The 71154-nt window shown below is 40.6% G+C and overlaps 4 protein-coding genes and 1 long non-coding RNA gene across 7 annotated transcripts in view; 3 read left to right on the top strand and 2 right to left on the bottom strand.

The window, feature by feature from the left end:
- Positions 1-13100, top strand: part of LOC140314394 (HHIP-like protein 1) — a 19309-nt gene extending 6209 nt beyond the window's left edge. The window contains exons 2-14 of one of the 2 annotated variants that reach the window (XM_072392559.1): positions 641-905; positions 1933-2212; positions 2340-2465; positions 2550-2693; positions 4441-4553; positions 4814-4954; positions 5395-5469; positions 5721-5847; positions 6118-6263; positions 6707-6788; positions 7797-7879; positions 8494-8805; positions 11550-13100. In XM_072392559.1, coding sequence (XP_072248660.1) covers positions 641-905; positions 1933-2212; positions 2340-2465; positions 2550-2693; positions 4441-4553; positions 4814-4954; positions 5395-5469; positions 5721-5847; positions 6118-6263; positions 6707-6788; positions 7797-7879; positions 8494-8805; positions 11550-12322 — 2667 coding nt within the window. In that variant the 3' untranslated portion in view covers positions 12323-13100. Of the gene's footprint in view, positions 1-640; positions 906-1932; positions 2213-2339; positions 2466-2549; positions 2694-4440; positions 4554-4813; positions 4955-5394; positions 5470-5720; positions 5848-6117; positions 6264-6706; positions 6789-7796; positions 7880-8493; positions 8875-11525 lie in introns of both variants that reach the window. The other variant, XM_072392560.1, reaches the window with a different exon arrangement.
- Positions 13101-20928: 7828 nt separating this feature from the next.
- Positions 20929-37341, top strand: LOC140314393 (uncharacterized). The gene is made up of 3 exons (XR_011917141.1): positions 20929-21025; positions 21516-23523; positions 32937-37341. It is a non-coding gene; the product is annotated as an uncharacterized lncRNA (long non-coding RNA).
- Positions 37342-46559: 9218 nt separating this feature from the next.
- On the bottom strand, positions 46560-49068 carry bloc1s3 (biogenesis of lysosomal organelles complex-1, subunit 3). Its single transcript, XM_072392561.1, has 5 exons — positions 49004-49068; positions 48677-48792; positions 48361-48547; positions 47630-47730; positions 46560-47152 (listed from the first exon to the last, which is right to left on the bottom strand). The coding sequence occupies exons 2-5, from the start codon at positions 48788-48790 to the stop codon at positions 46967-46969; spliced, it is 588 nt and encodes a 195-aa protein (XP_072248662.1). The 5' UTR covers positions 48791-48792; positions 49004-49068; the 3' UTR covers positions 46560-46966.
- Positions 49069-49362: 294 nt separating this feature from the next.
- trappc6bl (trafficking protein particle complex subunit 6B, like) lies at positions 49363-52357 on the top strand. 2 transcript variants are annotated; one of them, XM_072392558.1, is made up of 7 exons: positions 49363-49447; positions 49723-49819; positions 50125-50192; positions 50283-50400; positions 50560-50643; positions 50778-50871; positions 51034-52357. In XM_072392558.1, the coding sequence occupies exons 2-7, from the start codon at positions 49724-49726 to the stop codon at positions 51063-51065; spliced, it is 492 nt and encodes a 163-aa protein (XP_072248659.1). In that variant the 5' UTR covers positions 49363-49447; position 49723; the 3' UTR covers positions 51066-52357. The 2 variants fall into 2 exon arrangements, with proteins under 2 accessions (XP_072248659.1, XP_072248657.1); XM_072392556.1 differs by having other exon boundaries at positions 49435-49505.
- A 5054-nt stretch (positions 52358-57411) lies between these two features.
- LOC140314390 (uncharacterized) lies at positions 57412-61848 on the bottom strand. The gene is made up of 2 exons (XM_072392555.1): positions 61673-61848; positions 57412-60221 (listed from the first exon to the last, which is right to left on the bottom strand). The coding sequence occupies exons 1-2, from the start codon at positions 61724-61726 to the stop codon at positions 58977-58979; spliced, it is 1299 nt and encodes a 432-aa protein (XP_072248656.1). The 5' UTR covers positions 61727-61848; the 3' UTR covers positions 57412-58976.
- Between the last annotated feature and the right edge of the window lie 9306 nt (positions 61849-71154).

The raw sequence follows: 71154 nt of genomic DNA, 5'->3' as shown, positions 1-71154 counted from the left end.
TATTTCAGAGAAGAGCTTGCTTTCCATCATTACAAAAGTAAGTACCAGCTCTCATACACTTATGGTGACAGTTGCTGTTGACAATTAAAATATGCGAGTCATAGAAAGACTTGCACAGAATGACAGCATCAAGTCACATGAATAGGCAGTTCTTTAGAGACAAAACCCACTTTTGATTTGATTTCTTTTGGCTTTTTTACATACTATATGCTGTTTGTTGTTTGAGTTTTGCTCTGGTGATGATCTGGCACTCGGGGAAAGTGCCCCAGTCAACCACACGATGGTTTGAGTGTTGTGACTCCCCGTGCCTGCAGCTCGCCATTTTTGGGTGTGGAGACTGTGGTTGTGACTTAATAACTGAGTGGACCTGCCTTGGATCCATTTATACTTTGCTGTTTATAACCGAGGCTTGACCAGTTAAAGTGAGGCAGGCTGTGGCAGTATTCATGTGCAAATCCATCTTCTGTTTATGTGCTTCATACATGTCCTCGTGTATAAACCTCTGAGATAAACACATCAGCTTCAGAAAAAAAAAAAGTTGGATACTTTCAAAAATTACCTGTAAGAAGAATTAATTTGATGATACACTTTGCCTACTTTTTCCACAAATGCATGAATCACAGTTTATTTTCCTTTTCAGGAGTGTTCACCATATGCTGCCCACCTGTACGATGCTGAGGATGCCAACACACCTATGAGAATTCTGCCTGGGCTGTGCAGGGATTATTGCTCTAACTACTGGCTGCATTGCCGGTACACACTCAGCCTCCTCCTGGAGGACTTGGGGAACCCACAGCAGTTTGCTAACCTGACTTATCAAATAGAGGAAGATCACAGAAGATTCTGTGACTTTCTGGAGCTTAAGGACAAACAGTATTGCTACCCTAACGTCTTGACAAATGCAGGTATGTTTTCACCAGAGAGATGATACAAGAGGCTACAGATAGTGGAAATTACCTGTTGTAAACCATTTACCCACTTACAAGGCTCCCATCTGGTAGTGACAAAGCTCACAACATACAATTTTTTAGGAGTTAAATAACCTATGCTGGATAAAAGACAGACCTCACATTTCCACAACCATTTATCATAAGAGGCTCAAAGTGAAACCTAACTGTCAGCTTTACTGACAAGGCAGAGGTGAAAACCATGGAATCAGTAAAAGTAGCAGGCAAGTGTTTGGCAGAGGCAAAATCCAAGAGCACAGCTGATCAAAAATCCAGGAGCAAACTGAGGTCATACACAGACAAGGGATTACTGAAACCAGGGGTTGTACCAGGTATACAAGGTGAGTATTGACTGATAACAAACAGGTGTGCAATGGAGTCCATGAAACATTTAGAACACCAGAACATTTAGCCAGCCTGGTGTCACCACATTGGCTCAATTTTCTAATCGGGATCCTACAGAACATGTTTTATTTACACCCTCTGTGAGCAGGGTTTAACTTTGAGCAAGTCCAACATTGGTATGTGCTACCATGTTCCTAATGACCAAATAGCATAAAAATGCCCAACTCATTATATTAAAGTTTATAATAAAATTCATCATCTGGAAGCCATACATGTCTGTAAAACCTTTCTGTCGACTCACCCAGTAAGATATTCTACTGTATGAAGAAAAGGTTTGACTGCTCACAAAATGCATTCATCTGTTCATTCAATCAATGAGCCTGGTTTATTATACAGAGAGTGAAGTTTTCACGTGGCCAAAAACATGGCACTGTGCGCTGTCATGATAAGTTATGAGGACTTTGCTTTTTTTTTAATTAAATGTAAATGAGTTTTAGTAGAACAGGTGCATTTTTTTTAAATCATAAATAATTTACATGTGATTCGATTATAACCATACCCTTAAACCCCCCTTTCTTAATGTGATTAGTATTATTAATCAGTATCTTTAAATAGGTTTTTTTCTGTCCTCTTCCTCCAGAACTAAATGCTAACTTGGGCTTGGTACGTGAAGATCCCAAAGGCTGCCTGGAGCTGTGCCTGCAGGAAGTTGCCAATGGTCTCCGTAACCCTGTTGCTATGATCCATGCAGATGATGGAAGTCATCGCTTCTTTGTCGCAGAGCAGCTGGGTTATGTTTGGGTGTATTTGGCCAACGGCTCCCGAATTGACCGTCCTTTTCTAAACCTCACCCAGGCGGTCCTTACTTCGCCGTGGGCCGGAGACGAGAGGGGATTCCTCTGCATAGCCCTCCATCCGAGGTCCAAACATCCATTATTGTACCAGTTCTTTGTTAGGGTTATGTTCAGAACTCGTAGTGTCTTTTTTGCACTCTTCAATGAGAAGTACAACCTGGGCATTAACATAGAGCATTTCCTCTGTTATTAGGTTCACCACAGTCAGAAAAGCCTATGTATACTATTCTGTGTCAGTAAAGAAGGAAGAGAGAATACGAATCAGCGAGTTCACACTCTCGCCACAAGATGATAACCAACTAGACCATTCGTCTGAGAGGTAAATACTCAGATATGTGCAGACATAGTGTTGATGCATGACTCAAATTACACAGGTACGTTAATCCTCTTCATGTGTCTGTAGAACCATCCTGGAAGTAGCAGAGCCAGCTTCTAATCATAACGGAGGACAGCTGCTTTTTGGCCTTGATGGGTATCTGTACATCTTCATTGGAGATGGTGGGCGAGCTGGGGACCCATTTGGAAAATTTGGCAATTCACAGAACAAGTCAGTACGATTGAACTAATCCACTTTTAATTTTGGTTGCACATTGAATGACTGAGTAGTTAACTCCTCTTGAAGTACATTTTCAGGTGTCTGTGCCTGGACTGATGAAAGTAATGTTTAAATGTCCGCGACACAGACATGTCTTTACCTGAGTCAGAGTGATTTTCCAGCAAAGACCATTTTCAAAACTTATAGCTGTATGAACACAGAAAGAGGAAATAATAAACTTTATTTGAACGTTACAGATGTTGATATGATATGTAAAATGGCAGTTAAATGGCATGATGACGTGTTTACGCCAAGAGCTGCGCACTCAAGCACAAACGATTAATTTGAAGGGACCACAGGGCTTCATATGCCTTTTCCTGTGTTTCTAAACATTGTCACTCACCACTAAAACCAGATGGTCTTTACACTCTAATGAATGTAATGCAGTGTAACGGTGACACATAACTGTTGTTTTTCATCTCCATTTAATCAACCCACAATGGTTTGAACGTTAATTACAGCTGAAGGGGGTATAAAAGCGCAAATATCTCTGTTCATCTGCGGTTTACGCATCTCTCAATGTTGCAGTAATGTCAAACGCGGTAGTTATATGTCGGTAATTGTGCAGCTGGCAAGTACATTGACAAACACCTGTTTGCAAACTGTAACAAGTATTTTTGCTGTAGAATTGAAAGATACGCAATTTTAAGAGCCATAGGGGAGACTGAAAGTAAGATGGCTGAAACAGAAAATAGGACACTGAAATGAGAGAATAATCAGTTGCTGGGGATGCTCGACTAATTAGAAATATTCTGCAAAGCAATCCCTGACTGGCTGCCGGATAATTGCTTAAGTACTATATCCCCACTGTGGTCGCTTTGGGGTTAAAGTATCCCCCTCAGAGCTTCAATTCGCTCCCGGTTCCTGTGGTAAAAATGGAGGAGGCTGATGAAAGAACCCTACGAAAGACTGCATCCTGGAAATGGCTCCTTTAAGCAAAATGCACTTGTGATATTTACTTCAGCAACAAAGCAAAGTAACTCTTAGCCACCTTTCATCTTAAGTTTAAAGTTTTGAAGTTGTTTGATACTGTTTTTGTTTGCCTTGGCAACCATGGTTCATGTGAAATATTGACACAATTTTTCTTTGTGGACATGCTGTAATAGCCATCCTGGGAATGAGGAATGACACACGCTGCCAAGTCTAATATTGACACTACACGTTGTGGGCCACCACACACTGGTATGTGGAGGGGAGCGGGAGAGAGGCAGACAGGCTGAGTGTGGAGGAGAGAGGGTGCTGAGTGGGGATGGGAAGTAGCTATATGGAAAAGGGGCCTCATTTACAAGGGAGCAAGAAAGTGTGAAGTGAATGGGACGCCGTTAGAAAGAAGAAAAAAAGTTGCTCTTTCTGAATCAACTGGGATTTTGCTCAGATTTTTGTGCAAAGAGAATAAAAAGGGATTGAATGGACAGTAACGAAAGCAAGGTTATCAGAAATAGTCAGTTCATTTAAGGCAGGTTTTAGGGAGAGTGATTTTTTTCAGGAAATTCATAAAACCGAGAACATCCAAGGACAGGAAAGATGGGAAAGAGAAAAGATAAAGGAAAAGAGGATTATAGGACGATGGCACAGAAGGTTCACGGAAATGATTCAGGTCAAACTTTCCTTTTTAAGTTCAGTTCACTCAGCCTCAGCTGGGCCACCAGTTCCCTCAGTCTTTTTTTTTTCAGTTTGCTGTGCTCTTTGTGTTGAACAGGTCAACGCTTCTCGGCAAGGCGCTGCGTATCGATGTCGACAACAATGATTACGCTGCCCCATACAGCATTCCCCCAGACAACCCATTCATCAGGGAAAAGGAGGCGCGGCCAGGTGAACCCCTTAAATGATCTGACATGTGTCCAATAGTTTGATCAAGTTTGTCAACGTTAAAGATGAAGTGACTGGTTGTACATTTACTGTAGACTTTACATTAGATTTCATAAGGTCCTCACATGGATGACTGAGGGACTGTCTTCTTTCACTGTGCTCATTCCAGAAAGGCTCATACTTTGGCTTCCTCCATGCAGTTTCTGTAATTCAATCACCGAAAGGGTATATTATTCCTGTCCTCTTCCTTTCTTTCTACTCAGAGATTTATGCTTACGGAGTTCGCAACATGTGGCGTTGTTCCATTGACCGCGGTGATCCTGCTACAGGCGCAGGCAGAGGCAGGATGTTTTGTGGTGACGTGGGCCAGAACAAATACGAAGAAGTGGACCTCATCGTCAAAGGTGGGATCATTTTAGCTTTGAGCAACATTTCACTTTCATAAAGGATTTTACTGTTTTTTCTTTTATTTTTGTTTGAATATCTCTTTGTTTATTATCTACGGAATAAACGTCTCATCTTAAAACCTTTAGCGACTGATTTTAATTGAATATATATCGGATGCTCCATTTCATATGATAATTTTTCTCAAATATCATCCAGACATTGAATCAGAGATCACAGTTTAATCCCTATCTGCTCCCGAATCATAAAGGTGGATATTAGGTTCTGTAGAGTTCTGAAGAGAACATTAAAGAAACATCAAATTGTAGCATTTGAAGCAAAATCCTTGTTCCCAGTCAGTGTGACTGTGTGAGTCCGGATGTATGTTCATAGTATACTGTATATACTGCATTACAAAGCTTCGTGAGTGGTTTTACTGTGTGATCACAATCATTTAAAGGAGGCAACTATGGATGGAGGGCCAAAGAAGGCTTCAGCTGCTACGACCGCAAACTCTGTCAAAACTCATCTCTAGGTGAGTCAACACTATGGGTTGTTAAGAGATCATAGAATTAATCAAATATTTACAAAGTGGGACACAAAGTATCCTCTCCAGAGTTTTTTTTTTTTCCAATCTGAAATCTTTGCAGTAGAGTGTAAGTCACCGTTTTAACACAACCGATGATCTTATTGATCTTTTTTTTTGCATTCTGTAATGCATACTTACTGTTTTTATAAATAGAAGACTCTAAACTGTGGGTTAATTCTGTGTCCATGCCTCTTCAGATGACATTCTGCCCATCTTTGCCTACCCTCACAAGCTGGGGAAGTCGGTCACTGGAGGATACATCTACAGAGGCTGTCAGATGCCCAACCTCAACGGACTCTACATCTTCGGGGATTTCATGAGCGGGTCTCTGTCAGAATTTTTCAACCAATATAAAAAAAAAAAAGTGCTTAGACAGAATTTTTTCCCCCATCACTGCAACGATTCAAAGACCCCATTGCAGAAACTGCAACAATGACGCTGCATACAGAGAAAACAGTTTGCGTGACTGGCAATTGCATTAACAGCGCCCTTAATGCATTGCATTAAGTGTACAAGAAATGTTTATTCATGTAAGTATTCATGCGATTATTTGCGCTTATGTCCATATATGTATGTGCAACTCTTTCTTTTTAGACGTTTGATGTCTCTAAGGGAGGATGCAGAAACGGGAGAATGGCAGTACAATGAGATCTGTATGGGAAGAGACAAGACCTGCAGATTTCCCAAACTCATCGACAGTTATTATAGATACATTATCTCTTTTGCTGAGGATGAAGCAGGTAATCACTGTTTGTGTGTCTGTCCATTTGTTTGCCACTTCTACAAAGAATCCCTTAACTTTTTGTAGAAGTATAGAGATATCTGAGCAAGAATGTGTGCAGTCCCTGCAGACTACACATTGTATACTGCTTTCTGTATGAATAACAGCCTTTCCACATTACTTTTTATCAAACTGTCTGATCTTTACTGTAAGACAACTTCCCTGTTTGTTATTGTATTTTTGTAACTCATTTAACTTTTTTCCTCTCTTTCCTACATCTCTGTTCTCCCATTTTACTCTTTTTCACCATCCCTTCTCTATAATCTTGGTGTCGCTCCCACCTGCTGTGAATGCGAATATCCATCCTCTCTCCCTGCTGTTAACCATCTTCTCATCTCCATCTCTTTCCTTTTGTTTCTGCCTGCCACTCTCTTTCCCTCTTCCCTCTGTAAACTTTTCTAGGTGAATTGTATTTCTTAGCCACGGGAACTCCGAGTGCCACAGCCAGAGCAGGAGTCATCTATAAGATAGTGGATACTTCCAGGTAGCAAATCACTTCAGCAACAACACTTTCATTACACCTCACTGTGTTCAGAGCTTAGGTCTAACCAAATGTGCAAAGCTACAAAAATACATTGTCAGGAGTCTCGGAAAGAGAAATGGAAGTGAAATACGTCAGTCCACTTTTTCAACGAGCTTAAAGATAACGAACCAGATAAGGAACATCCATAGGATTATACGTATACCCAAAGTGGGCTCGTAGCAAACTCTTCCAATGGACAGATGAGAGCCCTTTCATAGCTCCCAGCTTCAACCTGAGGCAGTACTGAGGCCCTCCAGAGGGTTTAGGGGAAAACCCTGAAAATGTATAAGTTATTTGTTCACGCCGCCGGTACTGTTTATACAATTCAAAATATTAAAAAATTAAATCTGGTTTAAAGGTGAAACAATTTAAAACCCAGTGTACTTTTTCCAATCAAAGAAATGTAACCAAACAATTTCACTTGTAAAAAGTTTTTTTGTATCTTCTGAATAAAGGTTAAATATTTTTAAACCTTATATATGTACTACCATAAAAAATAAATCAGATCGACTCTTTTTGTTTCTGAGACAGACCGCTCCACAAGCTGATGAGGCGTTCAAAGTTAGATTTCACTTTTGGTCTTTGTTTCATTTCTCTTGGACTGAGGTTCTGCTGCTGTAGTGTGACACCCAGTGGTTTATATTGGTTCATACTGCACCCTGATGGAAAGCACATGTTTAATTTTCCACTGTGGTCCTAAAGTTTCAACTTACAGTGGAAGATTATGTGTTCTCTATGAAAAAGGGTGAACCCAAAGGTGTGATAGGTGTTACTCTTGATGATTTTAATCAGTAATCAGGTGAAGTAGACAAGAAATATAATGATTTTGACGTGCTTCTGTTTCCAACAACAACAAAACTAACATTGCATTATGATAATGAGTAAGCTTCCTTTCAGAAATCTAAACGAGCCATCTAATTTTGTTAGCGATGGATGTGTAATTTTTTTTTCTCTCTCTTGACCACACAGACGAGCGCCGCCAGGAAAATGCAACTTTAAGCCTTTACCTGTTAAGATAAAGGGAAAACTGATTCATTTCCACCCCAGAGAGGGTAAGAGATTCTGTTTTTGTTCCTCTTCAGTCAAACATTACACTCCCGTTCAACTCTGATATGTGCAGGATTTTTGTCAGTTTGCCCAAAGTGATGCACTTTGTATGCGTGTTTTTAAAGGCAAAATTTTATTTCAAGCTCTAACTGTCCGAGTAGAGTCATTACGTAGATTTGGGGAAAACATACTTAAAAATCTACTTAAAGTCTGGTCTCTTCCACTCACTTTGAATAAGTGAGAGCGTTCAGACCTTTGACCTCCACTGTGAACGTGTTAGGACTCATTTTTTAATCCTATGAGGAATAATTTCAGGTTGTGATTTTGTGCTAAAATTGGTCAACTGCATGATCAAAAGTACTGCACAGGATATTTAATTTGCAGTATTCATGTACCTTGTTATCTTGGACTTAGTGCATACCTTGCAACTCTTTCTATAAGGTTTTTACATATGAGGAATGTCTTTTGAAATTTGGATTCCAAACTTGTCTATATAGTCACCTAATCCGGCAAATTCTTGCAGCAAGATATTATAATTTGCCTTCTATCATATATGAATGCCTAAAATGACTTTTAGCACAGTTCAAATGCATTGAAGTCTTTCCTTTCTTGCTTGCAGAGTTTGTAATCGACAAGAAACCGACCACCACACCTGTTCCCACGACCACCATTGCAACAACCCCCAAAAGACCATCAATAAGAAGACCAATAATAATAATAAAACCACCGATGCCAACAAGAAAAACAGCACGAAAAATGCCACCACCAACCCCAGCAACGACGACGACAACCAGAAAAGCAACAGGAAAGACGACGCTACCTGCAACAAGTCCAGCCATTAAAGCAACAATAAAAACAACCTCAGCCACAACAGTAAAACCAACAACTGTCCAGATGGGCATGGGAAATCCCGCCACAACTGCATCCACTGGTAGGCTTACTGGTGCACCCGTTAATCATGCTAGCTCTACTGATTACCCAAAGTCCTACCCGACTGTCAGTCCGACCTCTAAACCGTCTGTTAGGACTAACATCAAACCCACACATAAACCAGAGCACACCCTGATACGGGGAGAGGCCACCAGCATCAACACAGGTGATTTAGGTTTTTTCATTCTATTTTTGCTTCACATTTTGATACCTTAAAGACTAAAGTAACAGTTGCTAACTCCTGCATGATTTTAAGATTGAGATTATTTTCAATTTACTTTCAAGAGCTGATTAGTTTAGTTTAGCCTTTTTTTTTAATAATTTCTAAAGACCCTGATTAAACAAGACAGCTATGGCAATGACAGCTGCTGTCTTATACAGGACTCAGTCGCTTCAAATGTCAGCTAACAATTGTTAGTTATGTATCAAATTTATATGAAACATGGATTCATTTTTTAAACATGGATAACATATTTATAATAATGGATAATATTTTTTGAAACTGAGTCTAAGATGATAAATGTGCCTTTTGAAAGATATTCTTCCTATATTTGAGTTAATAAGGCCTCATTTATGCTCCATTTCAGCAGATATGGTATCTTAGTTAAAACGCAATAAGAGTTTCATTCAGTAGGCAGCAGATATGAAAAAAGAGATTAAGGCAATATTGTTACTTGTGACAGAAACAAATTTATCTCAAATTATTCTATTGTTGTTTTAATCGTAAAAAAAAAAGCTGAAAATTGGCAAACAATACAAATCTGAACAAAGATATGACCTGATACAATCTGTTCAGCCTTTGCACTTTCTCTGTACAGTAAGGGGGAAAAAAAGTAATTCCGGGGATGAGACATTAAATATTTGTAAGATTAAATGTTAATTTAAAAACAAAAAAAAAACTACATTGTTTTAATTTTAAATTATTTCCAGTAGTGTTCATTGTTTAAACTTCTGTTCTTGTTTTTAATTTGTAAGTGCGCCACTTTAGATATAAACTTAACCGTTTGCACAACCTCTTTTTTCGAACTCAGGTATACAGGAAATGACTAACGTGGCCTTCGGTCCCTGCCTAACGTGTTATTCTTTGGCTGGTAAAAATGTCTGATAAAGCCTGATTAATGGTGCTGATTTATGTGACAAGTATTTGCACTACTTTAATTTAAATCAGGAGCTTTGACGTTATTTATTTTGAATAAATTTTTCTGCATCAGCTTCAGTTTGGACATTCATCCTTGTGTGTCTTGTGTCCATGTCCTTCCTTTTCACTTCTTCGTGATAACATTGCTTAAAGCTCTGTCAAGCACATTTAAATGATCATCTTGGTATATAAGTTAAAACAATAGTTTTTTGGGATTTGCATTATTCTTATCTCGCTAAGAGCTAAGAGGATCAGTGTCAGTGTTCTGTTGTCTGATCAGTATAGGACATGGAAGCAAATTCCCTCCCGACAGGATTCCCTGATTTGAGACTGCCTTTTTCAACGTTTAAAGTTTTAAATGTGCACGAGTAACGTTTTAAAAGGGTGTATTTTAATCCAAACCATGATCTTTGTCTACTGTCACATTTCCACATATGTTTCAATTTGAATGTGAATTAGCCAGCAGTCTATTTTTCCTTTAGGAATCTCTTAAATCTTTGATATGTGTGAGAAACTCTGCTTTTTGTTTTTCCACTCTGGAATTAGCCTTGAGTACATTGAAAAGTTTAAACTACTTCTGTAGATTTCAGTGAGATCACACAGTATACCTTGAAACTGGATAAATAAATCAGTGAACAGGCTGTAGAACCACTGCCTTGAAAGTGAAACTGTTCACAAGGTGCTAAATACATCATCATGTAAAAAAACACTTATCTGCATTGAAGTATTATTGGCTTTCAAATTATCGGATCTGTGTAACATACAGAGACCGTGCATAGTGGTACAACCGCATTACTTGCATCTTTGCTTGTATTATAAATCTTGTTTCATCACTGTAATTCCATGTGCACATTGGATAAAACTGATCATTCGTGTCTTGTGCACTTTCCATTAAGTTTCCATCTCTCTGAAAATAAATGCATTTCCTCACATTGGCCACAAGAGGGACTAGTTTATCAATTACACAGGACAAAAACAAAACATGGAAATGAGGCGTAACCCTAACCAAGTGCTTTGGTTTTTAAATCTTGATAGATGTGAAATGAGAGGCAAGTTGGAAAAGCAATGGTCTCACACAGGACTCCCATGGGGAAATCAGAATTGTAGTTTACAGGATAACAGTCCCATTACCTAAACAACCACCTAATTCAAACTTTGTGGCTAGGTAATGTCTAGGTGGTGTCAAATATTACCAGTGCCTGTGCATCACGGAACAGATGCAAAGGACACCATGTACACATCTAAGAGACTATCTCTGGTAGAAACTGCTGTTTAAAAATGGGTTGGTGAAATCTAGCTAGCAACCACTTAGCTTTGTTTAAAATAATAAATAGGGTAAATAAAAGACTAGTGTAGTTCATAGTTTGTGGTTTGTATCACAAAGAGATTTTTTTCCCATAGATATAGTCAAGTTAACTTTCTCAGACCTCACAGCAGACTGGCTCTTTGCTGAAAGTAGCATCATATTAATCTTGCAGATGTGGCATTGACCACAAAACAAATATGAGAAATTTGCGGAATTTCATACAATTGTTCTAAAACAAAACAGGTTAGCACATGATGCAATTAATATTCAAATAAAGAGGGTAATTCTTTCTCTTCCTCAGGTTATCGTGCCACCGTTCTGACTGCAGCCTTCTCTAGGACTGCAACCCTCTCTAGGACTGCTCAAACTCCAACCGTCACTACACCTTCACCAAGAAGATTTGGGAGACCCCTTCAGAACCCCACTGGTACTACCTCTCAACCTTTGAAATCGCCACAGCCTTCTCCATCCACAACAATTCTGAGAGAGTCTCAAGTTGCTTTGATCTCGACACCATATCCCAAACATCCAGGAAAGTCAACCACAACATGGGCACCATATTCAGTCCAGAAGCCCCCTGTTTCAACTACCAAGAGAACACCTGTCAGCACCACTCTGCCAAAAACACGGGAAGGGAAGCTATGGCCTGGGGAGAAGCTGGAAAGTGCAAGGGAGGGTAACCAGGTGTACAAGGGGCCCAGAGGTAGGGGTCGGGGATACAAGAGAAGAAGAGGAGGGAGAAGGCTGCGGGATGGCTCAGTGCGACTTGTAAGTGCCAACAATTTATCAGATCGAGGCAGAGTGGAAATCTTCATCCGAGGGGAGTGGGGGACGGTGTGCGATGACCTTTTTACCAGAAAAGCTGGTACGGTCGTGTGTCGACAGCTCGGCTTTACAACTGCACTGGAAGTGAAGAAGAGGGCTGAGTTGGGGGAGGCCAACAGCAACGTTAAGATCCTGCTGGATGATGTGGAGTGTGAGGGTGGGGAAAGATCACTGCTGAACTGCAAGAGGTCTCAGGTGGGGGAACACAACTGCTCACATGGGGAAGATGTGGGCGTTATCTGTGGTTAGCAACAAAGAAGAAGTAGGAGGTTTTAAGTGGTGTCACACAAATGAAGTTACCAGCCTGGTCTCCTGGAAAATAAGCAGCTGTTTAACATTTCTGGAAACCAGAAATGTGCAATGTGCCCATTCCATTTATTGGTATTTCACAGTTTTTACAGGTATACATGCAGTGTCTACATTCCTTATTTCTCTGTGACTTGGCTGGTTCTTAAAGCCAAACCGTACGCATTTTTTTCCCTCACATAAATCAGGTATTTTAGTCCTAATCTTTACCAGTTTTTTCATTTCCGAATCATAACCAGTCGTATTATTTTCTAAATGTTCTCTAAACTTAAGTGGTTAAGTTGTGTACATGAAATGAAAGAAAAGTTTATAAATTGGGGTGGAGTAACAGGATTTACCACATGTTACAACAGTAATATAAAAAGGAAGATAAGTGGAAAAGAACAATTTCCTGCTTGAGTGTTTGATAAAACAGCAAAATGATAAAACTACCATGATAACTGAATCTAATGATTTTAGTTTAAAACCAATCTGGTTAAGGTCAGAAAGAAACAAACAGATCCATTCACCCTTTTCCTGGATTGCTGCTGCTGAGTCTCTTTCCCTCGGCAACAAAACAACACAAAATGTGCGTGACACACCAATAACATGTGCCACTGAAATATAAGAATTTGAATTTTTGCAGCATAGCAAAAAAATAGATCAATGAATGAAATTAAAAATAATTAAAAAGATAAAATTCCTATGTAGACAACGAAAACATATTTGTGGACACCAGAAACATGACACAGTAACATATTTTCCTGGTGACCGGTTTGAAGTTACAGGAATATTAAAAAACAAGCAAAGACTAACAGACCTAATGAAGGTACAAAATAATGTTATATTATCTTTGTCTTTGTTGGTAAACCTTAAAATTTCCATCATTTATGTTCCTGTTTGCCCGTTTCACATCCAGAAACAGCTCTTTGGTCCCTACAGCTCACGTTCACAATGACAGCAGGCAAGAGGTGTGAAACGAAAGCAGGCCTGTCACTGGCTTTTTCTGGTTCAGGGGCTAAGTCTGCTGTTAAAAAAAACTACCAGTCGCTTACAAGAACACCAACATTGTGTTCCCTTAGTAACTTGCCTAAATTGTAAGAAACTGATGGAGCTATAATTCTACACATAATACCAGAATCCACAGAATTTTTTTTTGCTAATGCTCATTCTCTCACGAATGTACAGTGAAGGGCCTGATCCGATCAGAATTTCACATGATGGTTGGAAGAGAATCAAATAGTGTAATCGTACCAAGGCTAAGTTGATCTCATGAAGGCAAAACACAACCCTGTGAGAAGGCATGCATTTTGTATTGTATAATTTTATCAGATTAATTCTCTAAAGCTTTTGAATGTAGTTAGGAAAAGGGAAAATGCTGGACATTCCGTACAGTGAATTAAATAAAAAATGTTTCCAATTCTTCTTGCTTAAAATGGTTTGATGGCACAGGGTGTCTGTGATATGAATAAAGTTGAATGCAAAATTACTTTCCTCTGATTCTCTGTTATTCTTTGCCTATATATATATATATATATATATAATCTAATGAGCCACAAAAATGATGACACACTGGAACAAACAGTTCTTTCTTTTCCCTTTTGTCTCTCCCTCACGCCATGGTCTCGCAGGCTCAGTTCTTCCAGTTATGTCGCTCTATACTGTTAATTTTGTTTCTCACAACAGGAAGTATGTGACAGCAGGAGAATGTGATTAGGTTTTCACCAACCAGTACAAGCCGACTGTCGTAAGTTTCAGACTTACTGTGTCAGTAACGTGTTACCCATGCGCTCTACAGACCTAATCGCACATTATGTGATCAAATAGAAAGGAACAAACAGTAAGAATTGTTCTGGGTTCAACACGCTTGTTCAAAGCCCTAATATTCTATCAATGCTCACATAGAAATAAAGGCAATCTAAATGTAAGTGTCTGTGAGACACACAGTTCTGCTGATTCAGCTGTTCTGCAACAACTTGATGCCTGCAGCAGAATGTGTTTTGAAGGTCAGGGGGTCCAGCCGTCCTGTGTTCTTTTGAAACAATGCTGTTTGGAAAGAAAATCCCAAATTTGTAGCTCTAAATTGATCCCAGTTCAGTGAGGTGGAATGCAACACATTCCAGCACCACCCTTATATTTTAGAGTACAGTTAAATCTACAGTGTGACTTTCTACACTTCTTTTAAGTCAAATTCAGAGGTCAGAATGGCACAGAAACATCATAAAGTGGTGGAAAAGGGGGAATCTAGTTAGCACCACAATGTAAAGCTTGATGTTTAAAGACCGAAAATGATGACTTCCAATAATGAAACTCTGGTCCTTGTCTATGCATCAGGCTGAATTTACTCAACTGCTCCTCTCTGGGAGAAAATTATGTATAAATTGAGTAGAACTGTAACTCACTCTGCATGCATGTCTCTTTTATTCTGTGTACTGTGGGGTTTTCACCTGGTTACACAACAATGAAGCGCTTAAAAAGCTTTTTCGTATTAATAAAATGTATTCAGTATCATTCGGAAAACATTACTCACAGCCATCTAATCTGATTTATTTACAAGGTCACATTTAAAGCCCTTTTAAAGATAAACATTTTACTCACTGAAGAACATTTATCATCATTAAAAAAGATTTTACTCGGACAATAATTCATCTTTTTCAATTTCTCTTGTCGAACTGAAATCAGTTTAGCTTCTGCTCCCAGACCACAGGGAGGCAGTGGTGCACCATCTCATCACCAGCGAAAGCTGTGGAGAGAAAACTGCACGATACCGTCACGTTTCCCTTCATATCCTTTTAATGAGTTTGCACAGTTGCATCTTTGGAAAAATAGATTTTTAAAGGCTGTTCAATCAATTCAATCTAATTCAGTCATTCGCCTGATAAAAGAGCTCATGAGTGAAGGAGAACAGAATGGAGCCACTCTGCCAAGAAAGCAACAGCAGACATCAGAGCAGAGTCGACATGCAGTAAACCAGCACGGCGATGGTACATTAAATGCATTGTGTCTCCAGCCTACTATTTCTTCACATCACCACTCTCTCCACAATGACTTGTGGTCCCTGACAGTGGCAGTTTGCGTATATTGTGGCGGTGAGGAAACGGGCAAAATATCACAGTGGCCCTGAAATGTATCTTATATCTAATATTAAGGAATAAAACATACAACACAATCAAATGAATATTTATGACAGGAGCACTGTGGGAGAGCTGAAACTTCACAGCGTGAGATGAAAGTGATTATTATTTTGCTTTTGCTCACTGACTTTAAATCAGTGAGTTTTCAGAACCGTTGGTTGATTTTTTTTTCCATGCTTACAATCAAAACAAGCCTCAGGCTTAGCGGTCCCATCTGTTTGCAGTGTTCTCTACTGTGCTGGCTAAAGCCTCAGGGGCAATATTGTATTCTCTTATTTACCCAAGCAAGGTTACTGAACACACTTTCATCAATGGCCTCGGGAGAGAATCTCTTAAATGCACAATTGTACACAAACATTCACACCTGAGCAGCTGCGTGCAGTTGTATTGACTGAGTAGCTCCAAAGAACAAAACCATGCTCAGAGCTGCTTTGTTAATACATCTCGGATCTTGGAAGCATATTTCAATCTCAGAGGCAGACCTCAAAGGACAAAATGAGTCGATGCAACATTGCTTTATTGATTAAATAAATCACGCTCTGGTGATGAACAGACTTTATGTCCCAAACACGAACACAAGGGCGCGCCACACTGCCTTGTGCACATATTTGTCAGCAAACCCAAAGTTACGCGGCAGAGAAAAGTGCACGTGTCTGAAACCATATATGGCGACGCACATTCACTCTGCAATTCTACATTCAGGGGAATTCACACGTGTAGCGTGTAAAGACGATAATGATCTCTCTGTTATCGTTAGCTGTGTGTCAGGAAGTGTATCGTTTTTCAGGATCACTTCATGACAGCTCTGACTTCCGCATTAGTTCATTCATGTCAGGATTGTTAAACTGTAAATTAAGGAGCCAATTAAGGAGATACATTAGAAGGAGAAGACAGCAGGGAGAAATGGAGAGAGGAAGAGCTGCAAATGATGGTATGAAAGTGACAATAATCTTTGCCAGCAGACGATTTAACAGTGACATTCATTATCTCTAATGGATCTGTCTTTTTAGGAGGATGGATATTCCTGAACCCCATTTGACTGGAAATAAATGGATGGGATGTCCTAGTACTTTACAGTTAATCACTTATAGGGGAATAAGAGGGTATATAGTGAATAAGAGTGTGCAGTACAAGCTTATTCCAGACTGTGACTTATTATTTTCTCCATTTGATCAACTTAAAATCTTAAATACATTTAGAGAGGCAAAATCATGTCTATGATAAGATCAAAAACGTTTTGATACTCCTTTATGATAACATTTTATTTACACTTGCTTTTTCTTATCTAAATCTAATGTAGGCTGTTTCAGATTGTTATACAAGACCATTATATCCCAAAAGACCCTGATAAATGAAGTGGAAAAACTGAATTAGGTAGCCTGAGGTTTCACACAGCAGTTGTAAAGATACATAAAAACATGCAAGTATACACAAGTGTTTGTGCATAAGCACACAAACAAACCTGGCATTTTGACTATCTATCTTTGTGAGGACATTCATTGACATAAAGCACTCCTTAGCCCAATGCTCTCATACTAACCATCACAACAAAGTGCCCAACCTTAGTCTGATTCTGTTTGTAATTCTAAAACTGAGCCTAAACCTTCAAACAGAGCTGTGAAAGAGTTGGACTCACAAAACTCAAATTTGTGCACATTAGAATAGCTGTGCAAGTACAGAAGCACGCACAAACATGCTTCCCCTGCGTCTTTTGTTTCTAATTTAGCTCTTTCTCTTCCCCACTGTCTATTGTTTCCATCACTCGCTCTCTGACTCATCTCTGTGCGTAAATCTGCCCAGCTGTTACAAATAGAGCCTTATTACAGACACAGAGAGATCTATGGGTTTGTAATCTGTGTGTGAATAAAAATCAAAAAGTTGAAATAAATAGAAAAAGGGACCGCACTTAGGTCTGATCAGAGCTCCGAAAGCTGCAGATTGAGCAAAAAATGTGCCCGACTGCTGCCTTTTATTACCAGATCAGTTTTTATATCAACTCTTTTTCTTGCTATGCCCATAAGTCTGTCTCTTATCTGGTTTCAAAGTAAAATATAAAATATTTTACAGTATGTTAAGTCCTGGACCAGAATCTTCTTGAAGTATTTAGCAGTGTTATACACCCTGTCAGTTCTGATCTACTGTACCTTATCCAACATGTACATTTGTACTTTTCACTGCCCGTCATGTGATACCCTGGTGTGCTTTTGAACATGGCCTACATTGCAAAATCTTGACGCATGCACAGCAGACATCATTCTATCATACTATCACATCATCTGTTATTTATCAACTTTTTTAAAACTGCTGCATATGTTAGAACATCTCTACTTAACATAAGATACGGGAACCATGTTATTTTGTCACGCTAATGGGTTTTGGATCGTGGTAATGGAGCCCATCCTGTTTTCTTTTCAAATATTTTCTCCGTGTACCCTTGTGCATTAATTTAACTTTATTAAGGTTTTTTAACTTTATTAACTTCATTCATTCATAATAGCTTTATATTATGTAGTCTGCAACGATGTATAGTTTTCTAATCTCACAACCAAAATGTTATCAGTTCACAGGTTTTGGACCCGGGACAGTGGAAACTACAACATGTGGACAAATGTCCTGTTTCACAATTGTAATGAGAATGGGCTGCCCTGCTATGTTACTATGTACACACATGCCATTGTTGAATTTCTTGCTTATAAGGACAAGGAAGGGTGATGGGTCGCGTTGCTTTACTGATTATCATGCAACAGATTGTAAGTTCGATACTCTCACAGTCCTTTTACTGTTCCACCCCTGATCCCTTAGTTTTTACATTGCTCTCATCTGCGAATGGTTAGAGGGATTAAAAGTATATGGTGTGGGTTACAAACACACTTTGATGCCATGCCCACTTTAAGGGAACCGGTAATGGTTTGGGTTGAAAAGGACTTTCGTCACTCTGGTTGCAATGCCAAAACCCTTCCACATAAGGTTGATCACAGTAGAAATAAACTACACTTTCAGACAAATTGACTTCTTCTTGGGTTACATCAATAGTACCAAACAGATTTATGGTTCACATCTGGTGCAATGACCAAATGGGGGCAGTCTTAAACTGAAGAGGGCTGGATGAGTCTTCATAGAAACAGCAATGTAAAAAATCTCACATCTTATCAAGAATTCAAAGCCCTGCATCTAGTATTTGTTTTTAGTCACTCCAAAAAAACCCCAAAAGGATTCATAAGCTCACTACACTACATATACACACGTTTATGCATACATGCACACTTCCTGTCTGGCTGGCGACACAGATGGTGGCACTGGGTGATGCTGGAGGCCAAAAGGACAGTTCTAACCAGCTGCTTGCATACGCGTGCACACACTCAAATGAATAAATACACAAAAAAAACACACACAAGAAGGATGAGATACAAGTACACATCATAGTTTACACACATATGCACAAATTGTCCGGACATAGGTCTATACGAGTAAATACACTCATTCTAACGTACACTCTTTATTTCTGTTCTTTTTGTTCCTATATTTGTTCCTCGCATTTTTGGGTTTTTTTTTTTGGGCACTGTTAAGAAAATTTTCCCAATGAGGCACGGAGACGGTGGAGTCAGTTAACAAAGAGTTTAATCTTGCAGCAAGGAGACAAGTCTGTGCAACATATCACAAAGCTGACACAGGGTAGTCAGACTTCTAAAATGGTACTTCTGCTATTTATGCTTTCTACTACTAAATATTAACACATGGTTATGAGACATTCCTGTAGTTGCCTCCTGTCACTATCTTTGTTAGCTGAGTACAGTGTAGTTAATATCATAAAGTCATATAAGACATATAAGAGTAAAAATAGGAGGCTTTCTTGAGCATCCAAGGTTAAACTAACAATGTAGGGGGAGGCCTCCCCCAGCACACAGTGCCCCTTAATCTGCCAGCACCTGAAAAAATGTTCTTGCACACAATACTTCTTTTCTTATAGTATAACCTTAGGATATTTTTCTAACAGTCACACAAAGCAAATTTGGCTGATATTCAATTTATTTGCTCACTGACTCAGTTGGGTTGAGTCAAGCAGAATTTCCTTTATAAAAGACAACAGTCGTGTGTGACCATTGCACTTTGTCTCTCCAAAAACACTCTGCTGCATACCATAATTAAGACCAAATGAATGTTTCTCAACACTTTCGGAACAATATTCCGAGGATGAAGCAATGGTTGAATATGACAAAATACACCATGATGTGCTTGGAGAAAAAGGAATTGCCCACCAACACCAAACCTTATCTCCACTGCGAAGCACGGTGAAGGCAGTGTCATGGTTTAGGCTGGATGACTTGCAGTCATTTATGGAATAATGAATTTAAAACTCCATCAAGAAATCTCATAGCTTCCTGACCTGAAGATTAGCAGAGAATGAGTGATGCACGAAGACAAAGACCCAAAGCACACAAGTCAATCTAACCACATAATGGCAGAAAAATAACAAAAGAATTAATCATGTTGTGTGATTGCTTAGTCAGAGAAACAGCATTATAGCTAACTGACAGGCTGTGGCATCAACTGAAAAAGAGCTGTTTAGCAGTTAAGGGTACAAAAAAATCCCTCCTCATTGTTGTACAAGTCTCAGAAGCAGCTACAGAAAATGTATGAAGCAGATTCTTCAGTCCACTTGTTTTTTCCAGCACAAAGTGTGAGTGATGACTGGTTTCAGTGGAGACATTAAAAACGCAACTGTTATGCTGTGTATTCTCGGTAAAGTCAGATCTTAGTCAGGGATTTCTACAAAGACAAGACTTCACTCATGAGAAATCAATGCAGAATTCCTGATAACTGCAACCAACTTAAAATGATATATATTTTCTTTTAGGTCTTTCGTTGATTTGTGTCCTGGTCTACAGAAAACCCTCTTTCAGTATCAGTACTTTCAGTGTGTGTTGCTGTATGGTTTTCCCCAGGATATTTGTTTTTTAGTCAGCCATACGGAGGGAGGGAGTCTGTGTGCAGGTTTCCCATATATGCATATAGATGAGAAGATACAAATGTATTTGTGTGTATGTGTATTATTCATGTGGTAGAGTTATGAATGGCTTTCACATGTTCTGAGAGCCTTCTTCTCTCAGAGTCCACTGTGTTCTCGAAGCTTCTCTCAAAGAGGGAGGGGGGATGTGGTGGTGGTGGGGGGGCGTAGGATGGTGAATGAGAGGGAGTTGGAGAGGTGGTGATGGAGTATGGGGAAAAGCAGAGACAGAGCGTAGGGTCGGGGGTAGAGACAGAAGAAGGGAGGAGAGAACATCTGAGATAGAGGGAGACAGAGGAGGAGAAATATGAAGAGAAAGGGAGCATGGGGGGATGACAGAGGGAGGGAAATGAGGGAAACAGAGTGGGAGAGACAGAGAAGAGGTGTAGGAGGGAGGGAAGAGGGATTCTGCATTTTAGTGATAGCACAGACTGAGGCTGCAGCAGCAGACAGAGAGCGATGAGAGAGGTAGAAATTAAAAAGAAGGAGCAGTGCACTGTCAGAGAGCACGGCAGGATTCCCATACAGGTAAAACATTGAATAGCTATAAATGAATGAAATACTAATGGACAATCATTTGAATACTAATAGTTTTGACTAACAGGGACTTGGAGGGGCCTTTTCTTTCCTGACAGACGCTTGAAAGATTTGTTGGATGTCACAGAAGTGAACAGCCAACCTGCCAAACCACTCATTCATCCATATTCTCATGCATATGCCCATCTTTCTTATCCTCCCTCCATCCATACACATGCCTCTGTCCACACATCCTCTCCTTCCCTCATTACCCAGCAAGCTCCCCCTTTTCCTTCACTCCATATCCATGCTCCAATCTTCTCTCCATTCCACCCACACACAAGCGCCCTCCTCCACCCTTGCTTCCTCTCTCCCTTAGTAACTCCTCTGCTGTCACTTCCGTGGTTCCTGAGGGCATCTTCTTTTTCTTCCACATCCTTCGTCTTCAATTTCTCTGTTTCCCTCTTAGAGTGTCTTTCAGAGATTGTATTGTTTTCTCCAGACGGTCACAAGCTGCTACTTGAAGAACCAGCCTTTGGCTTTGAAGAGAGGGAAGAGGAAGCAATCTTGCATCAGAGACCACAACAAGTGAAAAGACATAACTCCAGTAAGAGGAGGAGAGAATAAGCCACCTGTAATCCAACTAAGACAATTAAGAGCATGGACAAAAATCATGCATTTAAAAGCAAACTTTGACCTGTGTTGGGCAAAGTATGACTCTCTCTTTCCCTTTCACCTTTCTGCTTGACTATCTATTCAAGGGCTGACCTCCTGTTAACCCCAACATGATGCAAAGGCATTACCCCGGATGCCTGGGATAAAAATTAAATACTGAAGGAATCCTGACGGGTTGTTGGAGAAGACGAACATTAGCAAGCTTCTGGAAGGATAAGAGAGGAAAGAGGGGGCAGTATGACTCAGAGCACAGCAGCAAGAATAAAGTGTATTCTGCATGCAAGAGGAGTGGTAGAGCGAGACAGAGGAACAAGGAGAAGGTTATAGAGAAAAAATAGAGAAGGACTTGACCAGAACTGAGCTGTCATTAGGCAGATGAAGGGCAGGATGAGGACAGAAGCTGCCACACTAGAAAGCAGTGAGTAAGATATAGGCCAAGTGAATCAGAGAGAGAGAGTAAGGCAAGAAGAGGATGAGTTTCATAAAGTTAAGTGTTTAGTATGAGTGAGGCTGGTTGAGGGAAGGTTGAATGAAGGTTTGCTGCGGGGCGAACTGTAGACGAGGAGCTGCAAAGGTCAGAACGTCCAGTGTAATGACCAACTGCTCGAGCTCCTACATGTGAGCAAGTCCTGAGTGACTGTCTCAACAAATTCTAAAGTCTATGACAGAGATCCAAGCAACAGCTGAGAAAAAAAAACAAAAAAAAAAACTGCAGACCTGAAGAGATCCAACGCATCGGGACATGAAAACCTTAACTGTGACAGAAACACACCGAGAGGTTGCTGTTAAGTATTCATGATGACAGGCCACTCTGGAAATAACTTTTCCCTCCTACCACTGAGGGAAAACTGAAGAAGCGAAGCCGATATTCTATTCCAAGGGATTTTTACAGAGGAACGAACAGGTTGTGATCGAGGGTGTGGAACTACGGCTGTTGGTGTGAATTGTGACAAGATCTACACATAAGCCTGACCTGTTCCTGGAGGTTTTTTGACCAACTGTGCAACATCTCCGGAAGAGCAGAAAGACTGCAAAGTGAAGAACTGGACTTTTATGTGGAGAAGCACAATGGAAGGGGATCAGTTTCTGAGAGATCACCGAGACGTATGAGGATGAGAACAATTTCTTCTTTTCAACATGTATGACAGATTTTCGTGGGTATGGACTGCCGTGCTTCATCTGTTTTGACAACCACTCTGCGTCACTGCCTGATGAGGTGAACCAACACAACTGACACTTATATCCTAATTACTTTCTCCTGGACTAACTGAAGCTGTTTGTTGTCTGAGAAAATTGCCTCATTACAGAGAATGGCCTGTGGGAGGAACTCTTCAGGAAATATGTGCAGAAATTCTTTGATGAGCTTCAACAGAAAACGCTCATTCATCTGAGAGCAAGATGTGTACTTAATAATGCCACAATGGACTGTTAATGTCATAAAGGCATTCAGTTGGAAGCTAGAGTTAGACCTCGCTTCTCTCTGACTTCAGTCACCGATTCCTCAAAACAATAACGAAAGAAAACACAATCCCCCTGTCTTCATCCAGCTGATAGACCAGCTGTGTGTTTATCTGGGGAAGTGTGGGGGTGTGAGATCAGCTTTGTGTGCGCGTGCCGCTTGGATTCCCCCCCCCACCAGCGACAGAACTGGACCTGAACAGCGGTGGTACGACAGGGGAAAAGGAGGGGGCGGAAGAGGAGGAGGAGGAGGAAGAGGACAACAAGAAGGGGATTAAGGAAACCAGCAGGACGAAGGAGAGAAAAATATTGAAAACATGCTCGGATAAAGAGAAGAAACAAAGGAGTTTTTGGCTGCCCCCCTGGTGCAATGTGCGGTGAGTACACACGTCTCTGTGAATGATACACTTTTTCATTAGGGTCCCTGCATAGGTGTGTGGGTGTGTGTGTGTGAGTGTGTGAGCGTGAGTTGATCAGTGAGCATCACTCCCTCGGGATGTTGGTCACTGAGAAGAAAACGGGTTCTGGAGTATCAGGGTAGTTCAGGCTATTGGATGTAGGTCATGTGATCTGACCAAATCCTCATGACGTTAAGGTCAAGTTTGACCACATGTGCTTTCACCAAACGTTTCAGGCAGTTGAATGTAAGTCACATAATGATGGTGTCCATGAGTCACTTGGAATCCAGCCTCGAAGCTCAATAAAAACTGAACCTCCATCATGTTTACCAATACAGCATCACTGTCTGAGGATTCATTGTATTGTTCACTAATTAATAGATGCATAAATCATCTAGCCCATGCACTGTAGATAAGTACCCTCATCACTTGACAGCCTGATGAGTAAAAGCAGCCACATCAGAGCAACTAATAACCTGATACCTCACATGTAATAGCTTGCTCTGCTTGGAACAAACTAAAACTGAAGGAAAACCCGACAGCTAAGGTGAAGAATGGAGATTTCTGTAGCTGATTTTCATGTTAATACAGTTAGTTTATGAAGATTCACAGCATCAAACTTTGAAAATCGAAGTTGATTTTCTTGTCGCGGTCCCCCTCCGTGGCATTTCTCTCACACTTTCTCCCTCTCACCGATTCAACTTCTCTCTTCTTCTGCTGTCATGAAGTCATTGTCTTACAGTTTGCACAGTTGTATCTCTTTCCTTCCCCCGTCTCTGGCTTTTCCTCACACATAAGCTCACATGTCACACTATAAAAACACACATGCACCAACATGGAGAAAAAAAGGACTGTGGCTGAGAGGAAGTGACAGCTGCTTGATAGCCACTGGCCTTGAAATTCTAGCAGCGCTGGCCAGCCAAGCTCGTAATGAGGCTGTGGAACATTCTAGTGTCATAAGGATCTGGCTCCTACACCGCCGCTATGTAAATCAGTTGAGTGTGTGTTTGTGTGTGGGAGAAAGGCAAGGCAAAAGATGCTTGCTCTCCGCAGCTTGGACATGGCTCATACAAGCTCTTATTGTGCTCATGTACGTGTTTGTCTTAGCAAAGACTATATAAACAGTCTGTGTAGAGAGAGGCTTTCAGTGAAGTCAATTACAGCGGCAGTCGATTACTCAGGTCAATACTTCCTTCTCTCCCTGATCACTGCTGGATGTTCAGGATATTGATACAACCATGTGGAACTCAATTTATTTTTCATTGCGTTTGACATTGTTGTTATATTGTTTTGTTTAAAAGTAATCTCACTGTGTACCTCGGCGCATGGTCAGGGTTTAAAGAGGTCAGGTTTCCTCATCATGAAATGTCAGTGATATGAGTTTACAGAGAGGTGGTCATAAATCTTCTCTGTAAGGAACTATTGTTAAAGATGGATTTACAACAGCGGCTTCTTTTGCTTTGTTATTCTTTTGAATTAGGAGTCAAATTTACATTGTTGCATGTAAGTCAAGACTTAAACAACTTTAGATAACTGTAATTTATCAGCATGATACAATTGTTTCTGACAAAAACAATCACACTCGCAGAGACCACAAGTAAAGTGGGTTGCTTGATGTCTCAGATGAAATTCAGGGTTAAGACACAGAAATAACTTGGTTTGAGAGATTTTTTTTGAGAGTTCAAATTCACTGCTCAGATGTAGATCAGAATTCAAATATGAACTATTTCAAATTAATTTCTCACCTTTATTTCTTACTTTTGTCCTCCAGATTATCCTCCTTACATGGTACATAGTGTTAAGGAATGCCATGGATTGCGGGAACATGCGCATGCATGCATTTGAGTATTTTATTCCAATAGTGATTAAAAACAACAGTATGTAGCCTATTTTATTTGATGGAGTTTAACAAATATATTTGGGACCCAACAATCATGTTTGCTGGTTTAAATATATAAACTTTTTTCCCAAAAAGGTACCTTTACAACATCCTTCTAATGGAATGTCTGCTCCTGCCATGTGTGTGTAGAAATGGTATGATTCTCTGTTACGGAATGAATGCAGTAGGTATGCCGATTAAAAGTTCTTATGCACATGAAAGGAAGTGTGTATGTATGAATATATTTGTAGCATGTGGAAGTGAGTTAGTTCACTTTGGTAATGTACCAGATAGAGAGTAAAACAAAACCATTAGAGAATTGCACACATACATGTAGCCATGCATGTCTTTTTCAGCTTTCAATCCCTTTATCCCCTCTGCTATCATGCAATAATCCACGTTTTATAATCCTTTGGATTATAGCTACTTGTGTTGCCTGTCTATAGTGCAGAATTTGTATATGGATCTGTAACTGGATGGATCAGATCCCAAAGGTGCATAATTTTAGAAGGTCAACATCTATCTGTAGCTACATATTACCATGACCCTACCATGACCCTATCGGTTCAAGCATTTGGATGTGTGATCATCTTATGCAAAACTAATAACACATTTCTAAAAGTAACTGCCAGCAGTACATTGGGATAAAATCATCTGCCTTCCTGTTTGCAGACATCTCTTCCACATGGACTTAGAAATATAAGCAAATCCCTTTGAGAGAAAAAAAAGAAAAAAGAAAAAAGAAAACCTTTTTGTTTTATTAGGTCAGCCAGCTTCAGCAAATATCATTCTATCCCTATTGGTTTAGAGACTAAATAATGCTAGCATAGTCCAGAGCCACAAATGTTTAGCCACAGCTATTCATCATCCTAGCTTAACATCATGTGAGCCTAATGTCATCCAACAACCTACATTACATCAGTGTTGTTAGGCTGTCAGAGTTGTTAACTTAATCATGTGCGCTGTATCAGTAAATTTAAAGAGCTATTTGCTGTTAACATTTACATTTATGCATGATGTTACACTTGTGTGGGACATTCCTTAGCCTGCCTACTAGCTACTCTGTTGGTAAAATTGACCGTCACTGCACAAACTCACATCTGAGATAAGAGATTTGTCATTTAACGCTGTTTTTTTTATTCCTCTTCCTCTTGCCTCCACATTTGCATGTCTGAAGGTTATGTCCAAGTTAGTTTCACTTTTGCGATAGGCAGAGGTTTTTGAATACAAACATGTCCCTGTGCAGAATTTTCTAAAGCATATCGGTGTTTGGGGCTTTCATAAAGTCATTGCTGACTATTCCGTAATTTCGATCAGTAAATTCATATATGGGTCCCCCAAAGGTTTTTTTTTTTTTTTTTTACAAACATGCTGATGTGTTGTAGTTTCTGGTGGGTAACAGAATTTAAATGCAGCAAAAGATGCAAAACAGATGTTGTTGTCAAATTTATAATTAGCTGTCCTCTGGGCTCCACTTTTCACACCATGGCCCAGGGCAATTATGGAGTCTAGCCCTGAAGCTCAGAACACAACATTTGACAAAAACAAAACAAGCAAAAAATTTAAATAAATCAAGAAATTTAGCAATACATAAAAACCAGCACCACACAAGCATTTTACAAAATACAACACAACTGGAAATAGAACGAAACCGAACTGGAACATTTCACAAAAATGTGACGCCACAGACAAAATAACTACATTTCACAACAACAACACAGAAAAACTCAACCTAAAAAAACATAGAAGGTAAATACATTTCACATAACTGTTCACACATGTACTTTGAAGAGGTTTTCCTTTTGTGTGTATCAGTCACATTTTTGTGTTTGCCACCTCAGGACCACAGGACTTACTGGAGCAGACGCAATTGTTAAAAAATGTATATCGTGTCTCTCCACCAATCCGCAGTTCACCCCCCTCCACACTACTTGCAAAAGACTGAAATTTGTTCAAAGCTGGCAAGCTTGCAAGACGATTCGGTTCAAAACGCTCATAGTAATCCCAAAATCCGACAAAGAGCTGCATCACAGCAACATATTCATGACTGAAGTAGGCCTCTCATGCACTGCTCACCGTACTCTGTGCAACATGCTCAAATAAGCTCCCCTAACTTAAATCAGTAATAATGCATAAAGTATACTATTTTATTCATGAAGCATGCTGAGGACACTACAGAACTCCAAGGGATGTTTTCTTTTGAAATTGTTGTTTGCATTCAAAGTCTTTGCTCGGTGTAAAACGATAAGAGGGCTTTGTTTTGGAGAATCACAGAGGAATTGTATTCGTGAGCTAAGACTTACTCAGAATGGTCCGACAGAAAAGCTGAATGTTGCTTTTCTAAAACAGCTCAACATCAAAGTGTTTCACGAGCATATACTATAGAAGAATCTTACTTTAAGTGACTTTTGCATAGGACAATTGTTTACTTTTTCACTTTTTCCTCAACCGACAGGAGTTGTGTGGACTTGTCGGCTTTCTTAGGCATTACTTTAGCAAATATTTTAAAGTTGTTGTTTTTTTTGTGCATTTCCAGGCTTTGCATTAATTTTAAAGAGATAAAAATTTAAAAGATTTTAAAAATTTAAAAAATTGCGCTGGTTACGTTGGTTAGCCTCTGTGGAAATAATGACGCGTAGCAACATACATATATGTTCTTTGGTTAGAAAACAGTGACAAAGTCAGCAAATGTCTGATGCAAAAGTGATACGTTGTGAAATTCATTGCATACGGCGTTTGCTTGAACCATAAGGAAATGTTTGAAGGGTGTGGTTTTTGTTTTGGGGGGTTTATAGCAACACTTGCCTCCTCTATGGCCCCATTTTGAGCAGCTGCTAGCTCAGTTCCCCCCTCAGAATTTCTTATTGGTTTGCCCCGCTGAGATCACTGCTCTCTACAGCAGGTAAGATACTGATTAGTTTATGTAGCTCACATAACCACAATTATTGACAATTACCACAAGTAAAAGAAGTGCAACTGACAAGTATCCATATCCAGTCACGATATTTATTTGAGATAACTTTTGTCTCAACTTTCTCACAGTCGCACAATAATACACACTGAACTGTGGATGGACCATGTGTGGGGAGTTCATATCTCAGATAAATGAACCTGACTGTGAAATAAGCGGAATGACTATGAAGAATAATGAATCCGAGTGTTTCGTAATCCTCATGGCCCAAAACAAGTGTAGAATAATTGCAATTTCCGAAATACAGGCAACGAAGCAGATTCCAGTTATGATTGTAATAATACATTGTCCTAAAGTAGCAGTCTCTTTGGGTTAAAAAGGAAAAGAAATGAACTAATTGGAAAAACGGAGTTTCTGTTTTATTTGTCATTTGTAGAGCAGGGAAAACTTTTCAACCAGCCCCCCAGGTTAAAAGGCTCAAACTTGAGGTTTAATTTTTAAAAAAGAATACGCCACTAACTGCTTATACTTGCTGAAACGATTTGATCCAAAACCTTTTTCTTGAAACAGAGGAACTCTTATCGTTTTATGGCAGATTTGTATCGTCGATAAGAGTGAAAAATGAATAGAGTAGAGGAGGACAATCTCCTATGATTGCTTCTGCTCTTTGTTACAGTAATGAAGATGAGAGGTTGAGATTTGAACACACCAGATATATTCAAATATTAATTAGAACTGAATACACGCTTGAGTTGCTGCAGTTCATTTTGATGTGCACTCTTGAAAGGAGGAGGAAGAGAGGAAGGCGAAAGTAAAAGAGAAAGACAGTGTGCTCTTCTAATATCTTGATATATATGAGAAGCAGCAGCAGTCCAGTCTCTTTGCTTATGACTGGAGGGGACATTATGGCAGTGTTACATGCACAGTATACAGTTTGGATGTGTCAGAAACGCATGTTGTTCTAATTAAAAAAAAGAAAAGAGCACAGAAACAGCCAGCAAATGGAAATTCATTTTAGACAATCAAAGTACGATTTCAGATGTATTAATCATTGATTCATACTTCATTACCTCCAGCAAAACAAAGTTAAAGTGATTTAAGGATTACAAGCTGCATTGAGTGTAAAAGTATGTTCGCTGATCTGTTGGCATAACAGCCATTAATGGAGGATTCAGAGCAGCAGCCGTATTTGTAGTAAAAGAACAATGACAAGATTTAAAAGGATAGGGAACAATTCTTGGATAATCCACTTATCACATTTAACAATTGCATACATCACCCTGTTGCACTACACATGTGTTGGCACTGTTTTCTGAATTTCTGAACATTGTGCTTCTGGCTAGTTTGGTTAATAACTTTCCTGAATGTGGATTGATGACTGATTTACATTTCTGACTTCCAATGCTGTAATACTGTCTGACCCAGGGGCTCAGTCTTGAGAAATAGTTTAAACGGACAGTGAGTATTAAGAGATTACATGTAATGAGGATTATTTTATCAGACTAAAAAAATAAGCGCCCACAATTAATCTGGAATTAACCTAAACAAAATTTGATTATTGTTAAATAATCAAGAATTACTAGATATCATGGCAATTGAAAAAAAAAGGCCTTTAATTAACAACATAGACAAAACATTGACAGCCTCCCACTTGTTGCAGTTACATTAGATACTGTACATTTGAACATTGTGCCAGCGCAAAACAAAGCTTGATCTGACTAACTGTAAATGCTGAATATGAAAAATAGATTAGATTAGCTTTGAACACGTTTCGTGGAACTCACAATATTGTGGCTGCTTCCAGTTTTCTGTCATAAGGAGCAACATTTTACAGTGTAGATTTTGAATTATCCATAAGTATTCAGATTAGGTTGAGTTTTTTTCCCTCTTTTTTTTTAAGGAAGTAGGCAACTACATTACCAATGGCAAACATTGCCATGTAATATTTATCACACTCATGCTATGTGTCAGAGAAGTATTTGAAATACCACTTGATAACAGCTCACTGTACATTAAAAACATCAAATCAGACATATTCTTAACAAGTGACCAGTTGTTTTCTCCCACAGCTCCCTATTTGTGTCCAAATTTCTATTTGCATTAGTCATTAATGTCATAGCCAGCCCCTCATGTCATAGCTAATGTCTATTCCCTTGTATCTATATCACTTTCTTTCCCTGTTCTCTTCCCTTTATGGCTGTGATTTTTGAGGTGTGCCATGCAGCCTAAGTGGGTTGGAAATAATCATGTTACACTGTTGAATGGCTAAGCTGCATCAAAAGGATTGTGTCATGTCGCTTGCTACGTACTAACGCACAACTGCAGACACACACGCATACACACACAGCCCCCTGGGGTGCCCGAACAGCTGCTAGATGCTGAGATGTTTACCAACCAACAACATGAAAAGAGCGTAACAGGTGGAGTCAGGAATGGGGTAAGGAAAAAGATGTGCACCAGGGAGGAGGAAGCTTTGAAGGATGAACTTTCTATGCAACATATTTCTATATGCTTTAATTGGAAGGAAGTGAGTTTTTGACGGATTTTTAATCGGATGGGGCGTATAAATGACTGCCAGAGAACAATGGAGGAGGTAGGACCCAGATGCAGTCTTTCAAAATTCAAAAAAAGGTTTATTTCCAGCCAACACAAAAACAGGGAGCAAGGCAAAAACATAAAGAGCGGCTGAGCCGGATAATCAAAAATACTTAACTATAGAAACTTAACAAGACTATGACATGGAATAAATAAACAAGACTATGAAATCGAGACTATGAGAAACAAAGCAAGACAAAACTATGAGACAAAGACTATGAGAACGGCGCCTTGCCTTAACTGGCGACTGTGGTATGATGGTTAGTGAAAGTGAGGATTCCGCAATGAACATCGGTGAACCAGGAAACTAAATACTGAGGAGGGTGATTAGTGAGTGAGTGCAGCTGAGGTCAATGAAACAGGTGACATGAGTGAGACTAAGTGACAGGGGGAAAAACATGACATGAAACCTGAAAACATGAAAAAAAGACCTGAAACAAGATTATCAAAACATAAAACCATGACAGAGCCTGAAGATAACAGTGATCCAAACATAAACTGTGACAATGACCAGTGCACTTCATTTTGGGTGGTTCACTTTAGAGGATATCTCACGTTGCACACACTTGCGTTGTATTCACCCACTCCCTATGTGTGCTCTCAAGTTGTCTCAGAGGAACACAGATAGTTCCCTCATCAGCACCCACCCTCATTTATTTTCAACATACCCCACTGATCTCACATCAGCATTAATGCTTTGTGACAAAGGATAAAATAGGCAGAGGAATGTAATGAATTTCACAGACAATGGCTTTTGAGGAAGTTGAACAGAAACTTTAATTGAAATCAGCCAGATAAGCCAGATAAGATGTCCTTCTATGTCCATAACTGGCACAGCAGCTGTACATAAATACTAGATGCTGACTGGAAGCCGTGGAACCATTATTCAACTAAGCACCTTTGTTCACAAGGGGCACAGTGCTCATTAGGATGTCAGAGAGGGGCGGATGGATGATACACAGTCACAAGAGCTGCAAACATGAGACGTGAATTTGCGACCAGCCATGACATGACATATTTTGTCTGATTTTCATTGTCATTCTTTACATAACAGAACTTGGACGGGGTTCGGAATGTATCCGGGTTTAAATGTTGATAGGAATGTGTCTTCATAAGTGCGTCAGTGGCAGCTATGCATGAGTAAGTTCCTACTTTGGTTAACATTAAGCAAAGACAGAACTTCCCCTTATTACACTGATAAGAACCAAACATATTTAGTATTTCAACCAGACTGTTTTTTGTTACTTTGTGATTGGGACTCCCATATATGTACACTCGGAACAAGTTGGATTTTGAGCTGAACATTAGGTTTTAACTCCAAAATACCTAATTTTTTACTAATTTTCTAAGTGTGTAGACCTCATACTCCACATTCCCCTCGGTGTCTAACTGACGTTTCTGCCCAGTCGGTATGGAATACAGTATTCTGTATTACTTGATACAGAGTTAAATACAGGGAGGAGATGGGGAAGGCATGAGAGGAGTAGTTTGAGGTTAAAGAAAGTGGGAAAAACCTGCAATAATGACTGTAAAATATGAAATGCTTTTAAATTGAATAAATCATGTGTTACAAGTTGGGTTTAATTTTGAATTGCCTTGCAGTAAATGGGATGGAAAATGGGGTAATGAAATAAAACAAGTATGGTGCTTCAAAATATATAAAATAAAGGGCAAAAAGAGGACAGAAAGAGCTAGAAGAATCAGCCAAATTAAATCAATATCAGCTTTTGGGCAAATAGTGCTTAAATCCATGTACTTTCCTACAAATTATTTATTTGTTTTTTAACTTTTTCAGCTTTAGACTCACATTAAGTCTCCAAATGCCTGCAGGAAAAGTTGATTCTGTGATTCAGTGTGAGTGCGTTTGGGGAAGATGTTAATGATTAACCTGTTTATTTTCTCTTCTCTCTCCTACTTCCACCTGCCTCTTTCCTCTTCAATTTCAACTTTGTGCGTCCTTCCGCTGCTGCCTCTTACCCCCTCTCCGCCGTCCTGCTGTCCCCAAAGGCGGCGTGCCCTGTGGGGGTGGGGTTCTGTGATGGTAACCATGGTCCCCGGCAGCCGTTATGTCTGCAGCGCTCATGCAAGAGAGGATGACAATACTAATGACCGCGAGGAGAGAATTTTAGCCGTGCTGGGCATCATCGGAACCATCCTCAATCTTTTAGTGGTCATATTTGTCTACATCTACACCTCTGTCACCTAAGGTCTTCTTCAAGACTCGAACAAGGGACGTTGGTATTCACCTTGCCCTCACACTGCCAGTCTCCCTCTCAAAGTATTTACACACTTAAAGTACTTTGACTATTCATAGTAAGTGCTGCATTTTGAGGATCATTGGGGGTATGTTTGATTGAATACTGATAACATTTATCTGCACCTGCATCACTGCCACCTGCATCACTCTGCTACCAGAAAGGCAGAACAGGAGCACAAATGGATTCATCTGGACTTCCTGCACTGTTCACATTGAACTGTACTTTTTTTCAACATATATTCACATTTTAAATACCTGCTAACAGTAACAATCATGTATCTGCATTCCCATCTATCGCTGATTGTTGGATAACATTCCAGTGACTTCTAAGACAGCTGAAGTGGAGTTCATACCAGTCTTTAATGTGGTAGTGAGCATATTTCACCATGGTGCATTTCTAACTGTGTCATTCTGTGCTTTTTTGTGAGATTTTAGACAACATCACTGCCAGCTAAACTTATCCATCTTATCTAATGTCATTTGAGGTAAATTTGTAGGTCGGGAGGTTATAGTATAACACTATCATTCTGGACCCAAAAGAGCAAAGTAACTAAACACAGTTATCAACAGAGGCCTAATGAGAACACACACATCTACTTAAACAGTCCAGTTGTACAGACAATCACTACTAAATATCAGTTTTGTTAGTTAGTTTTTAAATGGAGCTGACGTGTCCATATCTGAGCACACAGGAGGAGAGATTCCTGGCTGTGCTCGGAGTCATCGGCATCGTACTTAACCTCCTGCTGCTTGTCTTTGTCTATATATACACCTCTATCTAATGGAGTTTCTTCATGTCCAAGTTTCTCTTCATGTGGCAAATGATAAGATTACTACTGGCACCCGTACCTAGCAGCATGGTGTGACAGTCATCTTTTAACTTTGTATTTACTTTTTCCGCACATGTATATATTGTAATTTGGGCTCACCTTGGTTTATGGTTTATATTTAGTTTACACAGTCAGCTCTATGGTTTTGGCCCCTACTTTAATGGGAAGACGGTGAAGTCAAGTTGATGAAAGAATTTTATGATAAAAATATAATATCCAGATTTTAAGAAATTATTGCAGGACTGCACTATACATGATGCACTTCTATGTGTAAATTTGTGACATATTGTCAATGGTTTTATAAAACAGAACTCCTTGTGTGTACCATGAGATGTTTACTAAAGCTAATATCAGCTAAATGAAATACTGTCCATAAACTTTGACCAAATCTACTGAAGTAAATGCTGCCATCTTTGTTGCAATTCTATTTGGTCTGCATGCTTATTGACACTAAAAACACAGTGACATGAAGCTCCATTGTTTTAATCTTTCAGCCGGTGCAGAATCTTCGCACATCAGCAAAGATCCCGCCATGTATGGTTGGTACCACGGAGTTGTGGTGTGTTTTCTGTTGTCACGTTTCTTTGATTGGATGTGGGAGCCGGTCACAGGGCAGCGTCTGAGAGAGCCAAGCTTGAAATTGAGACAATGTCACGCAAATGAAATCAAAGAGGAACAGTGTGTGTCGCCTGAAAAAGAGGGACAGAACAGCTTTCTAAAGAGCCTCGCCATCTGTGTCAAAACTCACGAGGGCATACAGATCTCCCTGCAATGTGGCCATAAGATGCCCACTAGAGCTACATGTCAGTATGAATATGATTTTAGTTTTAAGCACTTTGACCGTAATGGAGGAGCAGCGCTACACGCCTCTGACAAGCAAGCGGGAAGGACTTGGCTGAATCTACACTTTATTCTCGTCATTCTCTTTTCCACCAACAAGCTTACACCAGAGAAGACATAGTAGCACATAAGCCTGCAATTCTTTTACATATTCTAACTCTGACTCATCACTCAACTTTGTGCAACTTTAAATGTGCAGAAGTGTTTTGATGACTATTGCATTTGAATGCTTGCAACAATGTGCACATATGCTGTTTAGTTTTAGTGCCAGTTTCTAATTGAGTGTTTTCTTTGGTTTGCAAGCAAATACAAAAGCCACAAACATTAGCTTGGAAAGTGTTGGGTAAGAAACTAAACATGTTTCCAGCATACAGCATTTTTTTTTTTTTACAAATGTTGAAGGTTCAGGTAAGTTCAGCCTCACAACCTGTCTAATCATCTGACAGGTATTGTTTTTTGCCCTGTTTGATATGAAGCCAATAGTGCCGATGGCCCAGCTATGATGATGAATTTAAATAGTAATTTTATGCCGTCTTTAAAAATCACATAATGCGGTTGAATTCAGGTCGATGTGACCTGCACATTTACTTACAGTCATATCAAATGACTTCACAGTGAAAATTGTTGAAGTCAATACATTTCTAGAGTGTAACCATAATCCCAGTGAGCCTCTTTTGGTACGCAAGGCACATGCAGTCAAACTGTGACTCTCACAGTGGAAGCTGCAGCTATGCAGAAACCCTTCTGAAGATTCTTTGACACAGTACTGGAAACATTCCTACATGAGCTGCCTTGAGAAGTTCACTTGAGGTTAGCAAAGCACACATAGTAAGCTGTTGCCCATTTACGCAAAAGGAAACATTTTACAGCATTGTATTGTTATTAGGAAGCCATATATTCATCTATTTGCTGTATAGATTATAACTAATTTCTTTAATTGATAATTCATTACTTACTGGTGCTTTAAAGATAATTGAGAAGCCATTGTTTAACTTTTGGTAGTTTATCCTTTGACACCACTTTGTTATAAAACTCACTTTTACGCACAAATAAATCTGACAAATCTGAATAATCCTATCCGTTGCTAGAAACTGAATGTTTCTCATTTCTAATGTTTGGAACCAATTAACCATTAATATAGCCATTGGTTAACACTTCTATTATCTTTCAAAGATAAAGATCAGTGTTTTGTTTTCTTTTTATTAAAAAGTGGGCAAGCACATAAATCGTGGTTGGAATCCTGTTTATGAATGAACAAAAATGCGTAAAGAGCAACATAATGGAGTGACATAAACATACCAAGAGATGTTAAATTGTTATTTCCTTGTGCTGGACCTATATGGAAGCTTTTAGCTTTCAATGCCAAAAATATTAAAATGTGTTTCCCATGTGCGCCACGATAACCTCGAGGCTGAGTGGTCAATCTAATACAGCCACAGATCAGTATAACAATAACCGACGGCAACTGAAAAAATACATCCCACAAAATGGAATCATTGCAGCTTCAAAGCCAGCATTGAGCATGATAATAGTCTACATTTTGATCACTTTAAACTGAGCATACGCCATGACTGCTGTGCCTGAGCCATACTCCCACTGCAGTTCAAGATTTCACCTGGGAGCAGTTTTCATGTGACATACTTACTACTATGTGCACCGATTTGAGGAGAGAGGCTACAGGGTGAATCCTGACCATCTGCTGTCCCAACAAACACTCTTCGCACACACATACAGTATTTGCTTTTTTTAACAATGCAACTCAACCTCTCACTCATTGTTGATCTTATCTAAGCATGAAAAAGTTTGTCAGTTCCAGTTAATAGAAAATATTAAAAACCATGTTGTCAAAATGAGACTGAAATTGGGGAAAATAAATGCTTCTGATTCTGGAGCGTGCTTGTTTATTCTGTTCAGTCAAGGCTAAGACCCGTTGATCTGTTGGCTGAATAGATTTTTAAGGCATTGTATGCTTTAAGAGAAGACAAGTAATATGAATCTTGATTTATGTTTGAATTGAGATAAATAAGTGCCTGGAGGAAAAAAAAATACAGCATGTGAGGGATGGACTTTTTCTCCTACAATTGATAATAACAGATCCCTTTTACTTTACAGCGTGTTTTGCATTTTTAAATCCTTCCAGAGGAAAAGGCTTTGAGAAGGCTATGTTTATTTCACCTGTCACTTTTCATTCCACTTCAAATGATCTCCTTGGGAAACAGGACGAGTGGTAAGGAAACAGGTTTCTGATAGACAAAATGACCCAGTTAGAAACTACTGGTCGAACAAACTCTAGATTTATGGTGCATAATGTCTGGAAATAGTACCCAGTTGTACATGTCTGCTTCCATCAGCAGCTGTTATAAGTTGTACTGTCAAACAAAAGAATTTGTGCAACAAGAACCCACATTAGTTGGTTTCTGGAGAAGCTGACAAAGAAAAAGTTTGATATGATTATCAAGAATCATATTTGAAAATATGTTTTAAGATCTGGTGTTCTTTCATGTAAGATTTATATATACATGGTGAAGATGTATAGTTGTAGAAATGTCAATAAAAAGATGACAAAACAGCCTCTGTCTGTGCAGCCATACCTCTTAAATGTGACCCTCAGACATTAGATGTGATGACACTGTTCCATCTCTCCCATTATATTCATCTCATCTGAGACATGGAGACTGAACGAAGTGCCACCGACACTGAGAATTTTTCAAAACCGATAAGACTGCAAACACTTTTCAAATGCTCAGAGAATGCAGGATAGAAGTACATGAACATGACATTTCCATTTCTCACACCTGTGTGTTGAGTCCTAGTCCTCCTTCATATGTTGGAGTGATTTCTAATCCTCACCACGCAGGGAAGAGGTCTGGATAACTGGATAAACATAAATATCAAATCCGAGGCTCATCTTTGTTTCAGTTGTGTGATGCTATGTATTTGCATACGCTGAATGACAACTTACCATTTAATCAGGCGCACATATATTCTAGGCACAAACAGTGCCTACATGTTTCTATCTGCATTTATATGTCACAGACTATAGTCTGAGGATACATTTAGCAGGCTATCATACAATACATTTTATGTATAATGCACTTTACATTTATCAAAATCTCAAAGTGATTATAGAATTGAAAAATAAAGTAAAGTGTACGAATTAACGTAGCTCAAACAAGCTAAGAACTAAAGTAAAAAAGAAGGGAATTGAACTTGGGTTTGCTGCCTTCAGAACAATTCAGGTAATAAGGATGTATATCTTTTTAGATTTCAAAGTGATCTGGGCCCACATGAACTCCTAATACTGTTTTACTTCTTAGAGAAGATCTGGGACATAACTTGGAATTGATAAGGCAACAGTAGAGTATTAATTTTAAATGGATGGACAACTTTATTGTCATCTCACCAAACTGGAGCGAAACTGTATCACTGCCGTTTACAGTTCAAGAAAGAAAGACGGAATAAAAAACAGAAGCAGCAGCTCATAATGATAGTCTGAAAAAATGTCAACAAAGCAAGCATATAAACAAGAACTGATATGATAACACATTTGATTTTCATCATTCGTTGTATTAAAAAAGAAATTCCCTGGTAGAACATTTTACAACTAAATACAGGCGACAGATCAGTCACATGACTGGGTATAAAATATGCATCTCATCTTATAGTAAAATGTGAAAATGACACAAATCTAACAACTATGTGTCGCATTGTGCATTTCAAAGTAATTCATCATCTAAGTATTTCATTTGGAGCAAAGTCACCGATCAGTATGTACAAGAGGGACAGGAACCAACCACAGATGAAGAAAATACAAGCGTTTGAGAGTAAAATTGCCAGTCAAGTATCATTATCGGTTTGGTGTGTGATCAGAGCTCTCGGGCTATTTACTGCATACTATCTCATACTAATAGAGTAGTAGAAATCTAATTAGAGGCACACTCTGAGGAAAAGAGGGTCGGGAAGGAGTCAAGTTACGGGTTAATCTACGCCCCTAAATGATCTGATTTAACAGAGGTGGAAAATAATAGAAGAAAAAAAGAGCTGCTGCAGGGTGTTTTCTGTGATATTTTGACCAAACCATGGCACAGACACTTCATTAACACTTCAACAATTTGTGTCTGCTTGTGAAAAAAGGGCATAATATGTTGATATTTAACCTAATGTGCAATCAGGTTAAAACAATTGGGTTTCAGTGAGATGCCATAATCTCATCTACAGATGTTTATTTGGCCAATCTTGGCTGCTCTCATGTTTTGTTTTTTTTTGTGTGTATATTATTTGTGGCTTCGAGGCGTGCATGCTTGTGTCTTTATATGGAGATTTTCAGGGCATTTACCTATGCTACCTTGCTAATAATGAGCTTTAAATCTACGAGGACATGGAATGAATAAGGAAAATTCTGACAATTTTGTCTTAAAGAGCACAACATGACTCAGAATTCTGTTAGAGTTTTTCTAAAGAATGACAATTTAGGAAAATAAACGGGAAGCAAAAGAGACCCATTGTGCTCAAAGTTGGCACCTTACAGCTCAGATGGTTCCGCATATTTCTGAGACTTTCCCAAAGCAGCAGCAAAACACCATCCCTAGACTTCATCCCTGAACGCTTTTTCTCCTCCCCTTGAGATGAGACTCAGCAGAGATGAGTCGCCTGCAAACTTGATTATAGCATTGTGTGAGTGGGTGCGGTGCGGTGATGTGTGTAAAGGGTCTAAAGTGGGAGGCTCAGTACACAGCCCTGTAGGGAACTGGTGCTTAGTCATAGAAAAGATGGGGCCTACTTTATCTGTCTGAGAACAGAAAATCCTGTCTATTAGTTTGGTGGGCACTCTTGGAATGATGGTGTTAAAAACCGAGCTCAAGTCTACAAACAGCAGTCTCAAATAGCTCCCTAGGCTTTCAAGATTTTCTCTTTTGATCAACCAGATTCAACTTGATTGCTTGGTGATGTTGTTCCCTCCTCTGGGGTTTTTTCCCTTTATCCTTTTGGTTTGTCAGTGAAATGCATTCTATTTCCATGTTGTCTTAAATGTGGCAGAAAACAAGGTCATCAGCCATAGTGGAGATCTTCTCAAGCTGTTGCTTTGGCAGACCTGGGCCGTGGTGTGCAGGCATGTTCAGCCAGCCATATAAACTAACAGTCTGTCCTCAGGCATCCCATGAGACTGCCTCTGACCGAGCTAATATGGGTGCTGCTCTGTGCGCGTTCACACAGACACATCAACACAAGAAACAGACCTACACACAGCATAGATCACCTAAAACACCTAAAAAGCATGATCTGATCTGATTAATAATTGTGTATTTTCCTCTCTTTTTTGCTCTACCCTACCCTTTGTTCTCTCAGCACCACAGACATTTATGCTCTCTCCCTCCGGTGCCCTGGTGCATTGTTTGCCTTGGTCCTATTTTAGCATTTAGTTTGTTTGCCAGCTCAAGCACGAGCGCCTTCCTTTACTGCGAGCCTCAAGCCACTGTCACTGGAACAAGAAAAGATGTTTTTTGTAGACAATAATATAATGTCCTACTTGCCTGTTGAGTGTAACAATTCCCCCGGAAGCGCAAGCAGCCTCAAAGGAGAATGCTCAATGTGTCACACATTTTTTTTTCTTTGATCTTTTTCTTCCTTTCCTTTTTTTTCTGTTAAATTCCTGCTCACTTTTTCTGCAATCTGTTGTAAAATGTGTAGAATTACATCTGTTGGAAAATGTTGAATTACCTTTTTTATTTTGTGAAGAAATCACAGATCACAGTGTCGCAGTTTTATTTATTCATTTATTAACATTCTGGCTTCGTGAAACATAAATAACAAAAAAAAGGGGTAAATTTTCTTAAATGACATGTTGGGAAATATTAAGGAATCATCTTGCGATTGGCATTTCTACAGAAAATACTTGGACAAGTCTACCTATTGAGTCTTTGGTTAATAAATTAATTTGGTAAATAACTGGCATAATAAAACATGTTCCCAACAAGAAGCTGTCAGTGGAAACAATGGAAAGGATTATAAAACTCTTTCAAGAAGGTCATACAACTCGGAGTATAGTAGAAAATGTTGGTTGTTCCAGCTGTGTCTAAAATTTGGAGCAAGCACAAACAAAATGGGAAGGCTGTAAAAAGGAACAAGTTGATCAAAGAAGACAAAGACAAAGATCAAAGTGGCAAGAAAAAAACTCACTGACAGAACCAGTGGTCAGTGTTTGTGTCCAGACTGTAAGAAACCATCTATCTATCTATCTATCTATCTATCTATCTATCTATCTATCTATCTATCTATCTATCTATCTATCTATCTATCTATCTATCTATCTATCTATCTATCTATCTATCTATCTATCTATCTATCTATCTATCTATCTATCTATCTATCTATCTATCTATCTATCTATCTATCTATCTATCTATCTATCTATCTATCTATCTATCTATCTATCTATCTATCTATCTATCTATCTATCTATCTATCTATCTATCTATCTATCTATCTATCTAATCTATCTATCTATCTATCTATCTAAAGGACAGGTGGATGAACAATTCTTCAGGACAAATCAAGTCAATGATTCTGAGATTTGTTATTAAAAAATGCCTACATTTACAGTATTTTTATTCTTTATTTAAGGTATGATTTGCAAAGCAGGAATGTTAAGCTGTGAAATGAAATAATTTTTTGGTCATATCTGTGATTTATTGATTTCTGTATTCATTTGTTTATTGATTTATTTATTTGTTACTATACAAAACAAAACGACTGAACGAATCAGCCTCAAAGAGCAGTGATTCCATAATGTACAAAATCTATACACATTTCTTGCTGCCACGATATGTCTTACGGTTTGCTCACAAAGTGAAGGTCATTGCTCACTGGGGGAAATTTGACGATAACAAAACAAACGAATGCAGCATCTCATATAATTGTTTACTCATTTGTTATTGTATTTCTGCCTCAGAGGGTCTCTCATTCAAAATGATCCCAAAATAGATAGTTTGATAATTGATGCAATGACGTTTGGGATCATGGGAGTTGATTACATTCATCTGCACTTTGAATGAAAAACTGTCTGTGACGCAGGCAGAAATCCAGCCTGACCTCACTGAATTGAATTACATGTGTGCAGTTTCTGAAAACAGCCCTTTGTAACGGAGGCCCATTGTGTGTTTCAGTTCTGCGTTGGCACGGTCCTCCCCATTTTCTTGATTACAAGGTTGACAAGTCTCCTAAAGGTGGAGCATTCGACATGCACGTCATCGTTAAGACTGTAGAAAATCAGCACTATTGTTATTCTTCCAGTGATTTTGAGCCCCTCGGGTTTATTCCTAATCAGACTATTACCTTTGTTTGGCTGTGCAGTGCTTCAACTGTATGAGTGGGGTTACGTGTAGAGCACAACAAATGCCTCTAATTGACATTCTGACATTGTGTCCACGATTTGCAGAATTATGTTAAGTTACCGTGGTTGTAGAAGTCATGTTTATAAGCGTAACCGTGTTTTAAAGGTTTATATTGCACTCACTCATGTGCATTTATACTTTGTCATTTCTTTCAGCTGAAGCTGAAGCTGTTTAACTTTGAGGTCGTCCAGCACTGTAATCTGTGGTCAAATCAGTCACTCATTACCAATAACTGGAGCAGTATGAACATGTATCAGTAAATCAACTCGTTTCTTACTATATTACAAAATACATGAAGTCAATGAGAAAACTATGTGTGGCAGAAAAAAAAGAAAGTATATAAGTCCAAGTAGAATTATTCATGGTACATGGCAATCAACATCACTGACAGGTCCTTTTTGGTAATTTCAGGAAAGGTGCATCATGGGAGGTTACCCAGCAGTAACTATGGGATGTTTCAGAGTCACCTTAGCCAGCCCCAACTATAAGCTTTATCAGATAATACAGTTTTAAGCCTAATCTCACAGGTAGAGAGGGTGTCTGCTTCCTGAACCCAAATTGGCAGCTGATTCCACAAGAGAGGGGCCTGATAACTGAAGGTTCCGCCTCCAATTCCACTTTTAGAAACTCCAGGAACCACATACCTGCAGTCTGAGAGTGAAGTGCTCCGTTTGGAAAATATTGCACCATGACATCTTTAAGATATAATGGAGCTTGGTCATTAAGAGCTTTTTATGTGAGGAGAAGAATTTTAAATTATTTTCTGAGTTTAACAGGGAGCCAATGAAGAGAAGCTAAAACTGGTGAAATGTGAACTCTCAGAACTCTGGCTGCAGCATTTTGGATCAGCTGGAGACTTATCAGAAAACGTTTTGGATAGCCCAGTAATAAAGAATTAGATTAGACCTTGAAGTAACAAACGCATGGACCATTTTTTCTGCTTCACAAGATGTTCCCATTTTTAGCAATATCATGAAAGTTAAAGTCGGCAGTCCCTGAGACATGTTTTATATGCGAGTCATAGGGCAGATCCTGGTAAAATATAACTCCAAGGTTCCTCACTGTAGTACTAGAAGCAAAGGAAATGCCTTCAAAAGTATACAGCTCTACAGTTTTTTCCTGTAGCATTCAGGTCCAAAGAAAAACAACTTCAGTTTTGTCTGAATTTAGAAGTAGAAAATTTTAAGACTCCAATTCATCCACATCTTTGTGTCTTTGAGACATGCTTTGAGATCATCTCTGGGTAAATGATCACAAAGTGGAGCAGCAACAGTTATTTCATGAATGTAAGACATAAAATGGAGATTGAATATAGGTCGATAATTAGCAGTTCTGTTGTATGGACAGGTCCCATTCAACATCAAAGGTCCTTTACATCTTAAAGGGCCCTTGTGCGCCATAACCTCCCCGTACTGAGGCCTCTCTGCTGCCGTTTCTGCCAGACTTAAGACAAGAGATGACTCCTCAAGCATCTAACTGAGGAAAACTCTCTTCTTTATATCTGGTTGTGGTTGAGATTGTGCATCTTTATATCTTGGTTTGAATTGAATTTAATTGGATTGGACTGTGACACTAGAGCCTTCCTCACCCCCTCTGTAACATTCACCAATGGACACACACACACAGACACTCAGGAACTCAGGAGCCACCTGTATATGACCCATATATGTAAGTTCCTGTCCATGTTGTTTATGTGTGAGATCATCAGCTAAGGGGTTTGCCAAGCTCCAATGCAACACGCCAAGATATTCATGGCAATCTCTGAAGATTTCAACCACACCTTCTTCTACTGTCAGATTGGTTTGTTTCTGATGATAACATTTCAGATTTACATATTTTTTTCCAGTAGAGAGAAGAGAATGACATTTTTTCATTTCTAATACTATTGTAGCATTGTTTTCTGCTACATGAAAATACTTTGGCGTGTTAAGAGGATGTTGGCACGATATAATCGTTTCATGATTCTGCTCTTTTATCTTTCATTTGAATTTCATGCAATCGTTTCTTGTTTGTTTATCTGTAGCCTGTTACACTGCGCTGCGGCCGCCTTGGCAGGATTTTTATTCTCAATGAGACATTTCTGGTTAAATGAATTGCAGTAGAGTTGTTTTTCTTTGTCAGTGACGAGTTCCATGCTGCAGTTTTAATGGTGTTTTCAGTGTTTGCCCTCGTTCACTCATTAAGCCCTCAAAGCCTGGAGCTCAGTCAGCACAGCTGGGACTGATGGATGCACAGGCGTTAACACACACACACAACCACACATGCACACGCCATATATCTAAGGGGTGCGAGAAATGCTTGTTTAGCTGCAAACCTTGTTCCTCAAATGAAGATTGCAGATTTTCATGTCTCTACAGACTTATTATGCTGATGCAATTTGCATCCCATTAAGAGTCCGTGATCAGCTGATTAATTGCTTCTTTAAACCCCTCCTCCACTCCTCATCCTCCACCTCAGTTTCTGTGAGGCAAAAAAGGGCAACGGTAATTATACCCGGGGCGCTGAAACTTTTTTTAGTCGAGGTTCTAAAACACATCAGAAGGTGAGAGGAAAAACTGACCAGCGAGAAACTCTCTTGTCACATTATACACACAGCGGATGCATGCATATTGTTATATGCAGGCTGTTGCCAGGGAAATGTGTTGCATGCAATTTACAACAGTACTGCAATAAATAAAAAAAATCTCCTACCACATTTGAGTTTCAGATGTTCCTTGCACAGAATGAGAGAGTTTCCCCATGACCTGCAAAGACTTGAGTCTCACTTCAGTCCCTCAGCACTGCCTATGACGAGGTATCAGTAAATCTCTCAAATAAAGGTATGCTATAAACATGACAGATGCTAATCAGAACTGCACTGTGTGTTAATCTGCTCTTTTTAGCTGGATTTCTACAAACTGAACAGTGAACCCTGACGAAGAAGTGGATTCAGTTCACTTGACAGCCACTAAATGTTTTTCTTGCCATCTAAACACTCCTTGAAATATGAAGTGGCACAACCTTGCAACAGCAATAATTAGACTCACATACGAGGTCACTTGTGACACACAAGGCCTCCTCACCCCTTCTGTAACATGTACACACAGACACACACAGGAACCTAGTAGCCAGCTATATATGACCTGACACAGTGGCTGGGTAGCTCAGCAGCTTCTTGGCCCTGTGCTGTTAGATGCACAATAAAACAAACCAGCATCCCTTCGTACTCTCATTTCATTACAGATTTGTGAGCCTCTGTCGCCCCAGGAGAAGAGCACACCGAAGATTTAAACTCCCAAGAGAGGAGTCTTGCCACTAATCTTCACTAATACCCTTTGGATCGGCTTGTTTTAGTACTGTAGGAACTGAGGTTGAAAGTGACTTTTACTGCTTCGTAGTTTGGAAGGTTTGCAGGCTTACAAATGGAGCCCATACTGGAACCCACAGATGAAACAGTAGAGAGGTAATCAGAAGTGTGTCATATTTCACATTTACTTTTTTTCCCCTCATATCTTCCAGTCAGTCATCGTCAACATTTTAAAAGCAAAATTTCATCCTATTTTTTTTTTTTTTTTTATGAGATAGAGTTACAGGATAAATTGAGCATGTATCGAGTATTAATGTTGGAACAGGAAAGAAACACAGAAAAAATTGACAACAAGGAGAAAATAGAGAGCAGAGTTCTAAGGTTTTTGTGGTCTCCTGACGGACTACTATGATGAATGTAGCAATGGCGCCATCAGGTGGCTGAAATGCCACTAAGCGAAATCCTCTGTTTTGAGTTGAAGTTGGGGCGAGACACTGAAAAGAGGTTGTGCATCTCTCTCTTTCAGGCTAATCCTCGAAGTATGGGTCCAAAGTCGGAGAGATACAAAGTTGACCCTAACCACCTGCTTTGGATCGTGGGTGTTGTGGGCAACCTTCTCAACCTGCTGGAAGTGGTGTTGGAGCACTTCTACACCTCTGTGTAACATGTCTACTGATTGGTTGATGACCTCTTGCACAACTGTTTGGTGTTGTTGGTTGTACTTTGCAGATATTTAGTTACTTCTAATCTGTCTGAAGCAACTGTCCTTTGCACATGTGTTTGTTTGTACCTGTATCAGCCCAATTCCATTACCTGGTCAAAATGTGACCCATGCTGAGTATTTAGTTGACTTCATGTAGTTTGACTCTGAACACGGCACATTTATGCACACTGTGTCAGTGTAAATAATTAAATGCAAACTTCCGGACACACTACAAAATATATTATATAAAGTATATTTAAAAAGACACAGATGCACACGTTTGAGGGGTTTGTGGCAATCAAGGGCACAATTCAGACCTCAGTGACTTCAATTTTCTTTACTTTTTTTATGAAAAACATAAACAAAAGCATAAAACCTGCACAGATGTACTTCCTTGACCCGTCACAGAGGGCCAGAAAACAAAAAAAAACTGCTTTATGAAACAATGTTAAGATACATCAGTTATCACAGGAACTGTAGGAAAATCAAAAAGCAAGAGATGACTAAACTGTACATATTTTCACTAAACTCAGTGTCAGAAATATCCACAAATATTTAAGTAACATGCACAGACAAACACATAAGTAGTGACTGTTAAATATACTTTTTGTTTATATACAATGGAGCGGTTTGTAGTTCCATACGTAAGATTAACATGCTGTTTGAAAGAATACTCATAGCTTTAAAACGCCATGTTGCGTTTGTTTAAATTAGTGTTTTATGTATTTCTTTAAGGTACAGGAGAGGTACAATTATTGGGATTGTGGATGTTAATATCGGGCAGTATCTGACAGCTGGTGATGATGTCAATCTTTTCGGACACAGCCTTCAGATCATCCAGTATCAATCTGATGCTGTGGGATGCGTTGATGATGGCGCTCTGGGATGCGTTCAGCTGAGCTGTTGCACTGCGCACCTGTTTTTGCAAACATAGAGTCAAACTACTGATAGAAGGAAATTTACTCTTTCAATTCAGACAAAAAGACACGTCTTACGGTTCTATTTCAGAATTTTAAAAAAATCAGTTTCCTGAATGTGAAACACACAGCTCGTCAGGCATTTCTATCGTCACATTTTCAGCTACATTTGCATTTTTCTATCAACCAGAGTCTCTGTTACAAACTTAAATGTGATTTCAATCCATTCTAATTATAATCAAGACTTAATTCATATTATGATCATTTACGCTTCATTTATCAGAGCATCTTTTCCAGCACTTGCTGCACAGTCCCGGTTGCTTTCCTTTGCGTTACAAAAAAATGTGCAGTGGAAAAATATTTTGTTCAACTTTAAAAAAAAACAAAAAAAAAACTTGTAGTCGGGTTATCGAAGAGAGCCTTTTTATACTCCATATAATTCTTACATTGTATATCTTCACACAAACACAACATACCTCCCTGCTGGCGCTGCCATAAACGTGCTGCACCATTTGTCCCACATCAGAATACAGTCGGCCATTAGACTCCTGCAGCTTCTGTTGTAAAAGGGTTTCACCTGCACAGAATGACAGAAGTCAACTGGGCTGGTCGCCGATTTCAGTTACGCACTTTATTTTGAAAAACACAACTCTCGTTTGGTGTGGCAACTGAAGCTTTTTTTTTTTTGTTAACTTTAACATAATTCTGTGCAAACTGTTTTTTGTTAAAACAAAAAGTCTACATTTTAATCAACACACACCACAGTTGCTGTTTTCATCGTGGAATGGAGCCGGCTTCGGTCATTTGTACGGTTACTCATACAGTCATATAAGCCTACTAAAACGCAACTGAATGCAAAGAACAAAAAGCTACTCGGTGGATCTTTGCTTTGACTGTGCTGCCACACATTAAAATCCACGTTTAATTTTCCTCCTGTTGTCACTGCACCTGTGACAACAATAACAAAAATTGTTGCTTATTTTCTCACCATAATAAGATTTTCCTTTCATTGGTATTTGCAAAAACACTTACATTTTCTAATTCAGCAGAGCTCATTGAAATGGTGGATGGTGCTGCTCAGGCTTTTTTTTTTTTTTTTTGATAGGTTGGACTCCCTAAACCTCAGTTTCCTAACAAAGCATGTAAACACTACAAGGTAAAATAGCACTTGGAAACTTTAAGCGTCTCCATTGTCAGCATTCCTCACCATGTGGCCTGTGTGAAGGGCTTGGTCTGTCCTCAACAATGGATTGTATATCAGGGTGGTCTCTGACCACAATAAGAGGAGGCAGGTCTCTCTTGAGTATCTGCGTGCTCTCCTGGCTCAATGCAGATGCTCCGACCGCCTGCCCCAGCTCACCCTCGCTGTCTGTTTCAGATGCCTCCCCTGGAACCTGAGAGCATCCACAAACATATTCAAAAGTGGATTCACGACAAGAACGGTGCTGTCAAGTGTCTGGTGTTAATAAAGCCACCCTCACCCCCCATTTTCACAACATTAAAACACACAAATGCAAGACAACCTTGGCTCCGACGGCGGCAGTCTGGGGAGCAGACAGTGAAGTAATATAGACTTCCTCGTCAGAGTCTGTTTCAGACGCCTCGCCCTGCACTACTATGGGGTATCTGGTGGACATGACTGCAAACAAACACAAACGAAACGACAGCTCGGTCAGTCACACTCACGCAATGTCTGCACTGTAAACTACAGAGGTAGACCACTTTGGAACACAATATGTCATATTTTTGCCTGTTCTAAGTTAACTCAGCTATAAAATGTAATGTAATACTTTACGTAAAACACAATATAACTTTTGTATGCACTGAAATGAATGCAGAAAGTATCAAACCTGTTCTGTACTGTGACAAACACAAATCACATGAGCAACAAGGAAGTCGCTTGTGTCCAAACCAATCCGATCTGATACCTTGCATCATGTGACAAATAACGTATCGTACTGCAATTGGCTCACAACAAATCCCTTCAAGCAAGAGTATGTTTGTACGTATATACCGGCATACGCTGAAATTTGATTAGCGGTCTAACCATATAAGTGGGAAGGCGATTTATTAAACTGAAAGGTGTGTTGCTGTCTGATTCTTGAGAACAGGAATTTCACTGTCTTTATGTTTACTTTGTATGCCATTGGCTGTTGTTCAGATGCTCTTCCCATGTTGGCTATTCTAGATGGATAACTCCTCTTAATGCCGCCTGCGTGAATTTCAGGGAATGAACTGGTGTTAATATCGAGTGTAACCGGAGAATGTTGTTCCGATTACAATAATTTTAACAGGTATGATAGTCGTAACGGTTAGTTGAATTTATAGGGACATGGCATCTTTATATGACATGTGCGTTGGCTTTACCTCGTTTTCTTAAATATACTGAGAAATAAACCCAAGTTTGCTTTGTCTGGCGAGGAAACAAAGCTAGCTATCTGGCGCTAACCATATTTGGCTAGCTTACTATTAAGAAGTGACAGTTTTTCTTATTGTATTGTTTCTTCGTGTTCTTTAGCTTGACATTCGTGTTGTGTTGGGCTGTATTTAACTTCTGCATGTGTTTCAGAATGGCTGACGAATCCTTGTTTGACTTTCTCCATATGGAGATCGTGTCGCATGTTTACAAAGAGCAGCAATCCAGCAAAGGAGAGATGGACAACAAGGTGTGTTCAACAAATATAGGCTTTATTCAGTAATAATTTCAGCTTTACTTACATATGATATACTAAAGAACCTTAGCTTTGAGAGAGACTGTGTCATGGAATCACTTGTCATCTCCATGCTAGCTAATATTTATAGATTCAAATAAATGTTAGGTAATAATAATTGGCCAGTTTTCAGAATACAACTTGCCCGTCACATTGCAGTGTTTTAGTTTCAGCAAAACTCCTTTACACGACACCCTGTGCTCTCATTTTAAGTCTGTGTGCAGAGAATAAAATAAGTCGCTTGTGTTTCTTCTCCTCAGGACAGAGCTGTGTGTATTTCTGTCTTGGAAGGCATGGGCTTCAGGGTGGGACAAGGACTCATCGAGAGGTAGTCGATGATAGCTGCATGCAGTACTGGACTGGAAACGGTTAATGCTGCGTTTTGCCTAACTGTAAGTTTGTGGTTTGATGTCTGCAGGTTGACCAGGGACTCCCCCAGCTTTAAGGATGAGTTGGATATAATGAAGTTCATCTGTAAAGACTTCTGGACAAAAGTGTTCAGGAGGCAAGTTGACAACCTCAGAACAAACCATCAGGTAAAATAAAAACGAAGAAGAACAGGGTGCTTTAAAAATCTTCCTCTGACACCGAGAAATCTGTTGTCACACATCTAGAAAAACACCTGGAGGTCAGAGACTCCACGGGGAACTTTTAAGCGATGACTCTCTTATTGCTTCTGTACTTTCCCTCCACAGGGTACTTATGTGCTTCAGGATAACAAGTTTGTCCTCCTCACTCAGCTCTCGAGTGGAAAACAGTACCTAGATCAGGCTCCCAAGGTATGCGGCCGTCTCTCTCGCTCTTCTGCTGTCAGGCGGAGAGCTAGAAGAAGCAGGGACTGAATTATACAGCCAAAGAAATCAGATTCTTTGCACTTTGTGCTAATTTGCCTGTGTGTGTGCTCGTGTCTCAGTACCTTGCTTTTTCGTGTGGCGTGGTGAGAGGGGCTATATCTAACCTCGGCCTGGAGAGTGTGGTGACAGCTGAGGTCTCCGCCATGCCGTCCTGTGAGTGAAACTGGAATATAAGTCCAAGATTTCTTTTCTTATGGGAAGGAGTGACCTGCCATAGCAGGCTAACTGGCTACCAATAGTTTTTTTGTTTTTTTTTGGAACTTATCTTTTAAAGGTTAATAAATGATTTACCTCTCTCATATTTTGTCTCAACAGGTAAGTTCCAGGTGGTCATCCAGAAGTTGTGATCCGATCTCCTCAGCCAGTCTGGCTCTCATGGACAGTGCCAAAACAGAGGATGGTAGTTCCTGCTCTTCCACTGAGCTGCGTGACGACAGATTGACTCGAACGCTGGGTGAAATGGGACTACTCGCATCCTGCTGACCCACAGGTGCCCCCCGACAGGCTGGAAAGGGCTAATCCCACTTTAAAGTCTTTTTTTTTTTCCCCTTTTGCATCTTGATTTTAGGTTTTTGCTCATTTGAGTTATGTGATGTATGAAGCGCCCGGCTTTAGTTTGACCTATGTAGGAGGAACCTGGCCCTGAATGATGTAATGTCTGCCAGTAGATGGGAATTGAATCATGTAAATGTGACTGTGCAGTAAGTTCACATGGTATTTCTTCTAGTAATGTGTTGTAATGTTCAGTCTGCCAGTTGACGGGTTTGAGCGGTTAACAATGACCATGTGGGAAAAAAAGTAAAAAAAACAAAGGCAGAGCATGGAGGATTTTGAATAATATTTCAAATGTACCGCTTACTTTGCACTTCTTTTCTGCCTCCGTCCAGAGAACAACAGGTGAGCCGTTATACATAAAATCGTGGTAAATGTAATTATTAAGCACCTGCTTCTCTGCAGGCACATAAAAAGGCTAAATGACCAACACAGAAGTGGTTAAAATCTCGTCATGGACAAAATTGCTGGCAAAATGGAGAAATGCCAAGGCCTGGTTGCAAGAAACTAAAACTTGAATGTTAAAATGGAAGTCTGCTGAATTCAAGAAGAACCTCGAGGACTCAACGTAGCTAAACTTAGCCCGGAGGAGACGTGTTCGAGTCCAGACGTTTCACTCTGCCTTTTGTTTGACTACGTTTAGCAGCTGGACACAGGCGGTCATTTCAGTTTAATTTTATGAGGCAGAATGCAGATTTGTTACGCATCTTTGGTGCAGGAATTTCCGGCTGATTAAGTCAGGAAGATGTAAAAATGTTTCCAGGCCCAACCCGTCAACACTCGTGGAAGTGGACTCGCTTTTACCTGCTGCGTCGCTCTGCTCCTCTCAGGTGGCGTCATTTTTCAGACGGCCATCGTCCACCAGACACCGAACCAGACAAATGATCCTCTTTTTTTTTTTTTTTGTAGGACACTAATGTGTCTTTTGTTGTGTCGACAAGTCGTTTTCTCAGAGTGAGCAGCATGGCTCTGAAATGATTTCATGTGGATTTTCTAGGTTACGTAAACCAATGCTATCTCTGTTTATATAAAAGTTTTCTCCATAATTGAGTTTAAAAAAAAAAAGAAGGTGAGACTGTCAATGTGTGTTTGTGTTATTTATTTTTGCTCTCCCAACATTTCTCTGTAAGAAATAAAAACGTTACAGTACCTGTTTGAAACGCACGTTACACCCTCAGATTGTCAGTGGTATTCCCTTTTAAAGCCACCAGAGGGACACCTGAAGCTGTCATAACTTTTTTTTTTTTTTTGATCTGGGGTATCATCAATGTGTCCTTTTATCACTGATTTTACAGATAATTTTTACAGATTATCATTAACAAAGTTACTCAAAGTAGAGTGAAGCTAGTTATTTCCATCTATCCTGTGGTAGCACACGAGATTACCTCCACACACTCTGCTGTCCCCTTATATGTTGATTCATTTCAGTCGATCTCATTCAAGCCTTTGTGTTGGAAAAAAGAAGTTTTAACATCCTCTTCAGAAACAACAAGAAGCGCACTGAACAAAAGTCTTCCGTTGAATTCTCACATGATTTTTAACATTCATTTTCTTCTTTTTTTTCTCTTTTAGTGCATAATACGCGCCACATTCATGTCAGTGAGCACAATAATCATTTCCCTTTATTCTGATCCTTATCGTGATCTCGGTGATAAGTTGCACTTTTTAGACACCCCTCATGAAAACTGTGTCCGGGAAAGCGAAGCGTTAACTGTAGCGCTTACGGTCGTCCCCCCCAGGATCAGTCAAAGCCATCATCAGATTTGGAACTAATTAGCACGGGAAGTCTTTTAAAAACAACTGACCTCTGAATTTGTCTCTGGCTCAGGAACAGACCATGAAAGGTGTCACCCTGTTTAATCTTACTTCTGTGACAACCATCGAGACCGACTCTTGGTCTTGGTATTCTGTTGAAGGTTTCCCTAAAATTCCAACTGTGAATAAGAACATCACATTGGGAATTGAGAGTAAACTGGCAGTGAGTGGCATGGGTCCGCTAAAGCTGCATTCACTCACATGCATCGAGTTTTAAAAGCAGTTCTACAGTAAATCTCGACTTTGTTTATTCTCGCAGCAGAGGGAGATGTCTTTGAATAAAATAAGTGGCGGGAAACATTAGGAGGGGATCAAAAGACAAAAAAAAAAGTGGGTTTACACGTGAATGGGAAGCTCCAACTGAACTCTGGAAAATCGCAATTCAGCATAAACGGCAGTCACCGTGGTGACGTCATCATGGGTTTGATTTTGGAGGCTTTCACAAAAAGGATGCATCGACAACTGGTAGAGAGGATTTAGGAATCTCTGATAGAAGAGTTTATGTGTTTCTGTTGGATGAATAATGTACTCTGAAGGAATCAGTGTTCTGAAGCCATTCCGGACACAAAGTCTGGACCCTTCAACCTCCGTTATCAATTTTGATCTTTTTTCTTTCAGTCTTTTTTTTTTTAATAAGCCTTCCTGCTTGATGTATGGAGAAGATTACATTGCAGGAGCACCTTTAATGTATTCTTAACTCTATTGTCAGAAATTTGGGGTTGGCCCTCGGAGCTGAGTTATGCTCTTCAAGACGAGAGTGCTTGACGGAGCTCAAAAACTCAAGAGAAGGTAATTAAATCCCCAGGTTGTAAGTGCACTGACTCCATGTCCTTTCTGCTCGTCACAGTTTATTGTGGCTGACAGTCGGATGTGGGGTTGTTTGAACATCTGCGCCACCATGAGAAGGACGAGAAAGAAGAAAACAATCAGGGAAATTTAGTTAGACATCTGCATTGATGTGCAACACCTGACCATAGCCCTCTGTTCTGCACATTTGTTGCAACCCATTAGGCACTTTGCCCCAATCCTCTCAGGAGGGAGATTTTTTTTTTTTTTTTTTTTTGGAAAAAAAGGAAAAAACATGAAGAGGGATTAGAGGGAGAGAGATATCAGGAGGGGGCGAAAGGAAATGCAGCAAAGTTTGAGAGAGTGGACGGGAAGAAAATGAGATGCAGAAAATAAAGGGCTTCGATAGGACTCTGCGGGTAGACAATGGGTGGAAGAAAAAAAAAAAGCCCCCAGTCCTTTTTTTACTGAAGGACGGGGGAGGCCCGGGTGAAGAGGATGCAGTGTAGGAGAAGTGAGAGACAAGGAAGGTGTTACACTGAGGGAATGACAGAGTAAAGGTGAGACGAGTGCAACTGTACCACGATACTTCCAATTTGCTCAAGTAAAGGAATAAGGAGACTTGGTTCTTGTTGTGAGAGTAAGAGGCGATGAACGGCATGAAGCAGCGTCGGGTTTTCTTTTTCTTGGTGTTCTTCCCTAGAATGCATTGCAAAGTCGTTCACTCACAAAGTGGAACAGTGGGGTGGGGGGTGCTCAATGTAGAGGAAAGAAAGGAGGCGTTCGGAGAGCACAAGAGAAACTTGTAACAATTCAGTAACGCTGTTCAGCCGGCAACAGGCAACGGTTTTTTTTTTTTTTTTTTTTTGTAGTTAGTGTAAAACAATTTCTCTTGGTTACGTTTCCCAAAAGCAGCTCGCAACAAACAAACCCCTGAGAATTTGGTCCAAGACTTACCCCTAAATGTTAAGATACGGTTGACAGTGATCTATCTGCATATCTGTTAGCTAATTAATGAGAATGATTTCTTTATGCTAATGAGACATAAACCTGCAGGAATAGTTCAAAATTAGAAACTAAAACTATCAGCCTGTAAACATCTAAATATCTTCTTGATTAATATGTAGCAATTAAATAGGTAGATCAACCGTGGTGGAGTAAGCTGGTTAATGTAACATTAGTAGTCGTAGTTAACCAAGAAGAGCTAACTAGACACCATTCAGTTTGGAAGGTGAACCGATTCAGTCTCAACACCACAGTTTGGGTCAAAGTGCTTGTGCTAAATCAGGGGTGTTATTTCTATAATCAGTCCAACTTATCTTTTGCCTGGATGGATCACACTAAAGCATACCCTGCTTTTATCATCCATTTTTCTTCAAATGTGAAAAAAAATTAAAATCATGTCACATGATGTCACAGATGTGAAACTCCCTCCTTAGACTAAACTCAGCCACTTTCTCAAAGACTTTTTCTTTTTTCTTTTCATACATTCTGACTTGTAACGTTCAGAGTTGTGTCTGCTGGCACAGATTTCATTTTGCAGACCCAGAGGCTATTTCGATCTTCAGTATGCAGTCATTGGTTCCAATTATAGCTGTAAACATTACAGTTTATATACAATTATAGCCCTGAAGCCATAACATAGAAATTACTGTAGCTAACAGCTAGCTAGCATCTAAACTCGCTGTTTGTCACAAAATCTTCGCGTTTCATTATGTTAGTCAGCAAGAGGCAATGACTGATTTTGTAGTCTTTGAATACCTCAAATAATACAGATAAACTGCTTTTATCCCAAAAAATAAACTGTAAAATACAACATACAACTATGGCACTGAACTGTCACGGCCTTAAAAGACCAGCCTCATCCCCTCCAAAGCATCCTTAGGTATAAAATGAGACCTACCTGTCGTTAAGATTTGTTTTAAGGTTTCTTTTCTTCCGAATGTTTCAAATTACAACCCTGATTTAAAAGAAAAGATGGGACCGCCGTGTAAAATGCAACTAAAAACCAAAACAAAGAAGACTCAGGACTGTTGAGCAGCTCTATATCAGATAAGGCCCACAATATTCTGGTCTCCTCAGTTCCCAGATGTTTGACCTTTTCACATACTTGACATTTCTTCCATGTATATACATTACATTATTCATGGTGTCCAAATCACCGCAATCTGTTTTCATTGCCAGTTTACGCCACATCCCAACCTTTTCAGATAGGCACTTTGCATACGGCAGATTAAAGGAACACCGCTGTACCGCACTCGCATTTGCAATGCTTGAGATGAAGTGGGATGTTCTGTAGCAGGCCAGGCAGGAATTAATACTGCGGCTGAGCGGAAAGGGCACGGAGATGAAAAAAGGCCAACATTGTGATGCTGAAGCGCAGTTACACAAATGCACCCATGTAGCCAAGATGCTCTGTTTAATTGGTATGATCTTGCAGAAAGCTGCCCACTGTCCTTTATCTAAAACTTTCCCCTCCCCGCCATCTCATTCAGCTTTTTCTGCTTAAGCATGGCAAGATGCTCGCTCTCACACACAAACACAAACTTCGTCTCCCGGGGCCATATGTTGACCCGCGGTGGACCTGAATACAGCCATCTGCCTGCTTTTCATATGTCCCACAGGGCAAGAGTGTGGGAGAATGTCTATAGGACACAATGCCGCACACAACCACACACATGCCTTTAACCCCTTCACAGTCACTAATCACTCCCAGACAGCCTGCCCGTTTTGTGTTAAAAGTGACAAGATAATAGCACTTGTGTGTGTTTGAAAGGAAGACTCCCGGAGCCATAAGTATTCATCCCAAGTCCTGCACACTTTTCTTTTTTTTTTTAAACTCTTAGATTGTTCTTAGGCATTTCTCCCTTTAATTTAATATATTTTCTGAAGTTAACGAGTTTCGCCGAAGGTAGCGGGTTCGCATTGAGGGAATTTGGTGAAATAATGACCCGTTGTGTGGTGCAACTTGGTTGGAGCTTTAGTGCAGAAAAAGAAAGTGAGAAGGAACAAAGTGAGGGAAGGAGGACGGTGTCAGTGGAGGCAGTGAGTGAGAAAGGTGAGAAGGAAAGAAGTGGGCGCCGAGACCAGGAAAAAACAACAAAAAAGTCTTGTTTTTACATGAAATCTCAGGCAATAAATAGAAAAAAGGACCCTTTTACTTTTGTTTGCAACATGGTTAAAATTTGAGGGGAAAAAATTTAATTGTGGGGCTTGTCAGTGAATATTGTGTGTACATACTTTGCGTCTCAAAAGGTTAATGGTCACCTATCTAGAATGAACACAAGAAATGACAGTTCACTGGTTTCCTGCTCATTTCCTTCCTTCCTTCCTTCCTGCAAACACTGCGTCTAAAACCTCGCATGAACTGCTGCGGCTCTACGACAGCCAGCACGTGCTCGCCTTAACGCAGAAAGTTGAAAGAAACGTAACAGCAATTTGCATCAGAGAGTGTAAAGGTCATGCAGCTAAAAAGGCCATTAAAATCACACCGAACCAGTTTTTATTTTTTTAAAAAAAGAAAAGAACTTTATTTCCAGTACAAAAAAAAAAATAAATGCAAAAAAGAAACCAAAATATATTAAACTTGATGCAAGCATTAACAAAGAAGTCTTCTATAAATACGTTAAAATAAATTAAAGAAATTAATTTACTAAAGATCATCACCTTTACCACTAAACAGGCCTCAAACATGCTGATGAAAAGGCGATTTTAAATAGACCAGGAACAGCCTATCGCCTGTTCCTCTAACCAACTACACTGTAAACGCACAAACCTGCCAAGTAACACATCTAAAACACTAAGCATACGTACCCTAACCCTACAGTATGCCGGATCGAGTTCAGTAAGGCAACAGACGACGGCTCACGTGGATGTCGTCCTAACAGTACAAAAGCCGCAACAGGAAGTATGAATACTGAATCACAGATGGGTGCAATGAGGTGGGCTGAGAATCACAGACAGACATTCGTTGAAAAAAAAAAAAAAAATGGAACAGTGCACCAGTGGACGAGGACGCGAAGGCAGGATATATACCTCCACGTGTACAACTACTGGGAATGTTTGTGTGAAAAGTAGCTTAAACTGCACATCGGCACTGTAAATGAAAAAAACACTTTGGATCAGACCATCTAATCTTTGACTTTCGCTGCCGTCTCACACACGCACGCACACACACTTAAAACTCAATTAATGATGTGTTGTGGAGATTATTTAGACTATTTAGAGTATGATCAAGTCCACCATCCACCCTTTTTTTTTTTTTTTTGAGTTTAAACAGCAGGACAGTTTAAATTTGGTAATTTGACATGCAACTGCTGGCTGTTCTCCATTATGCACGACAAACCCGTCAAGATAGATTCGGTTAACAGTCTGCTTAAAAACAAACGAAGAAAAAAAAGAAAAAAAAAACACCCGCTGAAACAAAAAGGACTCTCACCCCAGCTCATAATCAGATTTTTGGTTCAACAATGTAACACGACCTGTTAAATAACACTACAGGCACATCGTTTAAAAAAACCCTAACAGTCGGGATAAAGGCCACTGATCTAAACACGCCGTCAGACTGCACAATCGTCACGAATAAACTATTTCACAAGCTTATAAACAATACTGTGTACAGGTGATGGAGGAGCTCCACAACACAGGCCGTTCGCTCCACCGTTATCAAAAAAAGTTTGAGCTACAGATGTAATCTTTGGCTTCGTCGCATCCTTTTCTTTTTTTTTTTCCTTTTTTAATTTTTTTTTTTTTTTTAATTTAACTGATAGAAGTTCAATGAATGAACGAGCGCTGCGACTGGCCTGATCGCCTCTTTGCTGCAGTCTGCCATCATCAGCGTACCGTTTAGATGAACATTAAAAGGCTTTTGTCATTGTGAAACAACCACCCTGATATGTACTCTGCTTTGGTGGCAACACGTCACTGTGGCTTATGGCATTTCAACCACGTAAAATCTCCTTTGGAGTCGGTCTCTCTTGGTCTCCCGTGTCGGTCCGGCTGGGTGAGAGGCGTGTGTATAGGGGTGCGAGCGCTGACTGTGACTGTGGATGTACTCAGTTTGAATGGATGAAAATGTGTCCCTCTGTGCTGAAGCACACTGCAGCTTAAAGGCAGAAGCTGCCAGCATCTTCAGGAACGGAGAGCTGACTGAATACTGCCAGACGTCTGCCGCTGCCTTCGTTATTGGCCCCGCAGGATTCAGACTCACTGAGCGAGCTGGAGGAGCTGCCTCCATCCTGGTCCTGGTCGGACAGAGAGGTGTAGGACAGGGACCGGGCGCCCAAAGGCCCTGGGAGGACCACAGTAGCACCGGGACTCTGTCTGAGGGAGGGGGAGCCGGTCGGAGACAGACCGCAGGGTGAATAACCGGAGTCGGGGGACGGCAGGAATGGAGAGCGTGGGTCGGCCGGAGCGGCCTGGCCCATGGGGGGCTGGTACTGATGGGCAGGTGAGGCCTCAAAGGCAGAGTCCATCTCAAGGAAGGCATGGGAGAGGAGGTCGGTGATGTCGGCGCACGAAGGAGGCGAGGCTGATGGAGCACGTGTGAAAGATGCAGCGGGGGGAGCATGACCAGGCAGGCCAGGCTGGGGGGCCGAGGGGAAGCCAGAGAAGCTGAAACTCTGTCTGACCAGAGGAGGTCTGTTCGAACGGGAGGAGGAAGGGGGCTGGAGAGGAATGTTGGACGAGGAGGAAAACGACGAAGAGGAGCGAGAGAAGGGGCGTTTCTTTTCTTCCTCGTTGTTGTGGACAAAGTGACAGCGAATCCCGTACGGGCAGAAGCCGATGGTGTGAAAGGTGCGGCACGGCTCAGTTTTGTATTTCGGATGTCTGTTCAGGTCACGCAGCTCGTCTTGACCGTGGGCGAACTGGCACTTCCCCCCGTACTTACACAAGCCGTTTTCCGTGAAAGATCGACACAGTTCCGTTTTATAGCGCGACGAGGAAGAGGAGCTGGAAGCCGATGAGGTGGAGGAGGCGGAGCTTGCGTCGAGTACGGTGGGGCTCACGTCACTAAAGCAGGTCTTCATTTCAGTCCCGGGCCAGCCTAGACCTGCTCCCGGCGTGCTGCTCGTCTCCACCATGCTGACAGAGCGCTGGGAAAGGAAGCCCGACTTCCCCCACTGCGCGGAACTACCGAGCTGGGGGGTTAGCGGGCTTTCTGCTTGTTGCGCCCATTGGCTGCAGGTCAGAAATTGGCCGTCTGAAGGATCGCCGGGGAGGCAGGACAGAGAGGAGAGCGAAAATGAGGTGTTTCTGCAAAGCTCAGCGACGTACGCGGGCGTTCCCATCGGTGAACTGAGGGAGGGAGGTGGCCTGCTCTGCTCTCTGAGGTCGAGTTTCAGTAAACGCTGTAAAAGGAAAAAGACAAAAACCCATTTTACTATAATCACAACGACATATCTTTAAAAATCAGTCACACAACCCCTGTTTTGACAGACTTCTTTCAGCGTTCCCACATACTCTATTTAATGTTGTAAAAATCACAGTTGGCCACTAACTGATAGTCATAAAGACCTACTGTTCAGAGCAGAGAACCTTGATGCTTTCGCATCTCCCGTCAGCGTTTGTGAGCCGTTTTCCAACTTTATAAACGGCGCCTGCACCCATGTTTAAAAACGTTTAATCCCAAACCACAGATCCTGCTTCACACCAATGTTGACAAGTACCGGTCGAGCGCCTGCAAACACCAGGCGTGGCTGAAGAGTGCACACAATCACCAACCACCTGCAACAGCATGAATACATGCAAAGCGGCGGTTTGCAGCAAACAGGAAAAACAAGAAGAAGAAGAAAACGGGACAAACACTCATCTGTGAACATAAAGCGGCTCCCTTTGCTCTGAGGTCCTTCACAGAAATGCAGAGCACACTGGAGGATTTCGTGGGACGTTCACAGGAATGTAATAAGATGGCCACATAGGAGCTCTCGGGCTTTGGAAAAGCAAACTGGTTCTGAACACGTCGTTGGGTTGAACCGCCTCTGAACCTGCCTCAAGTCTGTCAAACAAACAGTTGGCTCCTCCAACAAGTGATCAGTTCGAGCCATCGATGGGAACGATGAGCCAGCATTTCAAGACACATAAAAGGCAGACCTGTGTGTGCTTCAACGTGCTTGAATCATATCAGAGATCACAGCAGGGAACGCAAATCTTCGCTGATTTTCTGCAGCAGCAGCTTGAATTCCCCCATAGAGAGATCAAACACAGCCATCGGACCCTGTTAATAATAATAATAAGCTTTAAAGAGCTGCTGGGCGTAAATACTACCGTAAAAACAGCGGATTGCCTGTGAACTGAACGCCTTCCTGTGCAACACAGCAGTTTGACAACTTTCGTCCAATGACTTTATTTATTTTTTCAAACATCTCAGAGTTACCCAAAGTTAATCGGGCACTTTATTGGCAACGCGTGCGTCACGTGTTGCAGGGAAAGCCTGGTTTAACTTCGCCGTCGCAGAAGCGTTAAGACCGTTAAACAAGCTAGTTGGTGGACAGTTCGAGAGGCCCTTGTTGCGACGAGCCCAAAACACCAGCTGCTACAACTCTCCCAGCCTCACGTCCAGCTTCACTGCCGAATCAGGGCCGAGAGAGACCGAAACACTGAAAAAAGGCCGCTTAAAAGCACCCTGCGTTATTAACCGTAACCCGAGACGCCAAATGTGACGGCAAGAAAGCAAACTCCAAAGAGTTAGTAGCTAGCAAGCTAACGTTAACACACACCCCCCCTCCTCCCTCCCTCCACCCTCCCGACTCCTGCGAGCCAACTTTTGCTCCGCTCAACTTTCTTTGCGCTTTTCGTTTACCTTGCACATCATTTCCTCCAGGTCAGCAAACTGGTCGAGGGGGTGAGATGGCATTTCGCTGAGTTGGCAGAACCTCCGTCCGATCCCGTCTACCCCTGCAGCGACAGACGTGGGCAATTTGCTGGCATGAGTTTGGCCAGAAGTTTCTAGCTGTTTACGCGGTCCTAAACAAGCCCAAGACCGAGACCACGTGTGGATTTAAAACCTAACAGCGCTTTTGGCCACTCCCACGCCTCTGTGATTTCGACCAAAAGTTGGGCTCCCGAAACCCGCTTAACGAAAGCGTTCAGACTTCAGACACTTTGCACTCAGAAGCAAAAGTATCTTAGCAATGATTTGCATTCTGCACTTAAAGTTAAAACAGTTATTCGGCGCAACAGGCGTGCGCTTTGCTTACAAAGACGTTCGTAAATACATGCAAATAACATCAGAACACGAGAAAAACAAAGAATAAAGATAGTACACAGGAATAGTACATGGGAGCACAGATTCTCATTTAGTAAAAGGACATCAAATATACCACCCAGCGACCCAAAACAATCAGGAAGAAGCACATGCTCCTTCCAACAAGGATTCAAAGCAAAGGCCCGTCAGAACAGCAGAGTTCCTATCTGCGGTGACTGACCTCAGGTTGCAGCAAGAAGGTTCCCGGTTTGTGAGGTGTTTGCGTGTTCCTTCCAGGTTCTCTGGCTTCCTCCCGCCGTCCAAAAAAACGTGCACGTTAAGTTGATGGCCGATGCTAAATTACCCGAAGAATGAGTGTGAGCGTGCACGGTTTGATTGTGTCATTTAGTCTGTGATGGACTGGCAGACCCTCCAGGGTGTACCCAGCCGTTAACCCAGTGCCAGCCGGGATGGGCTCGAAACCACCCCGAATTGATATAAACGGGTGTAGAAAACACATAGGAAACAACACATTTAGAATTGATTATTTATTTAGGCTACAAAGATTCTCTTGTGTCCTTTTGTTTGCACAATATGACCCCCCCTGTCCTGTTTTGGGATGGTTCCTTGGCAACATTATATAAAAACAATCAAACTTCCTTCTTAAGGGCTGAACCTCTGATTATTAAACAGTTTGTACAGAAATGTCCCCATATTGAGACTTACATTAATGTTTATAAAGCCTAAAAGAGCATCTTCCTTTCTATCAAAGTAGATAGTAAATGAGTTTTCACTTTTTTCCTTAATTAATCCTCCTGTGTCTGATCAAACGTGTGCACAGAACTCCTTTTTTTCATGACAAAGTTTTAAAAAAAAACAACCAAACTTTTCAATCTCAGTCTGGTGATGGCGGTACGAAGTCTGTTGTTTTGATGTTTTTAGGGAGGAGACGGAGAGGTGTCGAACAAGTAGTAGCACAGGCCAAACCAAAAAAAAACAGCTTTGAAAGCAGGGAGCTACTTGAAACGGAGCAGACAGGTACAGAAGTGTGCAAATTAACACTGGCAAGAAAAGGCAACCGCAGAGGGGGGAAAAAAACAAGGAACACACAGACAGAAAACAGGAGGCCTGAACATATGGCTGGGAAAGACAGCGTATGGAGGCAGCCTAACACTGTGAGACAGAAAAGTGTCTTTGATTTCAGAGGTAAGAAGCAGATGTGTGAAAAATTCCACCGCAGAGCGGAGCCATGGGGATGTCTGACCGCCCCACTCTCATCCACAAACACGTTTGTTTCTTTACATTTACCAGGATGTGAAAGGAAGATCAGTTCCCCCCAAAAGCTCAAACCAAGAGCGCAGGACTGAGTTTAACACATATCGACCTGGGCCTATGGACTCAAACCTCATATCCTCTGCACCCCAGATCTTAGACCGACGAGGATCTCACAATCAAGGATGGAAATCTGGTGCAGACCTCGACCTCAAAAGCCTCAATTCTCTTTCATCACTGGTCAGACAGCTGGTCCTCACAAAGTGAGAAAACACAGGCCTGTAAGGGAAGTTGTCACACCTCGGGGGTTGTTGGTAGAAATGTGACAGCGTGTCCAGTAGCCTGACAAGCAGAGAAACTGCTGTCCACAGCTGCTTTCATTTTGCCCAGAAACTGACACTTCCTGCCACAATCGAGGCTGTGAGGATATATCGTCAGCTTTAACACCTCTGCTTTAACAAACTCTGCAAGGTTTATTTTAGCAGCTATAGGAGAGAAACACACGCAGGAGATTTTTAATTTTTTTTTTAGAAGAAGCAAGTTAGTTAATCTGACATCTTTTGATAACGAACAGCCTTTTCAAATGCACGTAAAATCTTATAGAGCAGTGATGCCAGTGTCCTGCCTACACGATACAGCTGGAAAGAACTTTGGAACTAGGAAAAAGAAAAAAGAAGCAACTTGTGCTTAAAGTCCTCGCAGCTGTAGGCCCCTTTAGAAAGATGAGTTCAGCTAAGAACAAAGGCTGCCAAAAAGCTTTGTTTTGGTCCAGCCAAGTGGTTCTTATTAAGTGTGTGTGTGTTTTTGTGTGTGTGTGTGGGTGTGCACAAGTGCTTGTGTGTGTTTGACATAGGGTTTAAACCCTTCCTCCCCCCACTGTGATGCAACGCTACGCGCTCGCTCTGCACACCACGAATGTTGCGCCAACCACCTTTGACTGAAGCTGAACTGGGGAGCTTCCTCACATAGCCGGGGCTAAAGTGGACTAACAGGTGTTTTGGTGTGACACCGAAAGTTCAAATCAATAAGTGGGTATTCGTTGTGATGCTGTGAAAGAAGTTCGTTGATTTTTTACAAAGTTGTGTTTGTTACTGTCAAATGAAGACGGATTGCATTTCTCACAGAGCATCAAAACTCAGTTTTTGGGGAGTTTTTCGGGTGGATCTCATCCCTGATATATAGAAAAGCGCTTCAGCCAAGCACTTCCACTGGGTCCCTGAAGGTTGAGGTTTGCTCTGTTCAGAATTTCCCAGGTTCCCAGGAGGAAACTTCCTCTACAAGGTCCGTGCTCCCTGTTAAAAGTCAGAGCAACTTCCCCGACTACAAAATTCATCATTCATCATGTCTGCACAAAGGCTCAATGAAGCCAGGACTATACTGGTTATTCTGTGTCATATTTCATTTGGAAAGGCTAATGTTCCTGCTTATGCAGTCGATGTTTTGATGCTTCCTTTGTGACGACTGTTGCAGATGTTATAAACTTATACCTGGACCTATAGAGCACGGGAATGACATACTTTGAGATACAATATGATAAAAGAGACCCCAGAAATACTGGTGGACAGGTAAAAACTAAGTCTCAATTCCACAATAGGCTCCCTGATCTCCAGACTTCACTTTCTGTCCGATTACTTTGTGTTTTCTTTCGGTTTTCAGAGGCTAACACGAAGCGCTGTTGTTCATGTGGGCAAACCTTTGGAAAACACCAGGATCCTAGTCGTGTGTGTTCCTTGGTAGACCAATGATGGGAATAAGGCCTAATTTTATTACAAATGACCTTTGGTTGCTTACACAGACACGAGACAGCGCCCTAACTAGTTCAGCATCTTAAGAGGCTAGGTTTGTGCGCACTTGTGTTTTTTAACCCCGACACGGTCCCCCTGAACAAAAAGCCATTAGCAAGATGTCAACAACATGAGAGCCTTCAGATAAGCAGTCCCCTGTGTTAATTTGGTTAGGTCAACAAATGTTGGCTGTAAACAGGCTAAGTGAGTTTACTTCTGTCAAGGGAAAATCTTTTGGGGGAGTTGGGGATTACCGGCAGTAGGACTGAAGTGTGGGGGGGGGTCAAGAAAAAGGGGGAGGGGAGGAGAGGTGAGTGATTTGAAAGAGAGTTCTTGCTTCTTGTTGAGTCCAGCTGGGCTAAAGAGCCTTTGGAGTACAATGAGCTCAATGAGCTGCAGAACCAACTAACAAACTAATGGCCCGCCCTCTGCGACTCTACCCCCACACACGCACACACACACACACACACACACACACACACGCACACACGCGCACACACATGCACACACGGTGGAAATAACAGAGGATGGTGAATGGGTGGGATAGTGGGGCTTGTTAGGAGGAAAGAAATGGGGGAGCAGGAGAGGGCTGATGGGCTAGGATTGGGGCTATTAGGGGAAACAGGGAAAATGAGAGAGAGAGAGAGAGGGGGGGGGTATTGAAGAATTAAAGGTGGAAGAATCAGAGGCCAGAAAGGGTTCCATTAGGATGGGATCTGCATCAAGGTTTTATCGAGAGATTTGGGATAAATCAACCAGTTTCCTTTGCCACATAATGGTTCTGCTGTGAAGTAATTAGACAAGTCATTAGAAATGCTTGTGCAGACTTGTGCAGCTTGATCTCGGGTCAGCCTTAGCCTTGCACCCCAAATCCAACTGTATGCTTTTGAAGTAGCTGAACCGATTAGCAAATGAGATCTTTTCCAAGGGTTGGGGGTGGGGGGTGGTGGTGGGGGGGTGTGGTTGGGCAAGACATGGGAGCTGACGAACAGATCCTCTGCACATTTTTAACAGTGAGTACGAGTGTACATGTGCAGGAAAACATGCTGGGCAAAATGATAGTATTGTATTTAATGTGTACTGTATGTGTGCATGTGTGTTGTCACTGTAAGCCACACACACACACGCACACACGCACAAACACTTGCATCCTCAGCCTATTGAAATTCTCATGATAAAGTTGAAGTCATTCCTTTACAGCCCCACTCAAGCTGCTTCAGATAAGAGGCAACTACTACCAGTGAAATAATAAAAGGAGGCAGGGAGGAGGGGTCGGTCGACCTGATCAACATCTGCTCCTCCTTTCCTTCCCTTTCTTCACCCCCTCCTTACTACCTTCCTCATTTCACAATATACCCCCTGCGCCAGTCACTTGTGTGTCTGTGTGCATCGGTGTGTGTCAGTGTTTTGAAATTGGGACGAGAGGCTCCCTTTGAACAGTGAACGCACAGATCTTAGTTCATTCTTCGCTGAATCCACAGTTGCTATTATCATGTTGCAGAATAACAACGCCCTTTCCTTCTATCTCACCATGTTTTGCCACTTATGTGTGAGCAAAATTTCAACAAAAGAACAAAATAAGTATAACGGTGACATAAAGTAAGGCGCAGCAGCTGTCGAAGTCTGTCCAACATTTCAGCATCTACTTAACAAGCAGACACGACTGAAGTGGAATATCCTCTAAAGTCCGATTAAATGAAAACCTACACTTTCTTTAAATCCTGTATAATGCGACCATCTTCCACCCAAACACGCTCGCACATCTCCAGAAGCGCCACACAGTTGGATTCTACTCATGGGGCAAAGGTTATAATCCAGCCTTTGACCTCTGACACAACCCACTAGCTCCCCTGCTCTCCTGCTGCTGGAATTCACTCCTGTGGATTTAATTAGAAAGCGAAAGAAGTAGGACAGTTTAAAAACAAGATAACACTGACAAATGTCTGCAAAAAGAAACAAGGAATCGGGCTGAAGAGAGCAGCGTTGGCGAATGGAAACGTCTTTGAAGTCATTCTTTTTTTGGAGGTGGGGGGGCTGCAGAAAAAGAAGTGAGCCGTGTGCGTTTGTGTGTAAAGCAGACGCACCTCTGCAGATATTTTGAGACACACGCTGTGTGATATGCGGAGAGGATTTCTTTGCACTTAGGCTCTTGCAGAATTGATCCTGCTTCACGTTCCAGCTGAAGGAACTCCAACTGCTACAGCGTATTTTTTATTATCCTTGTTTTACACTCCACTGCAGAGTAACTCTCATCTTACTCTGATCAACTCAGCCGTATTATGGCTTCTTTTCTATCATTTGTCCCTTTTAAATTGTGTTTAAATTCTGCTCTGTGCATATTGTAGATGTTGTTCAGAGATCTCAGTAACAAACACTGTGACTGTCAGAGTGTTTCTTTTATTTTGAGTTTCAATTCATTTCATGCCAGTTTTCAGCATGCTTCAGATCACGTGTAACTCATCAGTTAAAGATCATCAAATAGCAGAAGATACAGCGGCACAAATGACTTGTTGAACAGTTGGGCTCATTCGCTGTAAGTGAAACTTAAGCACCATCAGTGCAGATGCTGTAAATGTTGAGTTCACACTGTTTATAAGAGAATTACAAACAGGCAGGAGAGGAAATACATCTTTACATCCTGTATGGTAAGTGTCTTGCTGGTATTTTCTGTGTTTTGCTGCCAGCTGCTGGACTAAAAGTGTAATTACAAATCAGCACAATGACCACTCATCACTGTTTGAATACCTCTGTGCAGAGAGCTTATTTGTGCCAGTCAATGACGAAGCATAAAATTTTTTTGTTATTTGATTTAAAACAAATGAATATTTAAACTCCAATTCATTCAGAACCTCACTTTACATCCATCTTGATGCACCTTTCCAATGAAAGTTTCCCCCACACTTCTTAAAAGAATCATTCAGGCTGACCCGTTTTGGAATGAAATGATTTTCATGTTGCCCCATAGCCAGCTTCAGGTCCAGATTTTCCAGACCACTCCAGTTTTTCTAATACCACTCCTGTGTTTTTTGCCTGCCAGTATTCTTTGAGTTGTCGCCTCGTAAAAATTGATCCTCCAGATTGGTAAGACTTTGTTTCATCGGATCAAAACGCTTAGCCTCTCAGAGAGTTCTTCAAGTGCCTTTTTTTTGCAAGCTCCCAGCTGACTGTCATGTGCTTTACTGGGAGGAATATCTTCCGTCTTACCACTTTTGTTTTTTCAAAGGGCTTGGCTGACAAAGCTTTGCACTGATCCATCAGGTTTGGTCATACCCACAAAGGACATCATTCACAGTAAGAGCTCCCTGCTAGATGGTGGGGCAGTCCCATCTGGTTGTTGTACTTATTGGCACTTTCAGTACTAATGCATTTTTATGGTTTGCTTCCCTAAATTTGTGTCTCGCCAAAATCCTGTTTTTTTTATTTATCGATTTATAGTTTCTTTCTCATGGACAACACCAACGTCCTATATAGAAAACTCTGTGCCTTTTTTAAGATATGTGAAATAAATTCAGTGACCCGTCCAGGGCGTATCCTGCCTCTTGCTTAATGACAGCTGGGATAGGCTCCATCTCCCCACATGATCCTGAGTTGGATTAAGCAGGTATGGAAAATGGATGGATGGATGGAATTCCAGACAAATCGTAAAAGTATTTTATGGGCTACTTACTTACTTAAGTAAGCTGCACCAAAGCTAAAAAGCAAGTGTCATAGAAAAGTGTCCAATGAATTCTCGTCAATGCCCTAGTAAAAACCTTTTTCTACAAAAAAACAATCAGTTTAATCCATTTTGAGATGACTCTAAAGTGTCAGCACTATGTATGGGATAATACCCAAAGGTCTCACAGAAAGGCTATTTATAGCCGGCTATAGTGAGTCTGGATCTGAGCAATGAAGACTCTGAACAAACTGAACTTTCATGGTTATATTTCTGCTGAAAAGGAAGAAAAACGTCTATTTTTTTCCCTTATGTCTTTAAATGTGTCCTGTTAGTAGTACTCTTTGTGGCAGGAGGGTTATCAGAGCAATGTATCTAACAAAGATGAACTAATTCCAAATTGAAAAGTCCAGTGTTAAACATCTTGTGTTAAGTTGTGTTATGAGCGATGCATATGTTTGTCTAAAACCTGTTTGGTGTCTCAGAGTTTTTATGTGGGTGTTCCAGGAAGACATGTTAGTCATTAGCTTGTTTCACAGGATTTGCCAGCAGGGGGAGCTTCTGCTCCATGTTCATGTTGTTTTGATGGCCCTCAATAGATCAGATAAAATTGGCTAGTTAGTTCCATTACTGTAATGGAAAATTTAATCTGTGTCTTTAGAGTATAACTTCTTCATGCCTGTGTCAAACTTTTTTCCTCTTCTTCTTTTTGTTTTTTTTGTAAGGCATTACAGGAATGAGATCTAGGCAGTAAGACAGATTTGCAGGGCTGATAGGGAAACTTGTGCAACCTTGGAAACCTGGAAGGCAGCCAGTGCTAACAGTTCTTGGAGATCCAGCTGAACCCCAAACAAAACAAACAGCCAAATCTTTGTTTCAATAACAGTGCATATTTGCCAACCTAATGTGTTACCATGGAGCAACACTGAATGCTAAACAGTGCTCCACTAAGAAAACTGATTACAGATTTCCTCTTAAAGATCATTTTGATTAAACTCATAGTTTTTCTTTATTTTGATTTTAGCAAAAGGTGTGATTCTTGAGAAATTCCAGTCAAGAGGAAAATATATGTTAACAGAGAAAAGGGACATGGGGGGGGGGGGGGGGGGGGGGGGAATTAAGATGGAGGGAAAAGATAAAATGTAATTAAAATGGTCAGATTAATTAGTGGATTTATGTGGTGTACAAAAGGTATAGGAAGTGTGTGAGAGAGGGAGACCCTTGGAAATAAGGCATTATCACAAAAGACTTCATCTTGAACATTTTTACTCTATACTCTCATTGCAGACTTGCATACAAAAATTTCAGCATAATCGCGATTATTCAGAGGAAAAGATTTTTTCATCTATAGATCACACAGTTGATGGTGTGAGAGAAGGACAAGCTCACTAACGTGAAAATTGCGTAGTGTGATGTAACTTGTTTGCATACTGAAACGCAGCCAAATGGAGAACCGGCGTCATAGGAGCTGTGTTGCAATGCTTTTATTCTCTGAAAAGAAACAACTTCATCAAAAGTACCACCGCTCTGCTATTCTGCAGTGTCAGGCATTTTTTTGTGAGGGAAAAATTCCCAGGACATTTTGCCACTGGTTTTGTGCTAAGACTAGTGAAGATGAGGAAAACACATCACAGTTTTAGTTTCTTCGGCAGCCCAAAGACAAGAGGAGTGTTCAGTGTTCCAAACTCTGTCAGATTCTGTTAGTTCCTTTAATTGTTCAAAAGTAAGTTGGATAAGGAAAAGTTGTTTGGATGATTCAGCTCACAAAGGCATGATATTAACACTTGAAATGTACAAAATGGCAGCGGGCTGGGTGGTTTTCAGACTCGCAGGGTGCTGGGTGCTGCACTCGACTCGTGTTTGGGCGGTTGATGCCTGGCAGGGCAGCTGGGCTGTCGGCCCTGACTCCCTCGAGGCTTTTGCTCCATGACCGTGGGGGCTGTGTCTAGGGCTTTCATCTGCTGTCTTTTGGGTGGGGGCACGGTTGTCCTTGCGGTAGGCTACCTGGTTCCATGCTCTGTGGGGGCTCCTGATTGCCTTGGAGAGTAGTGGTAGCTCTCTGAACCAATTATTGAGCACAAAATATTTATGACCAATGCCATATATTTTGCATGTACATGCACACACAGACACATTCTCTCACTGACAGGCTCATCGTACAGTTGCTGTGTTTTCCTGTGGTTTTAATAATCAGTATCCACATTTGTTTTCATATTCTTGCTTCTGGTGTTGTTGCTTTTTGTGTTTTTCTTTTTTTGTCTTCCTGATGGTTCTCTACCTGGTTTCCCCACAGAGGCTGTTGGATGTTTTCTGTTAAGTAGCTCTACAGATGTAGCAGCTGTTTTTTTTTTTTTTTTGTCTTGTATTCTTATATCATTCCTTTGTAT

This window comes from Leuresthes tenuis, unplaced genomic scaffold (assembly GCF_036924035.1).
Source record: "Leuresthes tenuis unplaced genomic scaffold, fLeuTen1.0.hap1 SCAF_9, whole genome shotgun sequence".
In the NCBI taxonomy this organism is placed as follows: domain Eukaryota; kingdom Metazoa; phylum Chordata; class Actinopteri; order Atheriniformes; family Atherinopsidae; genus Leuresthes; species Leuresthes tenuis.
This window is presented reverse-complemented; position numbering and strand designations above follow the sequence as displayed.

Coding starts and splice junctions, on each gene's coding strand:
- bloc1s3 (XM_072392561.1), bottom strand. CDS start 48,790: ATGTCCACCAGATACCCCATAGTAGTGCAGGGCGAGGCGTCTGAAACA. Junction 48,548..48,676: donor CTGCCGCCGTCGGAGCCAAG/GTTGTCTTGCAT, acceptor GGATGCTCTCAG/GTTCCAGGGGAGGCATCTGA. Junction 47,153..47,629: donor ATGGCAGCGCCAGCAGGGAG/GTATGTTGTGTT, acceptor TTGCAAAAACAG/GTGCGCAGTGCAACAGCTCA.
- trappc6bl (XM_072392556.1), top strand. CDS start 49,486: ATGGCATCTTTATATGACAT. Junction 49,506..49,722: donor ATGGCATCTTTATATGACAT/GTGCGTTGGCTT, acceptor CATGTGTTTCAG/AATGGCTGACGAATCCTTGT. Junction 50,401..50,559: donor ACCTCAGAACAAACCATCAG/GTAAAATAAAAA, acceptor TTCCCTCCACAG/GGTACTTATGTGCTTCAGGA.
- LOC140314390 (XM_072392555.1), bottom strand. CDS start 61,726: ATGCCATCTCACCCCCTCGACCAGTTTGCTGACCTGGAGGAAATGATG. Junction 60,222..61,672: donor TGGAGGAAATGATGTGCAAG/GTAAACGAAAAG, acceptor TTCCTTTTACAG/CGTTTACTGAAACTCGACCT.